Raw genomic sequence first — 72,089 nt, 5'->3', positions numbered from 1 at the left:
CAGGTAAATTTACACCCCAGCAGAAGTCTTAGAGGACCAAACGCGTCGGATGCGTTTTTTAACATAGCCATTACCTACTGCGCTGTTAGGTTCAAGTGAACCCAATTTTTACCGCCCTAGATTTTACCATTTGTTGGTTATAACCTTTTATAATTTGTATACCAATAAATTCCTGTTTTTTCAACAGATTTACACTATGTGGAAGCTTCTTCTTTTATTTCCTTGCCATATCATGGGGACTATCGAGGATTGAGTGGAACCTAGCGGATGATCGAGGTTGGTCCATTAGGACGTCCAGGTCCAACCCAGCTTCTCCGGGGATACAACATCCTTTGTGGCTTTCTTCGCTTCTTCAAGCCAAGCCTACCAGTGTGATTGGAACCAGATACATCTTACCGTTTAACGGTACAAGCTCTTTAGACTCACCGCTGACGGCCTGTGAGTCCATCTCCTCTAGTAAGGGCATTTTTACTTCTATCTGCCTGAGATCATGTCTGGAAAAGATGTCACCCCATATGCTGAAATGTTCCTAATAATCCTGTAGAAACTCCTATGAAGATTTGGAGTACTTACAGTTTTTCAGTGGCTCCTGAATGAGCCTATATTTCATACACGGACATTATAGTCATTATATCACTGTGTATTTCACACTCCAATAGATTGGTTTGATGGACACACAATATAGTTGAGTTGATCTCAACTACATCCATATTAGTTTTGATTTATATGGTATTATTTACTTTCACTCCATTTGGTGTTTTTATTCAATATATATATTTTTTTCTATGTTTATTTTTATGTGGTTTTGAGGTCACATTTATTTTGATAGATATACTTGAGTGTAAATTTATCACTAGAGGTTACACGTAGTTCAATCTGTATCATTCTTTCACTAGTATATTACTATTTGTAACTCTTCAATCCTTTTTGGGCTTATACCTCCCTTTTTTCCTCTTATTTTTAGTTCATCTTATGGGTTATTGTCACTCAGTGATTTTATAATCATCAGTATTGTTTTTTCTGTACACTTTATGAGCGCCACACTTTGCCGTTTCACTCACATTTACAATTAGTCTGATTGTTGTGTTGGCTGCCTTTTTTTTTCCTTTTGAGTTTGGCGCAGCATTTCCCACATTTATTTGTATTCTGCACTTTTGACATTATTGCTGCAGCCTCCTCACATATATATATATATATATATATATATAAGAGTATGAATGCGTTTGAATATCGCACCAATTGTACTTTTAACATTGAGGGTGTGTTCACAGCCCTTAACACTGATTCAGAAGTGGGAGGTTTATTTCTGAGGCTCAGAAACCTGATGGTGTCTGAGCTTCACCTCGAATGGGACATTGCCTTCTTGGACCAATACTCCAAGGAGCGTATGGTCCCAAGAGGTTTAAGGTGGACCATCCACTCACAACAGGGAGACCTAGATGTCGAGTCATGGTTCCACTATTTCAATGAAGCAGGGATTTCCCTGCTGAGTTTCCTCATTGATCTAAAAAGAACTAGAAGGACCATTATCGATAAAGAAATCAAGGAAATTAGAGATAAACTCCTTCCACACAAATCTACTACAGAATATATTACTCTTTCTACAAACCTTAAGAATCATTTAGAGAAAGAAGAGCGAGAACAAAAAATTAAGAAACAGAAGAAATACAACAGAGACATTAGTGATTATAAAAATGGAAATGTTTTTAGTTGACAAAATAAAGACCAAGGAAATTTTGAGTCTGAAATTGAACATCCTTCCATGGAGACTTCGGGTCCCTCTGATACTAGATCATCACAGGTACCTGTCGCCCCACCTCCACCCAACAAAGTTGAACACAATATGCGTTCTAACAATCCCCCCCATATACCCACACCTTATCATAAAGGACCTCCCCCTACCTATGAAAATAGAGGGAGAAACACTAGGGGTAAAAGAAAGGGAAATAGAGATCGTTCAATACATTACGAACCATATACACAAGATTTCTCACCCCGAAGAAGGAATCCGAGCCAAAGTGATTATTACGATCATCAACCCTACCCCCAAAGGACCCCAGTACATACTCAGAATAGATTTTCACGATTAAGGGAAGACAGATCCAGGGATTATCAGAATTCCCAGTATTCCTACAGAAACAGAGATGGTGATTATGCAGATAGAGCGCCTTTTAACTACAATCAAAATTTGCACAGGCCGTCCCACTCGGGGGGTTTTCACAGGGAATTAGAAAATTCCAAATAAAACCCAGAACAAAACGTGGCACCAGAGGGGGGCGGCGCTCTAGGCAAAAGAAAACGAGTATAAGCGACAACGGCATTTTCAATCTGAGCAAAGCAAATTTTACCCAAGCTGAACATATTGTTTTAGATAAAGGACTTAAGTTTGTCCCTCCGAAGAAATTCAACAAATTTTCCACATTTATAGATGTACACAAATATGTGCGCAAATTTAACATACAAAGATATATCGCATCCAATCCCAGTAGGCCTTCAAACCTGCTCATTACTTCACATACTGTACACTCTGGGTTAGCCAACCCATCATTATTTAATCCTCCGGCTCCTGTAGCCGCCTCGATTAAGGTTTTTCGGGATTTGGTACTTACTGATCTAAAAAGATTGCCAAAGAAAAAAACTTACAGCGATCCCAATATCAAGATTGGACTTAAGTCACTTTGCGAACGCAAAAGACCTTATCATTCATCCAGCAGATAAGGGGGGCGGGATTGTCATTCTGGACAAAAGCGACTATCATGCCGAAATGACTAGGATTCTCAGTGATTCTGACACGTATTTACGCCTTGCGAAGAACCCCACTTCAGATTATAAAAAAATACTGGTGGATCTAGTTGATATTGGTTCCCAGCTAGGTATCCTAGACAAGAAAGAAAAGAGTTACCTGGTTCCAGTGGTCCCACAGATTCCTATAATTTATTATCTACCTAAGGTACACAAGAGTGTGATTAAACTGCCCGGTCGTCCCATTATTAGCGGGATTAACTCTGTGACCTCACGCATAGGGAAATACATCAACTATTACCTTCAACCTACAGTCAAATTGATACCATCTTTTTTGAAAGACACCAGGGACACCATTGCTAAATTACAACAGGTTACTTACAGTAAAGATCTTATACTGGTCACGGCTGACGTCACATCCCTATACGCTTGTATACCCCATGAATTGGGCTTGGGAGCAGTTGAGTTATTTCTGTCAAGGGATAAAACTATTCCGAGAACCCAGAAGAGATTCATCATGGACCTTCTACAGTTCGCTACCAGGTCTAATTATTTTTGTTACAGCAATCAATATTATTTACAAACTAAGGGTTTAGCCATGGGGGCTAAGTTTGCCCCCAGTTTGGCTAATATTTTTATGGCTAAATGGGAGGAGGATGTCGTCCAGGCCCTGGATCCACCGCAGCTGGCTCTGTGGGCCAGGTATATTGACGACATCCTTCTCCTGTGGAAGGGTAACATGGAATCTTTAGATAGATTCATGTTATATCTAAATGATAATGAGGTTGGTATCCATTTATCGTATGAAGCCAGCACCTCTGCGATTCATTTTCTAGATCTGGAGATCACGGCTGTTAACGGTCATTTATAGACTAAAACCTTCTTCAAGGCTACTGATGGCAACGGATACATTCCGATTGACAGCTGCCACCACACAGCATGGCTTAAATCAGTACCTCGAAGCCAGCTGATGAGAATCAGACGTAACTGTTCCCTTCTCTCGGATTCTTATTCCCAAGCCGAGACTCTGAAGTCAAGGTTCTGTGAAAAGGGATACGACAGACGTCAGATCGATGAAGAAATCCAGAGGGTTGCTTTAGTCGACCGATTAGCACTGTTAAACGAACAACCGAAAAGACCTCCGGATAACAGACATAAATGGTCTTTTCTTACCAACTACTCAATCCAACATAAACAAATCAAGGATATCATTTCCAGACATTGGAAAGTGTTAAAGAACAATTTGATACTAGGCCCCTTACTCCCTGAACGAGCTGGAGTGATTTACAAGGGTGCACTATCAGTGAAGGGTCAGATTGCACCAAATGTAACAGACCCCCCCAATAACTCCATCTTTTTTTCACAATATGAAGAGTTTCTTCCCTTGTCGGAAGTGTACAGTGTGTAAACACAACGTATGTAAAGCACGAAAAATTGAAACCTTTACATCATCCACTACTGGAAGAGAATATAAGATGAAACATTTTGCCACATGTACAACCAAATATATTGTGTACCTTATCACTTGTCCCTGTGGAAAGCAATATATAGGCCGTACTCTATCAGTCAGTAACAATCAGACAATAAAAAAGCCTAAACCATAAAAATCTGAGGTGGGAGATAAGGTAGACAAAATAAAATCCAACCCATAAATACAAGACAAAAGAAAATTAAAATGAGCTAGGGACTGGTAACACACAGGAGTCCCTCAGAGAAGACAACAATTCTGAATTGTAGAGGTAGATGGGTGAATGACAATCATTAAAATGCTCGGTGAAAATAAGATCAATAGTATACTATATCAGCCACCCTGCCTCAAGGGAAGTGACAATCAGAAAGAAACTTATAAATAAAAATATAATGACTTCCCAAACAAACTGACCAAAAAACTTGGATGATAGGCAAAACACCAAATAAACTTAAGGTGTACCACAAGTAACAGCTAAAAATCAATAAATCTCTAGTGATGATATCATATCTTAAAAGTGAACCATATTAGATTATGTGCAAAAGTGCAAAGAAATCTGAAACATGCAGAAATTCCATATTGATGTGAATCCACAGTATCAATATAAAATACAAACAGTGAAAAATGGTGCAATCATAATATTCTAATGCACTATAAATAAGTATTAATGAGTAGAAAAATAAATAATAATAAATAATATGAGGACAGGCAATCCCACAACAGAGATGCCTTCCCACACAGTGACAATGGTGCAATTTAGTCCATAAAAAAGTGAGACTGTGATGAGTGATGTCTGCAAAGACCAATCTTTAGTTGAAGTGCCAAGTGTGTAGTGACTGGTGCTCTTCTTTTATATACGTTCTGGTGCATACACCAAGTGTTTCCCCCAGCCTCTCACCTCCAGCAGCGGCCCCCAATGGGCCAAGTAGAGCGGGTGGATAATCTAGGAGAGGATGTATTTCCTGGAGCGATGTCAGCAGAACTGTCCCTCTGGATCTCCTCCCGCCGCTCACAGTAATCCCAGCAATTGTTTAGGAACAAAGGAGAGGTCTCATGGTGTAGTATTTACGAATAAGTTTATTAATCAAACATAAAAACTTACATTAAAAATAGCAGCGATCAGTAGATGTGTAAAGCTTCCGGGTTCGGCCGTCCCCGAGAAGCGTCGGCACCTGACTCCTCCTACCCTGACGCGTTGCGTCACACCACGTGACTTTATCAAAGGGATGAGGAGTCCGGTGCCAGCCATTCAGTTTATATACACGCCGTTGACATAGCAACAGCTAAAACAACAATTGCAAACGAGCTTGCGTGTATGATGCCGAACAGGGGGAAGGTGTAAACAGTGTATTCAATTATACTCATAAAAAACATGATCAGTAAACCTCATCTTATTTATATGAATCAAAATAAAAACGCATGTTAAAACCATAATTATTATTAAAATTAATTAGCCTTATAGGTTCTCATAGTAAACCTTATTGTTCATAGAGCCATCACATCATTATCGCCATCTTGTGGTGACTGGGAATATCAACCATAATTAAACCACGGGAACCAAAAATTAACTAAACAATATATATATTCTCTTCAGAGCACTGGTCAATATGTTAATCAAGCAAAACAAATGACCAGCCCAAATAAACAAATCCAGATACACAGGAGATCTTAGGAAATTACTATAAAATATTAAAATTCAAATAAAATTATTTATAAATATCTACAAGTGGACTAAGAATGGGATGTACATATAATTAAATATAAGATTCAGATACTCAAAATATAGGATAAAACCTAGCATGCAATAAATAGGATCAGAAGAAATGGATCTAATCAATAAATGGAAAAGAAAAGATGGAATAAACAAACATACCAGATCCAATACCCAGAAATGAACACGTACTAAGTCATGGTATCAATAAAATTAAAAAACCACTAAAAATTGGAGATAAAACAATTTAAATCGAATTCCACGTTATGTCCTAGGGGCGATAAAGTCTGTAATTCATGAATCCATCTGGATTCTGCCTGACTAATTCTAATAATTTTATTGTCGCCCCTCCAGTGGGGTTTATACTTTTCAATCCCACATATCCTCAAAGATGAAGGATCACTAGTAGTGAAGATGACAAAATCTTACCTGAGAGACACTAAGCACCTTATTCAACTCCTTAATGATGTGACCTTGAGTGATGGCCCTATATACCTGGCAACATGTGATGTTTCGTCCCTGTATACAATCATCAATCATGATGAAGCCATACAGGCAACAAAATGGGCCCTAAGAAAATTTAGTGTTTTAAAATGTAAACAAAGAAGATTCCTACTGGATTGCTTAAGATATAGTTTGGATTCCAGCTACTTCTGGCATAATAATAACTATTACAAACAAATACGGGGTATTGCAATGGGCGCTAAATACGCACCTAGCGTGGCGAATCTCTATATGTCAGAGTGGGAGGAAGAAGTACTGTACAACAATCGACCTTTGTTCCTAAACAATTGCTGGGATTACTGTGAGCGGCGGGAGGAGATCCAGAGGGACAGTTCTGCTGACATCGCTCCAGGAAATACATCCTCTCCTAGATTATCCACCCGCTCTACTTGGCCCATTGGGGGCCACTGCTGGAGGTGAGAGGCTGGGGGGAAACACTTGGTGTATGCACCAGAACGTATATAAAAGAAGAGCACCAGTCACTACACACTTGGCACTTCAACTAAAGATTGGTCTTTGCAGACATCACTCATCACAGTCTCACTTTTTTATGGACTAAATTGCACCATTGTCACTGTGTGGAAAGGCATCTCTGTTGTGGGATTGCCTGTCCTCATATTATTTATTATTATTTATTTTTCTACTCATTAATACTTATTTATAGTGCATTAGAATATTATGATTGCACCATTTTTCACTGTTTGTATTTTATATTGATACTGTGGATTCACATCAATATGGAATTTCTGCATGTTTCAGATTTCTTTGCACTTTTGCACATAATCTAATATGGTTCACTTTTAAGATATGATATCATCACTAGAGATTTATTGATTTTTAGCTGTTACTTGTGGTACACCTTAAGTTTATTTGGTGTTTTGCCTATCATCCAAGTTTTTTGGTCAGTTTGTTTGGGAAGTCATTATATTTTTATTTATAAGTTTCTTTCTGATTGTCACTTCCCTTGAGGCAGGGTGGCTGATATAGTATACTATTGATCTTATTTTCACCGAGCATTTTAATGATTGTCATTCACCCATCTACCTCTACAATTCAGAATTGTTGTCTTCTCTGAGGGACTCCTGTGTGTTACCAGTCCCTAGCTCATTTTAATTTTCTTTTGTCTTGTATTTATGGGTTGGATTTTATTTTGTCTACCTTATCTCCCACCTCAGATTTTTATGGTTTAGGCTTTTTTATTGTCTGATTGTTACTGACTGATAGAGTAGCGCCACATATTTTATATAATTTTATTTTTTTCCTTGGGGGAATTGAGTGGACCCATCTATGTTGGCAGCTCTCTACCGGGTACCTCATTGTCAGTTTCAGATATTGTTTGTTCACCTTGTGGTCCTTTGCGCACTAGTCCCCATACATTTAATATATAGGCCGTACAATACGTAATTTTGCTACACGAGACAATGAACACATCACAGCCATAAAAAAGGGACGCACGAATCATAGTGTACCTAAACACTATCTACATTATCATAACCAAAATCCATCGGGGACGAGATTCCAAGTTATCGATAAGTTTGTGCCCCATTGGAGAGGGGAGTCTAATGTAAGGGGGGTCTCCAAGTTAGAAACTTTTTGGATACACCAAATTAAATGCTACACACCACATGGACTCAACATTGATTGGGATATCAATGCTTTCATCAATCAATCCTAGGCAGTGGTGGTCTCTCTACTCTCTCCACTTTAAGAGTGTTTATCACTGACATACTCATACCTTTGTACCCACCCATTTATATTTCTTGGAGTTTTCCCTGCTTACCATTTCATCAGATTAGTTCTTGAATTTATTATCTATATGCCATATAATATACACCAGGAGATTTCTCATACCTTTGTACCTACTTATTTACATTTTCTCTGAGCCCCCCTGCTTATTACATTACTTATTAGTATTTATATGTCATATAACATACACTTTTTCTGATATATTTATTGTATTCCGTATTTCTCATATTAGGATTAGATATCATGCTGCCACTTTGAGCATCATGAAGGCTATTTGGCTCTGGTTGTATCCTAGAACATTATCTCTTCTTCTGTTCTATTTTTTTTTCCTACTTATATTTTTCAGTTTACTTTTATGGTTTATTGTATTTTACTTTTAAGGGGGTTCAATACAAGCATCTCCATTTACCATAAAAGTTTTTTATGTTATGGATATTACCATATCAGGTATATTCCATTTTATCTTATTTTTAAGCTGACAGTTGTAATTTTTTACATTTATGTTCTGCTTTCTGGATTTCATATAATCATTCTTAATTTCATGATATACCTGCACATTGTATGTGTTGATATACGTTTGTGATGTCACCATTTGCTTATAACTGTGTGTTACTTGACTTTAGGTTTTTTAAGGCACTTAGAGTATTGCCGTTGTGTCCATTGACACTGGGTTGTAATCCTACCCATCGCATAACTATTTCCAATCACATGAGGTTTTGGAACATGTTTGCGTTCCAAACCTCGTTACAGGCCGTCGCCTCTTCCTGCCTCATATGATATACAGTCTCCGAGCGGTCTACACGTCATTCCGTTCACACGCGACGATCATGTGACCATCTCTGCAGAGGAATACTCGTGAGCATTGATTGGAGGTTGAGAGAGAGGCTTGGCTTCTTACCAACAATGCCTACACACAATTGGCTTTACATCTATCACATGTCCGCAGAATCACCAATGACACTGACAAACCCGGAAGTCACGGCGTACACCGGTCCGATCATGTGTTTGTCATAATTTTTATAGATTTCTATATAAAGCGCAGTAGACGGCAGATAAATTTACACCCCAGCAGAAGTCTTAGAGGACCAAACGCGTCGGTTCCATTTTCTACCATAGCCATCACCTACTGCGCTGTTAGGTTCAAGTAAACCCAATTTTACCGCCCTAGATTTTACCATTTGTTGGTTATAACCTTTTATAATTTGTATACCAATAAATTCCTGTTTTTTCAACGGATTTACACTATGTGGAAGCTTCTTCTTTTATTTCCTTGCCATATCATGGGGACTATCGAGGATTGAGTGGAACCTAGCGGATGATCGAGGTTGGTCCATTAGGATGTCCAGGTCCAACCCAGCTTCTCTGGGGATACAACATCCTTTGTGGCCTTCTTCGCTTCTTCAAGCCAAGCCTACCAGTGTGATTGGAACCAGATACATCTTACCGTTTAACGGTACAAGCTCTTTAGACTCACCGCTGACGGCCTGTGAGTCCATCTCCTCTGGTAAGGGCATTTTACTTCTATCTGCCTGAGATCATGTCTGGAAAAGATGTCACCCCATATGCTGAAATGTTCCTAATAACCCTGTAGAAACTTCTATGAAGATTTGGAGTACCTACAGTGTTTCAGTGGCACCTGAATGAGCCTATATTTCATACACGGACATTATAGTCATTATATCACTGTGTATTTCACACTCCAATAGATTGGTTTGATGGACACACAATATAGTTGAGTTGATCTCAACTACATCCATATTAGTTTTGATTTATATGGTATTATTTACTTTCACTCCATTTGGTGTTTTTATTCAATATATATATTTTTTCTATGTTTATTTTTATGTGGTTTTGAGATCACATTTATTTTGATAGATATACTTGAGTGTAAATTTATCACTAGAGGTTACACGTAGTTCAGTCTGTATCATTCTTTCACTAGTATATTACTATTTGTAACTATTCAATCCTTTTTGGGGCTTATACCCCCCTTTTTTCCTCTTATTTTTAGTTCATCTTATGGGTTATTGTCACTCAGTGATTTTATAATCATCAGTATTGTTTTTTCTGTACACTTTATGAGCGCCACACTTTGCCGTTTCACTCACATTTACAATTAGTCTGATTGCTGTGTTGGCTGCCTTTTTTTTCCTTTTGAGTTTGGCGCAGCATTTCCCACATTTATTTGTAAGTTGCCTAATTATATCCTATGACCATGGGATTGGCACAGAGATAGCGCTGTAGTGTGTTGTGTTTTGTGGTTTTATCTTTATACTTATGGTTAATGGTATATGCTGATAAATTTACCACAGCGCTGTCAATTTAAAAGCATGAATATTTGCCTTGGACTGCTTGCTGTTTATCAAGTACCAGAATTTAGGGCAGTTGTTTGTACTATTAATCTTTATCCACATCTCTGTCCTTCTCATGCTAATATTATCACATCAATATTACCATACAATATCTCATCATATATGCATTTGTGCATTAATTACAAAATTAATGAAATTGGTATAATATTTATTATTTTTTGTTATATCCATTTCATTAGTTTCGTATTTAATGCACAAATGCATACAATATATGATGAGATCATGTACGGTACTATTGCTGTGATAATATTAGCATGAGAAGGACAGCGCTCTTTATAGAGATTAATAATGGTATATGCTGGTTGCAGTAGTTCCTTTGCTCCCAATTACTTTGTTTAGATTTCTGTTTAATTTCTGAGTAAGGGAGTCCACACTGTTCACAGAGGCCCTGCCCTGGGAGGAGGCACTGGCAACTTTATTATCAAACTCACACTTCCACTTACCGACGATTCTGGTTCTCTTATTTTCCTAGGGGTTTAGTGCAATATCTTGTTTGGGATTGCTATTTCCCATATCCCCCTTCCCCCTCCCAAAAAAAAAGTGAACTACACTCCTTAAACTTTTAGTCAGGAAAATATGAAATACTGCATACACATACTTAATATTTACTAATAATATTTCTAGCCACATTTAAAGCTCTCATATAAAGCTCTCTAGCCACACTAATGCCCTGTAAACACGGTCGGACATTCCGACAACAAAATCCATGGATTTTTTCTGACGAATGTTGGCTTAAACTTGTCTTGCATACACACGGTCACACAAATCTTGTTGGAAATTCCGAACGTCAAGAACGCGGTGACGTACAACATGTATGACGGTACTAGAAAAGGGAAGTCCAATACCAAGTGCGCCACCCTTTGGGCTCCTTCTCGTGTTAGTAAAAGTTTTGGGAGAGACGATTCTCGCTTTTCAACCTTGTGCTTTTCCGATCGTTACTGCTCTTAAGTTTGTGTTTGTGGGTTCATATCTGGTTTTTCAGTGCGTGTAGTCATTTTATAGTACGTATTTGATTTTGCAGTGTGTTCTTGTCCACTCGTTTCTGATTTTCAGCTCGCTCTTTTCAGGCCTTGCTGTTTTTCAGTGCTTTCTGTTAGTCGTTCTGACCAGCCGACCGTTTTGAAGCCATGAGGACCCTCACCCGGCCAGAAGGTTTTTAACTACCGGCTGGCCAGAGCCAGAAGAGTGGTGGAGAACGCTTTTGGGATAATGGCCAGCCGGTTCCGCCTATTCCTCATAGCAATCAACATGGCGGAATATAAACTTAACCATATAATCCTTGCATGCTGCATTCTCCATAACCCTTTAAGGATAAATTCAGTGAACTATGTTGCCTCGGTTGGGCCTGAGGCAAGAAGAAACCCTGACGGCGCTTGAAGCTGGCCGTCCTGGCTTGCCCCCCAAAGCGCCCACGAAGTAAGACAGAAGTATGTTGAGTACTTTGCGGGTAGAGGGGCCATTGATATGCCAGAAAATGTTTAAGAAACATTTTCAAAATAAATATTTTAGTCAAACTGAAATAAGATTTACTTAGATTTACTGCTTGTGTTTCTTTTAGCTGTCTCCTAGGTTCTCCAATGGGCTTTTCTTTTTGGCCATTTTCTTCAATATTGCAAATGTAATTTATTTGATACATGAGGTGACAATCTCTTCTTCAGCGAAATATTATTATGTTGTGGGTCTGCTACACACACACCTTGTTTTTGTTGTTAATGTATGTAATGCATTACTGATAAAAATATACATCATTTTCAGCACCATAAATGAATTTTGGTGAGTCACGAAAATGGCATGATTGTGGCAAATTATAAGGCACCGTGGGAGTTATTTACTAAAGGAAAATCCACTTTGCACTCCAAGTGCACTGCAAAAGTGCACATGAAACTGCACTTGAAACTGCACTGAAAGTGCACTTGTAGTGCAAAGTGGATTTGCCTTTAGTAAATAACCCCCATTTCAGTGTAAACACCAACTTAGTCCAAAAAATGATATTGAGCCTTGAAAGAAGAAGCCACACATTGTTGAATAGAAAACATTTTACTCTCTGAACATTCACATGTGCGTTAGAAAAGGGTTTTTGAACAAACCAACATATTTTAGTAATAACATTTTTTTTGGACAGTACAAATAGCCTTTTTTGTGTTAAAACAGGCATGTTTAAAACCATAAAACAATACACAACTCAGGAACTTACAAAGTTCAACTTTGACAAAGTGAAGGCAATATCAGACATTAGTAAGTCCAAACTGTGTTGATATTGCCTTCATCATATGGGGTGATGTCACCCCTGTGAAAGCCAAATTTTGAAGATGCACACAAATTGACAGTCAAAATGGGGATTTCCCTCCTGATCCCATGCCTAATGTCAACATGTGCTAGCTACCATCATGGGGATCAATAGACGTGTTTCAGGGGTGCAACCCCTTCCTTGCATCTACTTTAGTTGCGAGGAAAGGGTTGCACCCCCAAAACGCGTACCTTGATATCCCATGATGGCAGATAGCACATGTTGACACACTGTGTGCATCTTCAAAATTTGGCTTTCAACATATTGGAGAAAAGTTAGAAAAATAGAAAGAATTTGATAAATGTTGGTGTGTTTTCGATTCTGCCTTAAACATCAATGATGTTTTTGAGTCTTTTTTCAACATCATTAATGTCTTCCTTGATCTTCTGTAAATCCCGATTGCACACCATGATCTCCCCGAAGAAGACGTGTGAACTTGTGAAATGTGTTTCTTATTCAACAACATCCACATCACCTACAAAAAAAAACATGTATCATAAATATGCAGGCATCCATCTATTACCTGAAGCTGTGGTCTCAGACACTCACCTGTTGTGGTCACTATTTTGTCCACTTCATAAACCTCTCCTTCCTCCACATCCTCTGGTTGTTTTTGGATTTCCCCTTCTATAGGAGGTTGGGGGTCCCTGGTGACCTCAGACATCCCGAGTCTTCTCTCCCCTATGTGAATAAAATAAAGGTATACTTAGCACACAGATATTTGAGGCAAGAAATAGGAATATGAAACATTGCTTGGAAGTGTCATACAATTGTCTGTTTTGGCAGAGTTCAAAGCTGAAGACATTATTTTTTCCCTTTACTAAGCTGGAATACTTACCTTTTTTGTTAAAGTATCACACATGTAGAGACCTCAAGTATCCACTGTAGCACCTGTGAGGGACACCCTAAAAAGTTTGTTCTGGTGTCCCACACTAGTGCTCCTGCATCCAGGTGTGTAAACAGCTTCTGAATGTCCTCTCCTTACACTGAATCAAGTTTGCATTTCATTCTAGTTACAAACCCATCTAGACAACAAAGTACAAAACTTCTTTTAAGACAAATATTCATGACCAAATGTAGTTAACCTGCAACTGCAAAAAACAGTTGGAAGCAGAGGAAGGCAGCGATGGATCAATTACTGGAATTTGTGAAGACAGTGATCCCCACGGCAGGCATCCCCTATTTGAAGGCCCTAATTGGTGGCATGAGGAGCACTTATAATAGGGAGCAGAAGAAGGTCCAGGATTCCCAGAGATCAGGAGCTGCAGCAGATGACATTTATGTACCCAGGCTGTGGCACTATGACAGACTGCATTTTCTGGCAGACCAGACTGAACCCAGGCCAGCACTCTCCAATCTTCCTTCAAGGCTTCCTTCCACCTCAGCTGGGACTTCTGACATCCAACCTGGGCCTTCCAGCCAGGAAGAAGTGGAGGAGCCCAGCTTGAGCCAGGTATAGCATTGTTCAACATATTTCTAGTGAAATAATTAATGATGTTAACTAGATGTTATTATTGATCAGTAATTTCTGATTTTGCAAAGTGTTTTACATATCAATAGACAGTAGTAGCCACAAATGATTGGGACAAGAATGAAAAATGCTGGGGTCAGAATGATAGTCTTTTCTATTTATTAACATTCAATTTGCAGTCATGAGCTGAAAATTGTGTGTGATTGATGAACCAAAAACTAAAACTATGTCCCTTTTTCATACACAGGAAAGTCTCAGCCAGGAGGAGGCTGTGGAAAGTGGCAGCCAGGAGGTGGTGGGGGTAAGTGGCAGCCGGGAGGTGGCCGGGCCCAGTAGCCTGCCCGAATCCTAGGTCCCTCCCCTCCGCCTTAAACAAAAAAGTCCCAGGAAAAGGAGTAACCTGGAGGAGGCAGCACTTGGCTAATTTCGGAAGGTTACTGTGACCCTCAGAAACCCCCCCCCCAATAATCAAGAGGACTATGCCTACATGGCAGCCTGCAATATGCAGGAAATGGAAGAGGGCCAACACCTCTTATGTGAGGAAGTTATGTTACAAGCCCTAAATAAGGGGTGGAGGGGCGAACTCACAAGCCAAAGTGACGTTTGTGAGTTCAACCACGGTCCTCCTCCTCCTCCACCGCCTGCCACAACTACAACACCAGAGCCACAGCCTGGAAGCATTATGACCCATAATAAATGGCTATTTATTTTTCACAAATACTTGCCTATGCGTTTAACTTCAAAAAGGCCAGTTTGTGAGTAGGCAGGTACATTTCAAAAATACAATGTCAAATTAACAAGGGACACCAACACCAACCACCTTGAGGTTAAAAAATAAAAGATAATAAAGGTGTTGTGGTAACTTGACACAAAACGAAAGAAAAAATTAACTGCTTGCCGACCATCCGCCGCAGTTATACTGTGGCAGAATGGCACAGGCAGGCGAATCGCCATCAAGGTACGTTGGTACCATAGATGGCCACTAGGGGGCCACAGAGCTGATGCGAGTGCCCGGAGGTCTTGATCATTGCCGGGCTCCCGCGATCGCTCGGGGCACACGGAGAACCGGGAGCTGTGTGTGTAAACACACAGTTTCCGGTTCTCTGAGGGGAGAACTGACAGATCCTCTGTTCATACAGAGTTTCCCTGCACATCCCACATCCCCCTTCAGTTAGAACACTTCCTAGGACACACATTAACCCCTTCACTGCCCTCTGGTGTTAACCCCTTCACTGCTAGTGACATTTTTACAGTAATCAATGTATTTTTAATCGCACTGATCACTGTATTAATGCCAACGGTCCCAAAAATGTATCAAAAGTGTCCGATGTGTCCTCCAGAATGTCGTAGTCATGATAAAAATCACTGATCTCCGCCATTACTAGTAAAAAAAAAAATGTATTAATAAAAATGCCATAAAACTATCTCCTATTTTGTAGACGGTATAACTTTTGCGCAAACAAATCAATATACGCTTATTGCAATTTTTTTTTACCAAAAATATGTAGAAGAATACGCATCGGCCTAAACTGAGGAAAAAAAATGTTTTTTTATATATTTTATGGGGATATTTATTATAGCAAAAAGTAAAAAATAATGCGTTTTTTTCAAAATTATTGCTTTTTTTTATTTATAGCGCAAAAAATAAAAACCGCAGAGGTGATCAAATACCACCAAAAGAAAGCTCTATATGTGGGGAAAAAAGGACATCGATTTTGTTTGGGAGCCACTTTGCACGACCGCGCAATTGTCAGTTAAAGCGACGCAGTGCCGAATCGCAAAAAGTGCTCTGGCCAGCCAAATGGTCCGGGGCTGAAGCAGTTAAAAGATTTAAAATTTGCAGCGTGATAAATGTCCTATCTTTATTACGAATGCTAGTTTTACCAGACCGAGTGATTCCGTCTCGTAATTGATTCTGAGCATGCATGGAACTTTGTGTGACGGAATTGTGTACACGGTTTTGTTGTCGCAAAATTTGAGATCCAGATCTCAAATTTTGTTTGTCCGAAATTCCGACTAAAAATGTCCGATGGAGCCTACACATGGTCGGAATTTCCGACAAAAAGCTCCCATCGAACATTTTCCATCGGAAAATCCGACCGTGTATACGGGGCATAACAGTTTTTTGTGCAGGCTGAACAAAAAAAATGAAGAGCTTGGGAGGAGCTGCTTTCCTAACTATCTGATGTTAGCAATCTCCCCGGCTGAGCTATTGTGTTCTGACAGGGGCCCCTGCGAGAACACACTGGTCAGCACTCTAAGCCAGTGTTTCTCAACTCCAGTCCTCAAGGCACCCCAACAGGTCATGTTTTCAGTCTTACCATTATTATGCACAGGTGATTTAATCAGTATCACTGCTTTAGTAATTACCACAACCATTTCATCTGAGGGAAATCCTGAAAACAAGACCTGTTGGTGCGCCTTGAGGACTGGAGTTGAGAAACAATGCTCTAAGCCATTGGATGAGAACGCTGATGGGGTGGCGATCAGCAGACCTTTTTCAGTCATGCCCCTTCAACAGAAGGGCCGAATGTCAGCCAATTTCTATTGAATCGGTCTATGCCACCTGACATGCGGCCCGTGTGTGCGGCCCTTAAAGGAGTTGTCAGAAGGTTTTTTTTATCTTAATGCATTACATTCATTAGGATCATAAGCCTTTTGTGTGCAGCAGCCGCCCCAGCAACTCTAATGCCGCGTACACACGATCAGACTTTACGGCATACTTGGTCCGGCGAACCTGAGTCCGTCGGACAATTAGATCGTGTGTGGGCTCCAGGGGACTTTTTTTTCTCAAAAGTTTGATGGACTTAGATTTGAAACATGTTTCAAATCTGTCCGATGGACTCGAGTCCGCTCGAAAAGTCCGCTCATCTGTATGCTAGTCCGACGGACAAAAACCGACGCTAGGGCAGCTATTGGCTACTGGCTATGAACTTCCTTGTTGTAGTCCGGTCATACGTCATCACGTACGAATCCGTCAGACTTTGGTTGATCGTGTGTAGGCAAGTCCGTTCATTCGTAAAGTCAGTCGTAAAGTCCGTTGGAAAGTCCGCCAGACAAAGTCTGCCATAAAGTCCGCTCGTGTGTACGCGGCATAATACTTACCTGAGCCCCATTTCTGTCCATCAATGTCCATGAGTGTCTTGGCCATCCGAGACACTCCCTCCTGATTGGCTGAGACTCAGCAGCGGTACCCACTGCTGTCAATCAAAGTTAGTCAGCCAATCAGGAGAGGGAGGGGGTGGGGCCGTGCCACAGTTCCATGTCTGATTGGACACAGGGAGCTGTGGCTCGGCTCGGGTGCCCCCATAGCATGCTGCTTGCTGTGGGGGCACTCAACAGAAGGGAGGGGCCAGTAGAGCTGAAGAGGGACCTGAGTAGAGGAGGATCTGAGCTGCTCTGTGCAAAGCCAACTGCACAGAGGAGGTAAGAATGACATATTTGTTATTTATATAGAAAAAAAACACAAGACTTTACAATCAATTCTGAATATAACTTGTAGATGTTGCTGATAAATTCATTGTGGAACCAAAATTTACCTTCTTCACTTGCAGAATATTGGAAACTTTCCCTGTAATGTCCATTTAATATTTTATTCAGAGAGGAAATTCAGGAGAAAAAAATTCACCTAAATTAGTTTATCAAGCAGGGTTTTAAATGTGATTCTGAAGAGGAAAACATAACCTCCCCGGAGGTGTTACCACTTGCTGACTGCATTGTAATGCACGGATACTGGATTTCATCAGGAAAAATTAAAATGAATGCATTTTAATCTCTGACCACCTCTGTACCATGTGCACATCCTCTGACCACCTCTGTATCATTCATATCCGCATCCTCTGACCACCTCTGTACCATGTCCACATCCTTTGACCACCTCTGTATCCTGTCCACATCCTCTGACCACCTCTGTACCATGTCTGCAGCCTCTGACCACCTCTGTACCATGTCTGCAGCCGCTAACCATCTCCTGTATCATGTCTGCAATCTCTGACCATCTCTTGTCTTGTATCATATCTGCAGTCTCTGAGGGGAAGCCTGGAGAGGCATTGAAAGTTAGAACGCCGCTGGGATGGGGATTACGGGAGGAGTCAGTGTGGACTGTGGAGAAGAGACTATGGGATAAAACCAGAGCCACCAAGCTTGAGCCAACTGACTGAGTCCTGCACGGTGCACCTGAGAGGAGGTCAGTGACAGCGCCGTCAGGCCACTCTGAGGGGGGTAACTGGTGTAAGGGGGGAGTGAAAACAATAACGTAAGGTGGCACTGATATAAAGGTTCCCCCTTACATCAGTAACCCCCCCTTACATTAGTGTATTCACTCTGCAGAAGGTGGACTCTGGTCAACAGAAGGCCCCCCACATCAGAGTTCCAGGTGTTCCCCTTTACATCAGTCTGCAGGGGGGATTGCAGAACCTAATGTAAAGGGGAACTCTGATGTAAAAGGCAATGCTGCAGACCCTAATGTAAGTGGGAACTCTGATGTAAAGGGGAATGCAGTGGACTCTGATAAAAGGTGGTCTCTGGTGACCAGAGCTCCCCCTCTTTACATCGGAGTTCCCCCTTAGATCATGATCTGCAGAATTCCCCTTTACATCAGAATTCCCTTGCACTGTAAGGGGGAATCCTGCAGACTCTGATGTAAGGAGGAACTCTGTGTTTTTGACATTTGTTTAACTTAAAGACTTTAATAATAGCACTAGCTGCATGTTTATAGTGTAAATATTGATCTTTGCACTGTTTAGCACTGAAAAGTGTCATTTTAGGTACTTTTGTAGTGTCACTAAAAAAATTGGCTCTGTCAGTAAATTTTCATGAATGTTGCCAGTAAAAAATTGGTACTGTTTGTAAATGTTGGCATCCTGCCAGTAAATTGCACTTCGGGGGTTTGGCAACACTGAATCCTGGTAACCAACTACAAGAAACGTCTACCTCTGTGCTTGCCAGCATGGTTTTCTCCACCAAGTACTAAGGCCACGTACACATGGGCGGACTTTTCGACCGGATTGGTCCGAAGGACTTTCCGGCAGACTTTCGACTGACTTTTTAACGAACGGACTTGCCTACGCACGATCACACCAAAGTCCGACGGATTCAGACGTGATGGCGTACACCGGACTAAAATAAGGAAGTTGATAGACAATAGCTGCCCCAGTGTCGGTTTTTGTCCGTCGGACTAGCATACAGACGAGCAGATTTCTGGGGCCGGCAGAGTTACGACGTAAAGATTTGAAGCATGTTCTAAATCTAATGTCTGTCAGATTTTCGAGTGGAAAAGTCCGCTAAAGGTCCGATGAAGCCCACACATGATCGGATTGTCCGCCAGACTCAGTCCGTCGGACCAGTCCGATAGAAAAGTCCGCTCGTGTGAACGCTGCATAAGTTGTATTTTGCATGGGGATCAAATACTTATTTTACTGAACTGCAACTCAATTTATAGCATTTGTTTTATGTGTTTTTTCTGGATTTTTGGTAGATATTCTGTCTCTATCATTTAAAATACACCTATGATAAAAATTATAGACCCTTCATTTCTTTGTACGTGGGCAAACTGACAAAATCAGCAGGGAATCAAATCATTATTTTCCCCACTGTATAATATTTGGGTGTTCTAAGTAATTTTCTAGTATAAAAATACAGATTTTTACTTGAAAACAACAAATGTAAAAAAAAAATCCTGGTCTTAAAGTGGTTAAACCTTTGCAAACTCAGATGGCAATCATACCTCAGTCAGCACTATTCCCATGACTGCTTTATAAATATATTTATGATTATATTACAATAAAATGTAACCACGTTCTTTCAAAAGAATATAAATAAAACTCAAACATTAAAGCTTAGTTGAGAGCAGAAATCAAAGAGGTGAAATTCAGAATTGCAGGACGATGAATTCCACAACATATAAACTCTATCATGTACATGGAATGGATTCCAGAAGTTTTCTGGATTTATATTTCTCTAATAAGGAGGACATGGTCTTTGCAGAGGATTTTTTAAAATTTCCAATGGCGATGTTTCACTATCAGTTCAGCACAGGTATGTACAGCTTATATTGATGTTTTTAACTAAAAAGACTAATGTTGTTAATAAATCTAAAGCCTCGTACACACGATCAGATTGTTGGCCAACAGAGCGTCAGACTTTTGTCTGAAGGGCGTGTGCCGGGATCTTGTCTTGCAAACTAATGGCACACAATTGTCGGCCAACAAACACAAACGTAGTCACGAACTACGTGGAATTTCAGCTCTTGAGCGCCACCCTTTGGGCACCTTCTGCTAATGTCGTGTTTGGTGAGCATTGATTCCAAGCATGCGTGTTTTTACTTTGGACTTTTGTGTGACGGACTTGTGTACAAATGATATGAAAATCTGACAACAGACCATTGTCCCCCCCGAAAATTTACTAGCCTGCCATCCAACATTTGTTGGTGGAAAGTTGGACAACAATTGTCTGATGGAGCGTACTAACAGTGGGATTTTAGGACAACAGTCTGTCATCACACAATTCCCTGCCGAAAATCTGATTGTGTGTACGAGGCTTATGAGTATCACCAGGGCCGCTGATAGAAATCATGGGGCCCCATACAGTCTACCTGATGGGGCCCCCTTCAGCTCCACCCCTGGTCCCGCCCCTGGCCCCTCCTTCAGCCCCACCCCTGGCCCCGACCCTGGCCCCGACCCTGGCCCCTCCCCAGACCCTGCCTTGAAACAAAGTCAATATAGCCAATGCAATATTGTGCTGCAGACAGTGCCACCCATGCCGCCAATGGCATAATGCCATTGTCAGCATGGGTGGCACTGTCTCTGCAGGCAGCACATGCGTTATGGCATTAGCGTCATGGGTGGCACTGTCTGCAGCACATTACGGCATTGGCGGCATGGGTGGCACTGTCTCTGCAGACAGCACATGCATTATGGGCCATAATGCATGTGCTACCTGCAGACAGTGCCACCCATGCCGCCAATGCCATATTGTGCTGCAGACAGTGCCACCCATGACGCTAATGCCGTAATGTGCTGCAGACATAGTACCACCCATGACGCTAATGTCATAGCACATGTGCTACCTGCTGACAGTGCCACCCATGCTGCCAATGCCATATTGTGCTGAAGACAGTGCCACCCATGCTGCCAATGACATAATGCCATTGGTGGCATGGGTGGCATTGTCTCTGCAGGCAGCACATGCGTTATGGCATTAGCATCATGGGTAGCACTGTCTGCAGCACAATATGGCATTGGCGGCATGGGTGGCGCTGTCTCTGCAGGCAGCACATGCGTTATGGGCCATAACGCATGTGCTACCTGCAGACAGTGCCACCCATGCCACCAATGCCATTTTGTGCTGCAGACAGTGTCACCCATCATGCTAATGCCATAATGTATAGCTGCTGCTGCAGTAGTAGTAGATCTTGAATCCCCCCTCCCCTCCCCCCAAGCAAGCACACACCTGTGTAATTGTTAGCCGGGCCCAAGGAGTCACTTCTTCCCTGATCCTGCTGCTGCCTGGACTGTCCACAAACTATTACAGTCAGATGCAATGCCGATGCCAACTGCTTCTTTTCTGTCCTCTGCCACCGCTGCTCGCCTAACTGCTAATTCTCTCATGCGGAGAGAGAGGAGTCACTCTGCGGCGCCAGGGGGACAGCACTATGGAGGACTTGAGCCAGCATGAGGGGCGGGCGCAGAAGAGGCATTCTTTTATATAAGAAATAGTCCCTCCGCTGCCGCCACCTAGTTGGCAGTAAGATGGCAAAAAAAATGTAAAGAGTAAATGGCGGCGGGGGTGGGGGGATCGGGTGTTGGTGGGGGGAATCTGATCAGTCATGGCTGGAGGATTTTTTTTTTTTTTTAACATTAATTACTTAACTGTTCAGGTTGCCCGGGCCCCCCTGCTGGCCGGGCCTGGTACAACAGGGCCAGTTGTACTGGCCTATCAGTGGCCCTGAGTATCACTAACATACATTAGAGTCCCCATAGCTTGGTCCTCACAGCTTATTTCTGGTAGAGACGGAATGCTTTATTTCTTACTAAAAAATCAAGCTGTTTCTATAAAAAAAAATGATTCACCTCACTATGGGCTCTTCCACATTTTGTTACAACCTGCAATTGAAATTGATTTGATTGATATTTTATATCACGGATGTACATGAGAATAAATTGAGTTTGTAAATAAATAACAAAGCTCAACACAAAAAAATGTGTTTCCTCTGGAGGAACCAATCTCCCTCTGGTTTAGTATAATTGGTTGAATGAAGTCTACTTTTGGGTAATTAATTTTCCTGGAGTAAGCAAGTCCAGGATAAGGGTTTAGACCAGTACCAATCAAGGTTGGGTTCTAGAAACAATTTTTGGAAACTTTTCCAGAGGGTTTAAAAAACATTTTATTGTGAAAATCTGTCTTGGGTGCCACTTCCATGGGAGGCAAACAACAAATTCAAGATTAAGCCTCTGTCCATTTACTCCATCCAATGGCACAATGAAGGGATGGGGAACTCCAACTTGAGGTGGAGAGGTCAACAGTGGCAGCCTGATCCAAAGAAGATTATTGTAAAACAGAATCATAAACTGGTACCACATTATGTCACTCTTATGCCGCGTGCACACAATCGGAATTTCCGACAATAAAACCTTGGATTTTTTTCCGAAGGATGTTGGCTCAAACTTGTCTTGCATACACACGGTCACACAAATGTAGTCGGAAATTCCGAACGTGAGAACGCAGTGACAAGACGTACGACGAGCCAAGAAAAAGGAAGTCCAATAGCCAGTGCGGCTCCTTCTGCTTGATTCCAAGCATGCGTGAGCTTTTGTGCGACGAACTTGTGTACACACGATCGGACTTTCCGACAACAAGTGAAGTTGTTGGAAAATTTGAGAACCTGCTCTTAAACATTTGTGGCCGGCAATTCCGACAGCAAATGTTCGATGGAGCATACACACGATTGGACTTTCTGACAACAAGCTCACATCCAACATTTCCCGTCGGAAAGTCCGACTGTGTGTATGCGGCATTAGTCATTATATTATCACTTTTTATACAAAAAGAAAAACAGTGTAGCGCTGGACTAATAAAGAGGGACACATGTATTGGTGTCTGTAATTATACAAGGACCCATAAAGTTATCATGAGTTAATAAGTGATACTAAACAATAATCAGTGTGATGCTGGTTTAAAGTGATCAGATGTGCATATATAATGAAAACACATGTGAATTATTCATCTGAAATCTACATCATCGTGAAATAATAAAAAAAAAAACACATACACAAAAGTTATATAAGTGACCCAACACAACGCCGACATGCATCGCGCATGCGCGAACCGTTTTTAAACAGCTAAGGAGTTTTTGCACTGTCACTTTTGCTGGAAGTGCTTTTGTTGTATTTTAACTCAATAAATCGCCCCCTTTTTAGTCAATCTGCGCTATTGGAGTCCCTTTTTGTTTTTCTCTTGGGATCTGTGGCTCATTTATATCTGGCCCCCCCGAGAAGGAGTACTGAAGGTATCTATGGGAGCACCTTTTTCCACATTGGAGTCTCCGTTGCTGAGGACCATTTGTCTGGTGAGAAGAGCGGGAGAACGGTCCAGGGAATATACCATCTCTGGATATTTTCCACTACTAAGCCTGTATTGACCCCCCTGAGTAAGGGCGGTCGCAGGCTTTCTGGTAAACCTTTAATTTTACCATCTGGTGGTGGGCTGCACTAAAGGTGGATCATGTAACCCTGAACCCTGCAATAGCCCTCTTTGGATTTTTTTTGGATCCAGTTGTTTATTTGATACATTTATGAACTTCATTGTCCATTTTTTTGTACTTTTTTGTACTCTTTTCTTTATGTACACTTTTTAAGGTACGGACTCACATTTATAAGGACCATCACTTTTGTGTATGTGTTTTTTATTATTTCATGATGATGTAGATTTCAGATGAATAATTCACGTGTTTTCATTATATATGCACATCTGATCACTTTAAACCAGCATCACACTGATTATTGTTTAGTATCACTTATTAACTCATGATAACTTTATGGGTCCTTGTATAATTACAGACACCAATACATGTGTCCCTCTTTATTAGTCCAGCTCTACACTGGTTTTCTTTTTGTATATTTCATGTGCCCTTGTATTGGGGTTATTGTGTTTTAGCTGCAGGACTTCCTTCACGGTCCCCCATTTCAGTTTTATTATCATTTATATTTAGCACCTAGCGCAATTTCTTTTTTGTTGTATCACTTTTTATGTATTTGCTTGCAAAAGGTCAATTCACAAACATTATCATATTTGTTTTCTATCTTTAAGGCCCAGTTTACACTTGTACGACTTGTCATGCAACTTTGGAACCCAAAGTCACATGCTAAGTTGCACCCCATGTTTTCCAATGATTACCGATCATATTTGTGCAACTTAAGACTCATGCACACAGGGTGTTTTTCCTGCTGCTTTTAGGAGCATCATGCCTTTTTTTTTTTTCACAGATTTAAAACGTCTCTCCATGTTATTCTATGTGTCCACATAGGCTTTTAGGAGCTTATAGTGGCATAGGCATTTTCAAGCTGCAAAAAACCCCAGGCCAGCTCGTTATTAGGCAGCAGCATTACAGCTGTAAAAACGCCTGACGTGGCTAAATGCATGTTAATGCTGTATACAGCTTTAAGCCGGGTCAAGCGTTTTTAAGCTGTAGTAATCGGATTTGGGAGTGGAAAATAGAAGAGGGCAGAGAAACGCTGATAAACGCTAACGCAGCATGTAAGGTGGAATCCTGCAAACTCTGACGTAAAGAGGAACTCTGTGTGCATTAACACCATTAACGCCAATGCAAAACACTTGAAAAAAGCGCATTTTTCCTGATGTCGGTACTGGCTTTGCAGCTTGTTTTTTTTTAACGCCCTGTGTGCATGAGGCCTTAAAGTCACAGCGACTTTAAAGTAGTTCTTGTACTACTTTGGTCAGATTTTCATGTGACATGAGGCCCATAGACTTCAATGTAAACCCTCAAAAGTCGCATGAAAGTCACACCTCAATCATATACATGTGTGTGCGACTTTGTAGAGCACACGCAGTCACATGGTCTAAGCCAAAGGCGCAACAAAGTCCCACTCGTCCAACGTGGCATAAAAGTTGCATCAAGTCACACTGTAAAGTCACAGTGGAAATCACACAATTTTGAAGTTGCACAAGTGTGAATGGAGCCTAAATGATCAGAACAGATGTAGAGCAAAGTGACTGTTTCTCTGCGAATAGCACTCTGACCCCTTTATACTCACCTTACCCTCTCTCTCTCTCTCAGTCTCAGCTCCTTGCTCATCTGGTGCTTTCATATATGGAAGATAATGTGACATATAATGGCTGGCACAGCAGAAAATCCCAGAGCCATATTATATATTGGTTGGGATTTTTTAAAGCTATTTTCATCTAGCAGTGCCATTAAATGCTAAATGTTATGAAAGTGTGAAATCTCTCTTTTGGCAGTGAAATTAGTTTTGGGTAAGATAACATCTGAATCTCTAATATTCCTCCAGGTCGAGTTAAGGGTACACTTTTGATTGACATCAGCCTTGGTTCCTTCATTCACCTTCTTTATTCCGCCTCCAATTCCTTCAAAAAAATAGTCCTATTAAGATTCCAAGAGAAATGTATTATGGAACTGAGCAGATGGCTACATGACCGTACCGGAGCATATGATTGGTCGCATACATCATCAGCCGCAGCTGAGTTAGAAGGAACAAGGTGACTTGTCCCCTTTCTGATTTTTGCATTTTAGGTTACAGAAGATTGTTTCTTTAAAGGCAAATTCTATTGTTTTTGAGTATATTTAATTTATTAAGTTGGTTAAAATACAAACTTTTTTTTCATGTTTTTAGTCAGGTAACTTTGAAATATTGTATTTGAAAAGTTCAAATCTATATTTTCATCCAGCAGATGGAGCTCTCAGCTCTTTATAATGTTTTTATTCCGGGCTCTCCTTATCTACTGTGTTGAAAAAGCCTATTCACATTGTTTAAAGTAGAAGTCCAGTCAAATCTAAACTTAACCCTGCTCTCACCCCCATTCTAAGCCCTATACCAACTACTCTGTAAAGAAAGGATGTCTATGCTTACCTATTCTGAGGGCCCTAAAGTCCAAACCGACTACGGATGCCCCATAGTAAGCCTATGGGTGAAGAGTAATCACTGCTCAAGGTCCGTTTCCACCTGTACCACCTCCACTGCACACTACCAAGTGCCTGGCCCTGTCCATTACTGGCTTTATTGTAGAGGAAACGGGTCTGGTCCGCCACACATCTGATAAAATCACCTTAATTTAGACATATTCTGAAATAGACACTCTACAATGTACAATTGAGGGAAAATAGCACTAGCTGGTGTGCAATTTTCCCTTGATTGTACATTGTGGAGTGTCTATTTGGAATATATCTAAATTAAGGTGATTTTATCGGCTATGTGGCCGATTAGACCCTTTTCCTCTACTGTGAAGCCCATAACGAACAGGACCAGCACCTGGTAGTATGCAGAGAAGGTGGTACAGGTGGAGACCAACCTTGAATGGTGATTACTCATAACCTATAGGCTTACTTTGGGGCATCCTTAGTCAGTTGTCCCTCCAATACACTGAAGCCGGCTCTGGAAGCCGATCATATGACAACCAGACCATTTTCCTCTACCGTGAGGCCTATGGGTGATGTCACCACCCAATTACTGCAGCCGTTGTCAGCGATCTCTCCTCTCCATGGAAGCCGGCTGCTAGGGAGATCATGTAACTGGACCAGAGCACCTTCAGAATAGGTATGTATAAACATCTTTCCTTTACAGGGCAGTTAAGCTTGGGCTTAGAATGAAGGTGGGAGCAGGTTGAAGTTTAGAGTCTTTGATTGGACTTCTACTTCAATAGCTCAATCTGTAATTTATATATAGAACTTAGATTAGTCACTCCTTGGAGTTGGGCAGTTCCAGCTCTCTCTAGTTTTTTTGATAGACATCAGCTTGGGTGTCACCAATGCAGACAAAGGATTTCAAATGCTTTGAAGTCGATAGGGGTACTTTTTTTGATGGTCACTTTTGGCCCTTTGATAAGGGAGGTGCATTAAAAAATCCCAGCAGGCTTGTGTTTCATAATCAATTGGTATTGGCCCATTATCATGTAGAAGAGAAAAGTACAGAGATCTTGCACTCACTGTAATTGCTCATTAACCACTTGCTTACTGGGAACATAAACCCCCTTCCTGCTCAGGCCAATTTTCAGCTTTCAGCGCTGTTGCACTTTGAATGACAATTGCGCAGTCATGCAACACTGTACCCATATGACATTTTTATCATTTTTTTCACACAAATAGAGCTTTCTTTTGGTGGTATTTAATCACTACTAGGGTTACATAGTTTGTTATAAAATTTTGCAAACAGGTAATTTTTCTCCTTTATTGATGTGCGCTGATGAGGCTGCACTTATGGGCACTGATAGGCTGCACTGATGGGCACTGATAGGTTGCACTGGTGGGCACTGATCAGGAGGCACTGATAAGGCTGCACTGATAGGTGGCACTGATGGGCACTGATACGTGGCACTGAAAGGTGGCACTGATAGGTGGCACTGATAGACACTGGTAGGTGACACTGATAGGCAACACTGATAGGTTGCACTGGTGATGCGAACCGGTGGACACTGATTGGCAGCATTGGTAGACACTGATAGGTGGTACTAGTGGGCACTGGTGGGCACTGCTTTGCAGTACTTATGGGCACTGGTAGGTGGCACTGGTGTGCACTGATGAGGCGGCAGTGCCCCTCTGTGTGAGTGACCGATGTCCCGTTTACAGAAGATGTTAATCGGCTTTATTTTTTCCTCATGCTATCAGCGCGAGAAGGAAAAGCCTATTACTTTCTTCTGTTTACATTATGTGATCAGCTGTCATTGGCTGACAGCTGATCACGTGGTAAGGAGCTGGGATCGGCCCCTTACTCCGATCTGTGATCAGATGAGTCTCATTGACTGGATGAATAAGGTGAATATTTATGCATATAAAAAGAGAAAGGTAATAATAATTTTCTATAACGAGATGTATTTTATATATATATATTAAAACTGAATTCTAGGCAGATATAAAAGACTCAGATTAGCGAATCTCTGTAATCATTTTAAATGCAAACAGTGTACCTGAATCCAAACTGTTATCCACCTCTTGCAGTCTCTGTACTACAGGACTGGAGTGTGAGATGAAAAAGCAGCACATGTTCATGTGGTGATAGAAGGAAGGAGCAGAGTGACAGAGACAAGACCATCACTGTGCTGCTTCTCATATCACTGTCTGTCTGGCTCCCTGCTAATGCTGGCTTGCATCTGGATTTTGTGAACATAAGTGGAATTTGGAACTAAAGTGGAGAATTGATAACCAGGATTTGTACTTTTGACTGCTTGTGGTTGCAAGGGTTTTTGTTTTTTCTCCTCATTTGATAAGTTTGCTATCAGTTTTTAAAACACTTTTTTTCCCTCCTTTTTCTGACACTTTTTAAACAGCACATTTTTTTCCTCTCTGCTAATTAAGGGGAGTGGTTAATTGTTCACAGGTCTATATAAGGGTCTATACAACTCCCTTTGGTGCTGGCTCCCTGCTAATGCTGGTTTGCATCTGGATTTTGTAAACATAAGTGGAATTTGGAACTAAAGTGGAGAGTTAATAACCAGGAGTTGAAAACAGGAGTTAAAGTGGAGGGCCACCCTAAAATAAAAAAGTGCATCAATGTTTAAAAAAAAATTGAAAAAAAAAGAAAAAAAAAAAGAAATTAACTTACCTGAAACCCCTGTTGCTAGGCAGTCTTCCTAATCTGCCTCTTCCTATTCCGCTGCGCTTCTTCCTCTTCTGCGAGCAGCCCCGTTGCCTTCTGGGACATGTGTGTGTCTCAGAAACCAACGGGACATTCACAAAGCGCTGACTCACGCATGCGCAGTAGGAAACTGGCAATGAAGCCGCAAGGCTCCACTGCCTGCTTCCCTTAGTTAGGATGGCGCCACCGGCAGCCGATCCGATGGATGGATCGGCCTCGAGGGGCTGACATCGCGAGCTCACTGGACAGTTAAGTGTCCTTATTAAAAGTCAGCAGCTACAGTGTTTGTAGCTGCTGACTTTAAAAAAAAAAAATGGCCAGAACACCACTTTAAGACAGGAGTCTTCTAACCTGTAAGTAAGATTTTAAACTTCCTATAAGTAATTATATTGTAACTGGGAAATTAGTGCTAGCAGGGTTGAAGGTTTTGCTCAGTACACAGTGTGCCACGTGTATGCAAAATTGGTGCAATGGCTCCAGGATGGATACCGCTGTGACACATGTGCGCAGGTTGCCCTTCTGGAAGCTCACATTAGACATCTGGAGGAGCAAGTTGCAACACTGGGCAGAAAGGACAACCTTGAAAGGGGTCTTCTGCTTGCTGAGCAGGTGGTCAGTAGGGTTGATGTTTAGGGTGAAGGGGCAAGTCAGGATTATCAGATAGGAAAATGGGTTAATGTAGTTAGAGGGAGTGGAAGGGGCTCACAGAAAAGTAAGGCCAGTCCTGTGTTTGTGCATCAAAACAAATTTGCTAAGTTGAGTAAAGATGTAGAGGTGACAAACACAGAGGATGTCACTGCTACCCCTAACAGCCGGGTGAGCAACCCATCTAGTAGGGCTGGTGAGAGGAGTGCAGGTAGGCCCAGACAGTTGATGGTAATAGGGAATTCTATAATCAGAAGGACTGATAGAATAAAAGTCTCCCTGGTGCCAGGGTTCGGCATGTGGAGGATCGGATTGATAAATTACTGGGAGGGGCTGGGCATAACCCAGCTGTCTTAGTCCATGTTGGAACCAATGAAAGAATATATGGAAGGTGGAGGTTCCTTAAAAATCAATTTAAAGAACTAGGCTGCAAGTTGAAGAGAAGGACCTCCAAGGTAATATTCTCTGAAATATTGCCTGTGCCATGCCCAACACAGAAAAGGCAGGGAGAGATTAGAGAGCTGAATGCATGGCTTAAGATCTGGTGTAAGAAGGAAGGGTTTGAGTTTCTAGAGCACTGGGCTGACTTTTCATTGGGGTGCAGCATATATGCTAAAGATGGTTTGCATCTGAATGGAAGGGGGTGTGCTGGGGGAGAGGTTTATGGGAAGGTTGGAGGAGTATTTAAGCTAGGATTGAGGGGGAAGGGTGAACTAGAATTCAATCAGGCAGACAGGTCAGTTAGGGGTCAGACATTTATGGAGGGTGCAATGGGAATAGATGGGGGAGGGTTATGGCAGGTGACATGAAAGTTACCATGTTGCAAACAACCGTTGTAAATTATAGTGCCATTTGCACTACTAAAAAAGTAATGCAAAACACCAGAGCAAAATGTAATAATACATTCAAGTGTTTGTTCACAAATGCCAGAAGTCTGCCAAGCAAAATAGGTGAGTGGGAAGCTCTGGTGCACGAGGAGAGCTATGATGTAATCGGTATTGCTGAAGCTTGGCTTCATTCCTCACATGACTGGGCTATTAATATTCTCTTTCGGAGAGACAGGGTAAAAAGGAAAGGTGGCGGGGTCTGTCTCTATGTGAGAAGTGATCTCAAAGCGAGTATGAATGAGGACTCAATTGATTAAGAGTGTGATATGACTGAAGCATTATGGGTGGAACTGCATATAAATGTGCGTAGTTCAAAGGTAAAATTGGAGTTTGTTATAGACCACCCAATGTTAATGAGGAGGTGGAGACTCAGCTCTTTGCACAGATGGAAAGGGCTGCAAGGGCTGGGACAGTGTTAATAATTTTAACTACCTGGAAATTGACTTGAGTAGTTAAAGGGCAAACATTTATAAACCTATTACAGGAAAACTTTTTGGTCCAGTTTCTTGAGGCCCCAACTAGGATTGATGCTCTCTTGGACCTGGTAATCTCAAACCATGCAGAGCTTATTACTAATGTTCAAATAAAGGAACATCTTGGTATGAGTGAAAAGCAAAAAGTGTAGCGCTATATTCAAATAAAATCACATCTAAAATGTGAAGGTGATACAGGAGGGGTCTATAAGTAGGCCACCTCTACATCCACATAAAAATGTGAGTGATGTAACAATAATATATAGGTAAGTATCTACAAATGGTATAACAGGGTCTCTTTAAAGACTCTTGTGAACTATTCAAACAATATAATCAATCAACAATGAGGTGTTACCACACAAAAATGTTGCCACATAAAAACAGCACAAAAAAATATAAAAACTTAAATCTTATGTTTTATCCCTATAAAGCTCTGGGGACACATTCACATATAACCGTACGTGAAAGGGTAACATAAATACAGAGTGATCAAAAGATGGCTGTTATGGATAAGTGGACTCAAAAGTCTCTGGGGGTTAACAGTTCTTTAAGTGTGGAAGTGATTCAAAGACTTGTATTCATATCTCGCACCGCCATATACATGTTAAGCCCAGGATAGATCTTCATATAAATTCTTATTTTCAACTGGAGGGGATGAAAATGAAATGCCCTAACCAGAAAAGATGGACTCACTGGCCGTTGGCTGTGAGTCATACAGGCTTTTACCATCTAGGCGGTAGGGTTAGTGATGCCTCCAATGCTGGAAGGGTGCCGGGAAGAGCTTCACGACCTTAACGCTCCTAGAAAAGACCTTCTCATCCTGTGTTGATTTATTTTGGTCAGGAAACATATTCGATTGTCGGCTGGAGTCCTCCACCGGGTACCGCTCACTTGGCAACAACCCCCCGCATGCAGTAAGGAAAAAGGAAAGAAAAAGGCTTCCACATAGTGTAAATCCAAATAAAAAAGGAGAAAATTTATTGATAAAAAATTCCAGTAAAAATTGAGAGGTAAAAGTTTGGTTCAATTGAACAGCATCTAGCGCAGTAAAATAAGGTAGCTATAATAGCGTAAAACACCCGACGCGTTTCGTCTGCCATTGAGCTCTGTAATTTCAAAGCCATTGTTTATAATTTTTAGGGACTCATTAATGACAGGAATAGTACCACTGGATTGGCGTAGTGCCAATGCGGTGCCTATAGTTGAAAAGGGAACAAAGTCTTTACCAAGTAACTATAAACCTGTTAGTTTAACTTCTATAGTCAGAAAGATACTGGAGAGTTTAATACAAGAACATATAGACGAGTTCCTGCTGGAAAAAAAATATTTTAAGCAACATACAGCATGGGTTTACGAAAAACAGACGTTGTCAAACAAATCTGATTTCTTTTTGTGAAGAGGTAAGTAAAACCTTGGACAGAGGGGTGATTGTGGACGTAGTATACTTGGATTTTGCTAAAGTGTTTGACACATTTCCCCAGTCCCCACACACGGCTATTGTGTAAGGCAAAGTCTACAGGCTTGGAAATATCAGTTTGTAAATGGACAGAAAACTGGCTAAAAGTCAGAATTCAGAGAGTGGTCGTTAATGATTCATTCTCTGAATGGTCTAAGGTCATCAGTGGCGTACCCCAAGGTTCAGTGTTGGGACCCTTACTTTTTAGTACCTTTATAAATAATATAGGGTCTGGGATTAAAAGTACCATTTCAGTCTTTGCAGATGACACCAAACTATGCAGTAGAATAACGTCCTTACAGGATGTCTCTAATTTACAAACCGACCTCAGTGCACTGTCTAATTGGGCGAATATGTGGCAGATGAGGTTTAATGTTTATAAATGTAAAGTTATGCACTTGGGGGCTAAGAATATGCATGCATCATACATACTAGGGGGACTACAACTGGGGGAACCCATAGTGAAGAAGAATCTGGGAATTTTGGTAGATCATAAGCTCAATTCAGATGCAGTTCAGTTTTGAGCACTAGTTCTGGGATATCGGGGAACTGGAGAAAGTGCAGAGAAGGGCAACCAAACTGATAAGAGGCATGGAGGAGCTCAGCTATAAGGAAAGATTAGAGGAACTGAATTAGGGATGAGCCGAACACCCCCTGTTCGGTTCGCACCAGAACATGCGAACAGGCAAAAAATTAGTTCAAACACGCGAACACCGTTAAAGTCTATGGGACACGAACATGAATAATCAAAAGTGCTAATTTTAAAGGCTTATATGCAAGTTATTGTCATAAAAAGTGTTTGGGGACCTGGGTCCTGCCCCAGGGGACATGGATCAATGCAAAAAAAAGTTTTAAAAATGGCCGTTTTTTCGGGAGCAGTGTTTTTAATAATGCTTAAAGTGAAACAATAAAAGTGTAATATCCCTTTAAATTTCGTACCTGGGGGGTGTCTATAGTATGCTTGTAAAGGGGCGCATGTTTCCCTTGTTTAGAACAGTCTGACAGCAAAATGACATTTCAAAGGAAAAAAAGTCATTTAAAACTACTTGCGGCTATTAATGCATTGCCGGTCCGACAATACACATAGAAGTTCATTGATAAAAACAGCATGGGAATTCCCCACAGGGGAACCCCGAACCAAAATGAAAAAAAAAATGACGTGGGGGGTCCCCTAAATTCTATACCAGGCCCTTCAGGTCTGGTATGGATTTTAAGGGGAACCCCGTGCCAAAATTAAAAAAAAAAAATGGCATGGGGTCCCCCTAAAAATCCATACCAGACCCTTATCCGATCCCACAACCTGGCAGGCCGCAGGAAAAGAGGGGGGATGAGAGAGCGTCCCCCCCTCCTGAACCGTACCAGGCCACATGCCCTCAACATTGGGAGGGTGCTTTGGGGTAGCCCCCCAAAACACCTTGTCCCCATGTTGATGAGGACAAGGGCCTCATCCCCACAACCCTGACCGGTGGTTGTGGGGGTCTGCGGGCGGGGGGCTTATTGGAATCTGGAAGCCCCTTTAACAAGGGGACCCCCAGATCCCGGCCCTGCCCCCTGTGTGAAATGGTAATGGGGTACAAAAGTACCCCTACCATTTCAATAAAAAACTGTCAAAAATGTTAAAAATGACAAGAGACGGTTTTTGACAAGTCCTTTATTTAAATGCTTCTTCTTTCTTCTTTCTTCTATCTTCTATCTTCCTTTGGTTTCTTCCTCCATCTTCTTCTTCTGGTTCTTCCTCCGGTGTTCTTGTCCAGCATCTTCCTCCGCGGCGTCTTCTTCCCTTCTTCTCCTCGGGCCGCTCCGCATCCATGATGGCATGGAGGGAGGCTCCCGCTCTTCTCTTCATCTTCTTCTCTTCATCTTCTTCTCTTCATCTTCTTCTCTTCATCTTCTTTTTTGGCCACTCCGCATCCATGATGGCATGGAGGGAGGCTCCCGCTGTGTGACGCTTCTCCTCTTCTGATGGTTCTTAAATAACGGGGGTGCGGGGTCACCCTCTTACGCACGGTGACTTGACGGGACTTTCCTGTGGCGACACGGGGAATGCCACAGGGAAGTCCCGTCATGTCCCCTTGCATCAGAGGGGGGCGGGTTCACCGGGTGGCCCCTCCCCCCATTATTTAAGAACCGTCAGAAGAGGAGAAGCGTCACACAGTGAGAGCCTCCCTCCATGCCATCATGGATGAGGAGCGGCCTGAGGAGAAGAAGGGAAGAAGACGCCGACGACGCGGAGGAAGATGCTGGACGAGAACACCGGAGGAAGAACCAGAAGAACCAGAAGAAGAAGAAGATGGAGGAAGAAACCAAAGGAAGATAGAAGAAAGAAGAAGCATTTAAATAAAGGAATTGTCAAAAACTGTCTCTTGTCATTTTTAACATTTTTGACAGTTTTTTAGTAAAATTGTAAAAGTACTTTTGTACCCCCTTACCATTTCACACAGGGGGGAGGGCCGGGATCTGGGGGTCCCCTTGTTAAAGGGGGCTTCCAGATTCCGATAAGCCCCCTGCCTGCAGACCCCCACAACCACCGGCCAGGGTTGTGGGGACGAGGCCCTTGTCCTCATCAACATGGGGACAAGGTGTTTTGGGGGCTACCCCAAAGCACCCTCCCAATGTTGAGGGCATGTGGCCTGGTATGGTTCAGGGGGGCGCTCTCTCGTCCCCCCCTCTTTTCCTGCGGCCTACCAGGTTGCGTGTTCGGATAAGGGTCTGGTATGGATTTTTGGGGGGACCCCACGCCGTTTTATTTTTTAATTTTGGTGCGGGGTTCCCCTTAAAATCCATACCAGACCTGAAGGGTCTGGTATAGATTTTGAGGGGGACCCTAGGCCATTTTTTTTTTAAATTTTGGCCGGGGTTCCCCTTAATATCCATACCAGACCTGAAGGGCCTGGTATGGAATTTAGGGGGATCCCCCACGTCATTTTTTTTTTAAATTTTGGTTCTTATCAATGAACTTCTATGTGTATTGTTGGACCGGCAATTCATTAATAGCCGCGAGTAGTTTAAATGACTTTTTTCCTTTGAAATGTCATTTTGCTGTCAGACTGTTCTAAACAGGTGAAACATGCGCCCCTTTACAGACATACTATAGACACCCCCCAGGTATGAAATTTAAAGGGATATCACACTTTTATTGTTTCACTTTAAGCATTATTAAAATCACTGCTCCCGAAAAAACGGTTGTTTTTAAAACTTTTTTTGCATTGATCCATGTCCCCTGGGGCAGGACCCAGGTCCCTAATCACTTTTTATGACAATAACATGAATATAAGCCTTTAAAATTAGCACTTTTGATTTCTCCCATAGACTTTTAAAGGGCATTCCGCGGCATTCGAATTTGCCGCGAACACCCCAAATTGTTCGCTGTTCGGCGAACTTGCGAACATCCGTTGTTCGAGTCGAACATGAGTTCGACTTGAACTCAAAGCTCATCCCTAAACTGAATGTATTCTCTCTTGAGAAGAGGAGATTAAGGGGGATATGATCAACATGTACAAATATATAAGGGGTCCATATACTGAACTTGGTGTTGAGTTATTCACTTTACAGTCAACACAGAGAACAAGGGGGCACTCTTTACACCTAGAGGAAAAGAGATTTCATCTCCAATTGGGAAAGGTTTCTTCACAATAAGAGCTGTGAAAATGTGGAATAGACTCCCTCCAGAGGTGGTTCTGGCCATCTCAGTAGATTGCTTTAAGAAAGTATTATATAAATTGTAGCGCTAAACCACACATGCAAAATGTGAATAAATATAAATAATAAGTCTCTGTGTATGTGAACATAATGTCCCAAAGTGACGTATTGTCAAAGTGAAAATAGTCCACAAATGAATGTAAATAATCCGTGTATCAATTCTGTCTGTTTCCTCAACTGGCAGGCTCAGATGTCATCAACTTTGGCAAATAGATCAAATACGCTTACCAGAAATGTTGCCCCTGTTGAAGGTCATTGGACCGAAACGCGTAGGGCTGTTTTATATACTCTGTACACTGCCTTTTATTTGTGATCACTTTTTACATTTTTTTAGTGATAAAATACCTGGAGTTACGCTATGTGGAAGCATTTATTTTTCCTTTTATATATTTCGGGAAACTGAGAAAACACTTTCACCTCGGCATCTATCCTGTTTCGTTCTCCGTGGATCAAGAGGTGCCATCTCGGTCCTGCAGAGGCTCTACCCTGCCTCCAACATCTTTGCCCTGGGTGGCACAAAGCTCTATTGATTCTATGCTCATGGCAATAGAATCCAACATTTCTGGTAAGCGTATTTGATCTATTTGCCAAAGTTGATGACATCTGAGCCTGCCAGTTGAGGAAACAGACAGAATTGATACACGGATTATTTACATTCATTTGTGGACTATTTTCACTTTGACAATACGTCACTTTGGGACATTATGTTCACATACACAGAGACTTATTATTTATATTTATTCACATTTTGCATGTGTGGTTTAGCGCTACAATTTATATAATATTTGCTCACATTTTTGTCACATGGTTTGTAGCAGCTTTTTTGGTTTTTCATTATCTTTTTTGGGAAGCGCATGATCATCCTTTCTTCTATTGCTTTAAGAAAGACCTGGATTCTTTCCTAAATGCACACAATATAACTGGGTACTAGCATTTATAGGTTAAGTTGATCCAGGGAAAATCCGATTGCCTCCTGGGAGTCAGGAAGGATTTTTTTCCCCTGCTGTAGCAAATTGGATCATGCTTTGCTGGGGTTTTTCCCCTTCCTCTGGATCAACTGTGGGTATAGGATTGGGTATATGGGATTGTTTGATATTACTTTTTATTTATTTATGTATTTTTATGGTTGGACTTGTGTCTTTTTTCAACCTGACTAACTATGTAACTATGTAACTGTCCAGTCACAGAGTGGGGAGGGTCCAGGACAACCTGGGCTTAGAGGAAGTGGGTTCAATGATCCCGGCAATCAGACCGAAACAATCAAGTGGCAGAAAAATGGTACTATGGGGGATATCTCTGGACTGAAGTTGAATATTGCAGAAAAATCTGGTTGTATTATTTTATCTTTTAACATGATATTCATCTTGTTATTTGTATCTGGAGTTCTGTTTTTTTTTTGTTTAATACTAAAATTGATAGATTTAGTATAGAGTAGATATAAAATGAAATCATGTTTATTTATATTTGATCAGAAATTAGTGGATGTGCTTTCCAGATCTGTTGGATTAGCTGGTGGGTATTAGAGTGGTGTATTAGGCTGCCCATAGATGAGCGGATTGAATGATCAGATATCCCTATCCACACATTCAAGGTGGATAAATGAATCCTCCCTGCTGTGTCATTGTCTTCCTGCAGCACTGATCGAGCGTGGAGAATTCAACAGGGAGGTTTTACAGAAGTCAATCTGTAGATCAACTTCTGTACAACTACAGTGCCCATACATAGTTTGAAATTCGGTCAGTCCCTGCTGAACCAGTCTAATTTCAATCCATGTATGGCCAGCTTTAGATACTGAACAGGGATGAGCCGAACACCCCCCTGATTCGGTTCGCACCAGAACTTGTGAAAAGGCAAAAACTTTGTGCGAACACCGTTAAAATCTATGGGGCACAAACATGAAAAATCATAAGTGCTCATTTTAAAGGCTTATTTGCAAGTTATTGCCATAAAAAAGTGTTTGGGGACCTGGGTCCTGCCCCAGGGGACATGTATCAATGCAAAAAGTTTAAAATACGGTTGTTTTTTCAGGAGCAGTGATTTTAATAATGCTCAAAGTGAATCAATAAAAATGAAATATTCGTTTAAATATCATGCCTGGGGGTGTCCTTAGTATGTCTGTAAAGTAGTGCATCTTCCCATGTTTAGAACAATACCACAGCAAAATTAAATTTCTAAAGGAAAAAATGTAATTTAAAACTTCTCGCGGCTGTAATGTATTATCGGATCCCAGCATGGGTCCCCCCCAGTCCATTACCAGGCCCTTTAGGTCTGATATGAATATTAAGGGGAACCCCACACCAAAATTTAAAAAAAATTGCGTGGGGGTCCCCCAAAATCCATACCAGGCCCTTCAGGTCTGGTATGGATATTAAGGGAAACCCTGCACCAATTTTTTTTTTAAATGGCGTGGGGGTCCCGTCCCAAAATCTATACCAGGCCCTTATCCGAGCAGGAAACCTGGCAGGCCACAGGAAAAGGGGTAGACGAGAGAGCGTGCCCCCTCCTGAACCACACCAGGCCACATGTCCTCAACATGGGGAGGGTGTTTTGGGGTCCCCCTATATACCCCTACACATTCACCAAAAAAGTGTCAAAAAAGTAAAAATGACAGTAGACAGTTAAGGACAAGTCCTTTATTAAAAAAAAAAAAAAAAAAAGAAAAGAAAAATGTCCTGCGATGTCCATTCATCTCCAATTACAACGTCTGATGCTATGTGTTATCAAAAATACCCCCCCATCACAAAATTGAGCACTAATCTACATGCTTACTCCCTAAGCATAAACCCCAAGTACAAATCTGCCCCCTGCTGAAATCCCCCCTCCGAGCACAAATCTTTGCCCCCATCCCCTAAATCCCCCCCAACCCAAATACCCCTCCTACCACAAATCCTCTACCCCTCAAAATTCCCCCAAGTCCACATACACCCCCACCACACCTCACATGAACCCACAGTGCCCAGGGCAGCAGCCCATCCTGCCCACCCTTTGTCCCGGGCCTGCTTTTTTGCACATGAATTTCCCCACCAGTGTAGCACATTGAGAGGGTGGTCTTGTGTTTACACTAGTAATATTTGCATATTTGAGCCATTTTGAATTTTATTTTGGATTATAGTCTATTCCACTATCAAAGAGAGTATCACCATCCTTTCATACGCATTTAATCAGATCAGGATTGAAAACATTTCCACCATGAGGGCTCACACCAATGTTGATGCCATGTCAGTTTTTTTCCCGTGCAGAAAACTGCATACACGTTGCAGATTCCTGAGCAGAAAAAATCTGCATGTTAAGGTGTGAACAGGGCACGAGGCCTTAGCCCCTGGATCACACCATGGTGCAGAGACTCCAGTTTTTCTGCATGCATTCTGCAAGGGCACAAAAAAAATAATGGTTCTCTATGTGCCCTGTTCACACCACAACACTGGTATCACGTGTGAATTTTTTATGTGCAGAAATCTAAAATGTGTATGCAGTTTTCCACACATAAAAAAACCTGAATTGACATCAACATCGGTGTGAACAGGGCACAGAACTGACACGTTTGAAAATTGATGTAAACTGACGTGAAACCAATGTTTTTGCAAGTAAAATCTGAATTCCCTTCAGTTCCCATTTTTCACGCATGAATGGTGTGAACAAGCCCATAATCTTGATCGAGGTTACTTTTTTCTGTGGGCTACATCACAGTCTTGTGATATTTAACCACACAGATTTACCTCTGTGTTCAGCACTTAATTTATTCCTGTGAACTTATTTTTATATTTACATATTCATCATCTTTGCTGGATTCCATGATATCTCATGAACCTACAAAGACTATTCATATTATTCCCTTTTTCTCAATTGGAGATCATTTATTCACTCAAGTGAATCCTGTAAATAGACTCATCCCAGTTTATTGTGTCCCTATAGGTTACTTTATCAGCTTGCTTAGATTGTGTTTGTTTTGACCCTCTATCTTACACAATATTTCTGTTAAACATTTGTGTATTGTCCCTTTTTCCTTCTATGAATCTTGGACCTTTTCTTGTAATTTTTGATTGAGTTTTACGATTGGGATTTAGTACGCAGGTTTATTATCATGGCACGATCTCCTTCTTCGTCACCTATGTTTTTTTCCTGTCTTTTAAGACATGTTTTTTTAGCTTTTTCGTACTACATATTTTTAAGGGAACACCAATAACTAAACAACATTAAAAAAAAAATCCTTAAACTTCTACACTTGTTCAATCATATTTTTGAAGCCTCCGAATTACCTACAGTATTTCTATGGGAGAGGCTCTCATTGTTCCAATATCCAAACCCGGAAAAGACCCAGGGATACCAGAATCATGTACACCTATTTCGCATGCAGATATCAAAATATTGGCTAAGATTTAGTCTTATTTAATATTAGTTATTTTGTCCTTGATCCATTCAGATCAGTTGGGCTTCATCCCTGGACGTCTCTTAATCTTAGATGTCTGTTCATGAACCTACAGGCCTCCCATGATGACATTGGCATGAGAGCTATAGTTGCTTCAGATCATGCAGCCAAGGACTTTGATTTGGTTGAGTGGGGCTAGATTCGGCAATGAATGGAATATTATGGTTTCAACCATATTTTCTTAAATGGGTGAAACTATTGTATCAGGTCTCTGTTGTGAATGTATTGGCTAATGAATGGGCCTCTGATTCGTTCCCTCTCTCTAGGGGGACAAGACTGGGCTGCCCACTTTCCCCACCCCTTTTGCTCTGGTGGCAGAACCCTTAGCTATGTAACCCTTTTATACAGGGTTTGTGAATAGGCCCCTTAGTTGAGACTGTTAGTCTGTATGCGGATGACATGCTTCTATATGTCAGACTTAGGCCTCTCTTTACGAACCACTTTGCAGACCATTGAACACTTTGGGAAACTTTCTGGTCTTAAAATTAATTGGGACAAATCCTAGATCCTACCTCTTGACAGCTTCCTGACACCCAGTGATCAAGATCCTCTACCTCTGACAAGGGTTAGTGAGCTAAAATATCTGGGTGTACTTGTTACTAAGCACCCTGCAAATTATACCTCCCTCAATATTGAACCCCTTTACAATATGGCTAAAGCTAAGATTCAGGCATGGGCCAGACTTCACTAGGGGTCATGGGAAGAATAAATCAGGTCAAAATGATCCTGCTACCTAAGATACTGTACCTTTTATGGCACTCCCCTGTCTATCTACTGTACCTCTAAAACATTTTAAGTTTCTGGAGGAGATAGATAGATAGATAGATAGATAGATAGATAGATAGATAGATAGATAGATAGATAGATAGATAGATAGATAGATAGATAGATAGATAGATAGATAGATAGATAGATAGATAGATAGATAGATAGACTTTATTGTCATTGTATACATACAACAACATTTTTCCGGGTACTCTTTACAACAGCAATAAAACACTTCTCAACAAAAACCACAAATACTGTACATACTTCTAGCACATGCCCACATATCTATTTAAATATATCAATATATAAAATGTTGTTTAAAAATAAATAAATAAAAGAATATTAGAATTCCACATAAAATTCCTAAAACACTGTACCTGATGGGATTATGGACAATACGGCCCTAGGGAAAAGCAATTAGTGTGCGTTTTAAGTGTTCTATATCTTTTCCCTGATGGCAATGCGAAAAACACACTGTGACCTAGGTGTGTTAGATCAATACTAATAGCTTTTGCCCGCTTTTTTAATCGGCTGGCATATGCTGTGTCCAAATTCGGTATCTCTGTTCCTATGATCCGCTATGCTGTTTTCACCACACGAAACAGGCACGTCTTATCCTTCGCCCTGCAGCTGGCATACCACACTACAGTGCAACAGAGAAGAATACTCTCAATGGTACAATGATAGAAATTGACCAGAAGCCTTAAGGGCAATCCAGCCTGCTTCAGTCTCCAAAGGAAAAAGAGTTTCTGCTGCGCTTCTTTCACTAAAAAAAATGTATTTTGAGACCACGACAACTCCCTTGTAATATGCACTCCCAAAAATGTAATAGTGTCCAACCTTTCCACCTCCTCACCACCTATATAAGCCGGGCAATGATTGATCTTTCTTGATCTCCTATAATCCACTATTATTTATTTTCGTTTTTGCCGTATTGAGTATTAAATCATTTTCTCTACACCACTCAACCAAATGTTGAATTTCCTGCCTATAAGCTGTCTCATCATTATCTTGTATGAGTCCCACTAAAGTGGTGTCATCAGCAAACTTCACTATAGTGTATACATGTGTATATATGTATATATGTGTATAGTGTATAGTGTATACATGTATGGGAGTACAGTCGTGCGTGGACAATGTAAACAGGGCCAGACTTAACACACATCCCTGTGGTATCCCTGTATTCAAAATAATAGTGTTAAACACCTGATCTCTTATTCTCATTTATGGCCTGTTTGTAAGAAAATCCATAATCCATGAGCGCAGCAATGGACATAGGCCCAAAGCTTTTAACTTTTTCACTAATTTGTCAGGGACTACTGTGTTAAATGCAGAGCTAAAATCAATGAATAACATCCTAACATTTGTGTTTGAGTGCTCAAGATGTGTCAAGGCAGCATGCAATGCAATAGCAATTGCATCCTCTGTGCATCTATTTGCACAATAGGCAAACTGATACTTATCCAGATCAAAAGGAATGCTTGCCTTAAAATGTGATAATACGAGCCTCTCAAAACATTTCACAATTGCTTGCCAATTGTTCTATTTCTATCATAAAGACATATACGGATAATCTTAGATTTAATACCCACCTCTGCCCCACTCAGACGCAGATGTCACCCAGTTCTCTCAGTGTCATTCGGCCTACAGGGTTTCCCACTCTTACATGACAGCACTAACCTACTGTACCATTACAAAAGGATAGGGATGGGCCAAACACTCCCCCTGTTCGGTTCGCACCAGAACTCCCGAAACGGGAAATGTTCTAACCCGAACAGCGAACCCCATTGAAGTTTACGTCAGCCGAGCAGGAAAAATCAAAAGTGCACATTTTGAAGGCTTGTATCCAAGTAAGTGGCCATAAAAGGGTTATGGGGGTCTGGGTACTGCCCTGGGGGACATTAATCAATAACATTTTTCTTTTAAAAACTATCATTTTTTAGGAGCAGTGATTTTAATTATGTTTAAAGTGCAACAATAAAAATGAAAAATTCCTTTACATATAGTGCCTTGGGGGTGCCCTTAATGTGCCTGTAAAGTGGCGCATCTGTAGCATGCAAAAACATGAAAATTTAAAATGACTCGCAATTACAATTGCCGACACCCAGCTATTGAAAAAAATAAAGAAAAAAATGTCATGGAGTCCCCCCAGTCCACACCACACCAAAATTTTTATCTAAACCACGCCAAAATCCATACCAGACCCTTATCGGAGCATGCAGCTTGGCAGGTCAGGAAAGGGGAGGGGACAAGCGAGTCCCCCCTCCTGAACCATACCAGGCTACGTGTCCTCAACATGAAGGGTGGGGGCTCTGCCCCCCCACCCCAAAGCACCTTGCCCTCATGTTGATGGGGACAAGGGCCTCTTCACAACAACCTTGGGCTGTGGTTGTTGAGGTATGCTATGCAGGCAGGGGGCTTATTGAAATCTGGAACCTCAGATCCCGCCCCCCCCATGTGAATGGGTATCGGGTACACCGTACCCCTACCCATTCACCAAAAAAGTGTCAAAAAGTAATAACCACAAGAAACTGTTTTTGACAAGTCCTTTATTAAAAAAATAAAAAAATATTGTCTCTCGATGTAAATCCATCACCAATCACAACGCCCGCCAGACCCGAAAAATAGAAAAAATAAAAGAGCTCTCGTCTCCTGGAAGGCCTCCCGCTGACTAACCGCTCTGCGCTTTGACAGTTCTTATATAGGCAAGGGGTGTGACGTCAGAAGGAGCGGTGCCACAGGGTGACGTAACCGGGTGGCCCCGCCCCTTGCCTATATAAGAACTGTCAAAGTGCAGAGTGGGCAATTGGCGGGCGTCATGATTGACGATGGATTTACATCAAGGGACGCTATTTTTTTATTTTTAATAAAGGATTTGTCAAAAACTGTTTCTTGTGGTTATTACTTTTTAACACTTTTTTGTTGAATGGGTAGGGGTACAATGTACTCGATACCCATTCACAAAGGGTGAGGAACGAGCCCCCACCCCAAAGCACCCACCCCCCCATGTTGAGGGCATGTGGCCTGGTCTCTTCAGGAGGGGGGGCACTCATTCGTCCCCTCCCCTTTTCTGACCTGCTGGGCTACATGCTCGGATAAGGGTCTGGTATGGATTTTGGGGGGACCCTATTCCGTTTGTTTTTAAAATTTCGGCATTGGGTTCCCCTTAAAATCCATACCAGACCCATAAGGCCTGGTATAGACTGGGAGGGGGGGAAACTCCACGTCATTTTTTTCTTTGTTGTGTTAACAGCACTTTTTTTTTATTCAGCTGTCAGCGGAGAAACCCATTGACAGCTGATGACTCATCGTTTGTTATGGACCTGCGGCCCTGCTCCTTAACAACCAGCTTAGACTGCACCATGACTGGGCAAAGCTTTGCCCAATCAGGGTGCAGAATGCACTGTACAGAGTTCAGTGCATTGCAGGGTGTTAGTCGGGGCGAACACTCTGCAAATTCGGGTGTTTGGCGACCGGTCGAACAGGCTCAGGCCGAACCATTCGCCCATCCCTACAAAAGTAGAGAGAAGGGGGAGAATATACAAGGGCTACTCCAAAAAATGCCCTAAATCACCGGGGAGGGTTTGGACTATCACGGTACCCAAATATACGATAAAAAAGAAGAAAATATTACAGCGCACACATGCAAAAAAGACATTTACCTCAAGCAAGGCTAGTTTAAAACACCTAAACATTTCTAAAAAACATTATCAAAAAATATGGGAATTTGGTCACACCATATTGCTATATGGTGCTAAGCCCACTTACTGCGACAAAGTACCCCATAATCAGTGGGTCCTACGCTATCCATGGAGTGGGAGAACCTGCATCTCTGAACCATGAGAGCATTACACTCTTCTAAATGGGATAATCATAAGGTCTCCACCCATGACACAAGTGGACACTAATTAAAGGTACTTATGTTATGTAGTGAGGTGCTCCGCACCCAAAGGGATTTGGTCAGAATCCATACAATATACAAACAAGATATTTGGGGGGCACACACTCAAGCAAACTAGCCTTGCTTGAGGTAAATGTCTTTTTTGCATGTGTGCGCTTTAATATTTTCTTCTACTGTATGGTCTTATGGCTGCACCATCTTTAATGCATTTTGTAGAGTGTGCCCCCCAAATATCTTGTTTGTATATTGTATGGATTCTGACCAAATCCCTTTGGGTGCGGAGCACCTCACTACATAACATAAGTACCTTTAATTAGTGTCCACTTGTGTCATGGGTGGAGACCTTATGATTCTCCCATTTAGAAGAGTGTAATGCTCTCATGGTTCAGAGATGCAGGTTCTCCCACTCCATGGATAGTGTAGGACCCACTGATTATGGGGTACTTTGTCGCAGTAAGTGGGCTTAGCACCATATAGCAATATGGTGTGACCAAATCCCCATATTTTTTGATAATGTTTTTTAGAAATGTTTAGGTGTTTTAAACTAGCCTTGCTTGAGGTAAATGTCTTTTTTGCATGTGTGCGCTGTAATATTTTCTTCTACTGTATGGTCTTATGGCTGCACCATCTTTAATGCATTTTTTAGAGTGTGCCCCCCAAATATCTTGTTTGTTCAAATATACGATAAGACATAAGTAAAAATTACAATTTTATTATATAATTACAAAAGGTACAAATTGCAACAAAAACAGCGTAGTAGTTGTTGCACAAAATACAAATAGACAGTATCATTTAACATTCACATTTGAAAAACCCCCACGGATGTGTAGAGGCATTCTGATGTGTGTTTAGACGTTGTCCTCAACAGTTTCGCGGCCAATGCTGCTTCCTCAGGAGGCGTCCAACCATAACATCTATAAAACATATAATCAGAATTACAGTAACACAAAGTATAATCATATTGCCAAAGGCATAATAGTATTGGAGTGTTTAAACAAAATGCAGCATAACTCACCAATAAATGCCCAGGCGGGCAACAGAAGGCAATTTTGAGACACCTAAAAAACCCTGGGGGTGGACACGGAGGGCTATTGGGACGGACTACAAATAAACAAGGATTAAATTAGTATCACATGGGTCTGGACATCAGGCTAGTGCACTGTGACGCGAAACCAGGGAATTGTGAGTAAAGGACAGAGAAAAAAAGAGGGTGGGGAGGGGGGAAAAGGGGGGAAAGGAGAGGTAAAGAGATGGTAAGGAGATCCTTTCCCCTTCCTCCCTTCCCTCTTTTCTCCCTTTCCCTTCCCTTCCCCCTCCTCCCTTCCCTTTCCCCCCCCCCTTTCTTCTCCTCCTTCTCCCAATCTCCCCTCACCATCCCTTTACCTCTCCTTCCCCCCCTTTTCCCCCTTCCCCCTCTCACCCTCTTTTTTTCTCTGGTTTCGCATCACAGTGCACTAGACTGATGTCCAGACCCATGTGATACTAATTTAATCCTTGTTTATTTGTAGTCCGTCCCAAGAGCCAATATGATTATACTTTGTGTTACTGTAATTCTGATTATATGTTTTATAGATGTTATGGTTGGACGCCTCCTGAGGAATGCCTCTACACATCCGTGGGGGGGTTTTCAAATGTGAATTTTAAATGATACTGTCTATATGTATTTTGTACAACAACTACTACGCTGTTTTTGATGCAATTTGTACCTCTCTACCATATCAATACAGGATGATGGTACCCTTTAATGAAATATTTTGTTAATACTTTGTGGCAATATTTCTTTATTCATCCCTACAAAAGGATATGGAACTTAGCCTCTACAAACTGAATCTCCCAGAATTTCACTCCTCTCTGGCACAATAAATATATACTTGAGCTTCTATCTATTCTCAATGTGGATATTTGGGCGTCCAAAGGTATATATTTCTTGCACCATGTGCTGTCCTCTGGTAGCCTAAAAATATTTGACCTCTTGAACCAGGAATTCTCTTTACCCAACCACATATTTTTTCGGTACCTACGACATGCTTCAGGATCAGAACTTACCTTGGGTACATTTTATCATCTGCTATGGGTCTGTCATATTATTCAGATGTTCTGGGCACAAGTAGTGAGATTTTTGCATGACACCATGGGCTCCCCACTGACCCTACACCCGAGCCATGTCTGCTTGAACATTATCTTAATCCCGATATGGAAAAGTCCACTAAAATTATTAAATATGAAAGCCTTTTCCTAGCTAGAAAACGAATTCCGAGAAGTTGGATGAGGGCTAATCTCCCTACACTCAACTCCTGGATTTGTAAAATTAATAATACATTTTATATAAGAATTTATCTATGTCCATAGAGGCTGCCTGTCCAAATTCAACAAAATGTGGAATTTGGTTGCAGTCGTAAGCAACATATTGGTGACTTTGGAATATGTGTTTCTATGCCACATGAAGAATAATGGACCAACTTTTGTACTGCTTTGCCCCACGTTATGGTTGCCTAATATAAGGGTCCTTTATTAATGGGCCACATACCTTCTATTGGTAAAATTCCATTGACCTTATCACACCTATGCTCTACTTCCACTGTTATTTGTACTCAGTTGACATGGATACCTTGTTTAGGAGTCAACCTCTTTGTTAGTGATTGAAATATTGTACTACACTGTCCATTGTACTGTATAGTGTTGTACTATTGGGAGATTCTTCCTTCGCATGTACTTGTATTTGCCATCTTGTAAACAATATGTTCTATATAATCTCCCATGTGTGCTGATTTAATAAAGATCAAATTTTTCAACAAGAACAAAAAAAAAAAACATAGGCAAAGCTCTTTATGGCCTAGCGTCTGTGCTTCAGAAACTCTGAGACTAGATGTTATAGCCATGAAAGATGCTGTTTTCAGGTTTAAGTTCCAGTCTCACTGTTTGTCCCAGGTTTTATTCCTTACTGGATGCATAGCAGCCAGGCACACAGCAATTTTCAGTCTCACCATGCACTAACCAGGTAGAAAGTATCTTTTTAAGGTTTATTGCCTGAAGAACTTAAATAGGGTATAGGATGAGCCTTGGGATACTTCAAATCTAGTGTACACTTTAACAGATGTCCAGTGGTATCGGGAGGGGGGCTGAGGGGGGGTGGAGCACTGAGTTGGTCCCCAAAAAGCCCCGGGTCTCTGGTATGCACAATTCTATTATTAGCCCCGAGCCCGTGCGGGGACCGATCTGACCCTGAGCGTGGTCGAGTGACATAGCAGGTCCCGCCTTCTGGAGCCTGCAGCGCCTATGATGGACATCCCACTGGTCCAATGCCAGGACCGCAGGACATGTGACATCCATCATAGGCGCTGCAGGCTCCAGAAGGAAGTAATAACAATGCGGCCACCGCCACGCCGCATAACTCTGACAAGATCCACACTCAGGTGGGCGGCTCTCCTCTCCTGTCCTATCATGGCTCAGGCTGCCTGAAATGCCTGGAGTGCCTGCTGTCCACTGTCTACTCTACTGTGATGGGCGCGGCGCACATTACGGCTGAACTGCAGGAGAAGGTCACTTCACCTGAAGTCTGGTCAGGTAGGTCAGTGCTTGTCAGTGTATGTCAGGTAGGTCAGTGTATGTCAGGTAGGCCAGTGTGTGTCAGATAGGTAAGTAAGGAACAATATAAGGAACAATAAAGTGTGGCGCTAGTATGAAAAAAATATAATAATAAAACAAAAGTGATATCCAAAAGGAGGGAACAATGCCCTAAAATGTGTAATATTTAAACCCGTGATAGTCTCATGGAGTGTGAGGAGGGGTATCTCTTCAAAACCACCACAGAACAGATAAATAATACAAAGTGAAAACAAGTGCATTAAACTTAAAAAAAGCAGCTATAATCCAATGTATTCATTGTGATAGGAATAACCCACATTAAGAATATCTCAAAGCTAGATCACAATGGATATATAGTGAGAAACAAACATAAATGTGATGTGAATAAACCCAATATTAAATGTCCATCAAAACGATACCATGGCATAAGGCCATGGGTAAACTCAGGCAAGTGAATATGTGCAATATTAATGTCCGTCACTATGCAGTGGGGTAATCACAAAATCGCAGTGACACCCTAGGTGCCCACAGTCCTCCTATATGATGAAGGGAGACTGTTAGAAGTATTTATGCATGTAGGTGGATTCTTCTCTTGGCATGGTAGTATTATCTCAAACAAATAAGCGTAAAATGCCTTTACCAGAAAAGGTGGACTCACAGGCCCTTGGCGGTGAGTCAGAAAAGCTTGTACCATCAAACGGTGTAATACAGTGGACCATAGGGTTATCCAGACCTGGATCCTATCGATGGACCTGGTTTTAAAGTGTAAGTAAACCCCCTCATCGTTTTCAGCCATGGAAGCTGCCATTTTTGCCTCTGTTTATTCTACAAATGCCATGATGCTGCACATGTGATCAGTTATGACACCAGCCGTTGGATGGTTCGACAGTTTGGTTGAGAGCACAACCAATGGGAGTGTTTCATTTCCGGCACATGCCGGAAATGAAACTGTTTTATGGATGGGTTTACTTCCACTTTAAGAGAGCAAGCAATGTCACCGAATGGTATGTCCCTGGAAGAGTTGAACCGGACCTGGATGTCTTCTATAATCAGCTTCAATCATCGACCAGAAACCACCTCATCAGCGACCATCCATATGGTAAAGCGAGTAAAAAAGAAAAACTTCCACATAGTGTGAATCCATTTAAAACGTTGTAGCATTTATTGGCATCAAAGTTATAAAGGATTATCTCCAATAAGTATAAAAATATAAAATCTGGGCAGTAAAAATTTGGCTCAAAGTAAAAAGAAATAGCGCAGTAGGTGATGGTGAGGGTAAAAACACAAGAACCAACGCGTTTCGTCCTCTAAGACTTCTGCTGGAGTAGATAGGTAAGTGTATGTCAGGTAGGTCAGTGTATGTCACGTAAGAAGGTCAGAGTATGTCAGGTAGGTCAGCGTGGGTCAGGTAGGTCAGTGTATGTCAGATAGGTCAGTGTATGTCAGATAGGTCAGTGTAATGGCGGATAGGTCAGTGTATGTCAGATAGGTCAGTGTATGTCAGGTAGTTCAGTGTATGTCAGGTAGGTCAATGTATGTCAGATAGATCAGTGTATGTCAGGTAGGTCAGTGTATGTCAGATAGGTCAGTGTATGACAGATAGGTCAGTGTATGACAGGTAGGTCAGTGTATGTCAGATAGGTGAGTATATGTCAGGTAGGTCAGTGTATGTCAGGTAGGAAGGTCAGTGTGTGTCAGGTAGGTCAGTGTATGTCAGGTAGGTCAGTGTATTTCAGATAGGTCAGTGCGCGTCAGGTAGGTCAGTGTATGTCAGATAGGTCAGTGTATGACAGATAGGTCAGTGTATGACAGGTAGGTCAGTGTATGTCAGATAGGTCAGTGTATGTCATTTAGGAAGGTCAGTGTGTGTCAGGTAGGTCAATGTATGTCAGGTAGGTCAGTGTATTTCAGATAGGTCAGTGCGCGTCAGGTAACACACCCCCCCATTTGGGCTGAAGCCCCTGGTCTTTTTGCCACCTAGCAACGCCCCCGCAGATGACACACTCTAGTAGTAGGTAACTTCTTCAAGGCAGACCTCAGTCTACCTCTGACCAGGGATTGGCTGAGGCTGCATGAGAAGTAGTTGAGCATGCAACCAGCAGAACCCAGAACAACCAAAATCCAATCCTGCTCCACTCTACAGAGGAGCCCAAAACTAAATTGACCTAAACCTATTAGCAATCTAACTAGGAGGGTGCTATAGTTGGTATCTTAAAGAACAACATTCAAATCCCACAATGTAACAAAGCTCTCCTTTTAAGGTCTACTCATCATATAGGCTTTAGAATTACAATTGGATGAAGAGCCTATCTGGTTGCTGAGAATGCTGACAAGGTCAAAATATGAACTCTCAAAGTATTGTCCCTTAGATTCATATTCAGGCCACTTTGAAGAAAACTTAAAATTTGCTTTGCACCTGAATTGATTGGACTGAATTTATGTTTCCTATGTCTAGGAATGTGTCCCAGACTCTGGATTAAATGCTATTCAATAAAATATTTCCCTAGTAGAGAAATCCCCTAAAGGGCTTTTATATATACAATTATATATTTTTAAAATATACAAATCTTTATTCACATTTCTCTTAACACAGACCAGATGACAAACGCTTAAAACCATTAAAAATAAGATGTGTTGGATATGAAAGATCATGATTTGGCAGCAGTCTTTGTAGGTATGTTGAGGCAGATCACAGTATATAACCACAAGTGCTGCAGTTTTCTATAATTGTACACACCCATTAGCCATCCATACATTGTTCATTATGCAATCAACCGCCTATATTACACAAAGGGCAACCAGGTGCGCAAAAGTGTACTGAATAGAAATATTCCTATGTAGTATCCCTCCAAGTTGACCATTGAGAGTAATTCCAGATTTGGATGGTATAGTGAGAGTGGCTGTAAAGTTGGTGTGTAAAGACCAGGTTTTGTTGATTATACAGGTTTATCCAGCAACTGACTTGTAAGTATGGTAAGTTGTATTGATTTCATTGCAAAACAGTTTTGAAAAGTGTCCAGAGTGCTCTTATCTGCATATAATGTTTTTAACTACACAATCCACCTTACATGAAGAAGCTATTCACCATTGATGTGAAGAAGGATCAAAGTTTCTGGAAGTAATTGCAATGGCTTGATTGTAACTACAGTTCAGTTGCAATAGGAAATCTGAATCTGAAAAAACAGCATCATATGGGCATTATCTGTAGCATTTCAGGCTTCCACAGTAGGAGCTTTCAGCACTGTATCAATGTCCAAACTCTTCAATAAAGATGGGCCGAACACCCCCCTGTTCGGTTTGCACCAGAACTCCCAAACAGGGGAAATGTTCTAACTCGAGCGGTGAACCCTATTGAAGTCTATGGGAGCCGAGCTGAACAGGAAAAATCAAAGGTGCCCATTTTGAAGGCTTATATGCAAGTAATTGGCCATAAAAGGGGTATAGGTGCCTGGGTACCACCCTGTGGGACATGAATCAATAAAAAATGCTTTTTAAAAACAATTGTTTTTTCAGGAAGAGTGATTTTAATTATGCTTAAAGTGCAGCAATAAAAATGAAAAATTTCTTTAAAAATCATGCCTGGGGAGTCCCCTAAATGTGCCTGTAAAGTGGCATATCTGTAGCATGCATAAAACATGCTGCAGCAAAAATGTAAAAAAAAAAAAAAAAAAACTAGATCAATCCCATTTAAAATGTCTCGCAGTTACAATTGCCGGCACCCGCCATGGAAAAACTAAATAAAAGGGCCTCATCCCCAAAACCGTGGCTGATGGTTGTGGAGATCTGCATGCGGGGGGCTTATCGGAATTTGTAAGCTCCCTTTAACAAGGGGGCCCCCAGATAGTTACATAGTTATATAGTAGGTGAGGTTGAAAAAAGACACAAGTCCATCAAGTCCAACCTATGTGTGTGATTATGTGTCAGTATTACATTACATATCCCTGTATATTGCGGTCATTCAGGTGAATATCTAATAGTTTCTTGAAGCTATCAATGCTCCCCGCTGAGACCACCGCCTGTGGACATGCCCCCCATGTGAAAAAATAAAAAATGTGTCCCTCAAGGTAAATCCATTGTCAAAAACGCCACCTGCCAACCCCCCAAAAAATTCTTCCACCTCTTGGGATGGATGAATGCCTGCTCTGTGCTTTGACATTTCTTATATAGGTAAGGGGTGGGGCCACCTAGCTACATCACGCGTTGGCACCGCCCTCTTCTGACTTCACAGACTGGTGCATGCTGGGCCTGTGATGTCACAAGGGGCCCCTGGGTGACATCGATAGTTGGGCCCACCCCTTATCTATATAAGAAATCTTAAAGTGCAGAGCAGGCATTCGGCAGGAGGCCATCCCAGGGGGCAGAGCGTTTAAAAAAATATTTTTTGGGGGGTCGGCGGTGTGGCGGGTCACATAAATGATGATGGATTTACATCGAGGGACACCATATTTTAATAAAGGATTTGTCAAAAACTTGTTTTTTTTACATGTTTGCACTTTTTTGGTGAATGGGTAGTGGTACTATATACCGGATACTCATTCACATGGGGGGAAAGGGGCCCCTTTTTTAAAGGGGGCTTCCAGATTCTTATAAGCCATGGTTGTAGGGATTAGGCCCTTGTCCCCATCAACATGGGGAGAAGTTGCTTTGGGGTGACCCCAAGGCACCCACCCTCCATGTTGAGGGCATGTGGCCTGGTATGGTCCGGGGGCGTCTCACTTGTCCCCCACTTTCCTGACCTGCCGGGCTGCATGCCTGGATAAGGGTCTAGTATGGATTTTTGGGGGACCCCATGCCATTTAATTTTATATTGGCGTGGGGTTCCCCTCAGAACCTATACCAGACCACGCCGTTTTTAACTGTTTGAACTGGCACTTTTTATTTTTACCCAGCTGACAGCTGAGGACTCATTGGTTGTTAAGGACGCTGCAGCTGGCTTACCTTCATTCCTCTCAGTGCAGGTTTTTGAGAGGACTGGAGGTATAGCAGGGTTGTAGATCCCAGATAAGGAGCAAGGAGAACTCCATCTTTTTCTTTGATGTGGGTCTTTCAAGTGCTGTTGCAAACAGATTGCATGGCAGATCATCATATGTCTGGTCAATCTTGTGGTGCCCAAGTGGCTGCCATGCTTGATTCGCTTAAGACATAGGTTGGAAACAGCAACTGCTGCAGAAGTGTTAAAAAAAAGGCAAGACATTGTATACTTTATATAATAAATTATTGATGCGCTCTAATTAATGTCAATCAGTGCACCGCTCACTCTAATGAAAATGCAAAAATGCGTGCAAATGAATAATTAAAGTGCATGAGGTGTATACAAATACTCTCTATTAGGCTTATTGAAAAAAAATGCTTGCAATTGGACTTGTGAATAGTGCCATAAAATAAAAATAAAAATAAATATAAAAATACAAGCTAATATTGGTGTAGTGTTGATAACAATTTAAACAAAATTATAAATATTGCTATGTGCAGGTGCTACTATAGGCTTAAAATACAAAGTATACTTGGTAGAGTAATGAGAAAAACAATAGATCAAAGGCTGATGATATAATTAACCCAGCAGTCCATCCATCATCAGATTGTGGAGTTAACTGCTATAATGATTAGTAATCCTGTTGGTAACTTCACTCAGCAAGAATCATAAGTTCTTTTCCCAAACGAAAAAGCAGTGTTGTATTAGGCTTAGGTTCAATAAGTGGTCTCAACATGCAATGAATTTATGTAAAAAAAAAACACAGAGTAACATATCATTGGGCAGTGAGTTGGAAGCAATAAGGACCGAGCAGGTATAACATCACAGAGATACACTCACAAACATCCAGTAAACCAAGGCATAGAGGTTACCAATCAGCCGCTGTGAAGATAGCTCACATAGAGAGCCGCTGCTGTCATCTGATGTGTCTGAACAGCAGTGATCGTACACTGGCTCCTCCCACGCGTTACGTCACAGACCACGTGACTTTCTCAAGGATAATCCCGAGATGCCAGAGTCTCCGTATTTAAGTCATATGGCATTATGATTGCCATAGTGACAGCGGTGTGATCATCAGTTCATCATACTGCTTCCTCTTATGCATTAACATATATATTTGATACAGTATTTAATTTTATTACAAAACATATAAAAAACAAATATTAAAAACCAATATTAAATTGTGTTCAAGAGAGTTTGCAAAAAATAGAAAAATATACTAAATACATAAAGCAGACTCCCTCTAGTGGCAATACTAGTATTACACACTAAGTAAGGCAATATTGAGATATTCACACAGACTCCCTCCAGTGGTGGTTAGTCGGTATTGTACAGCCCAAAGTAAACTGGGCACACACACTCCATCATGTGGCGATTTATCAGAATTAAACAATACCGGAACAAACTAAAATAGTCAAAAACCCAATCAGGAGATAATAAATGGTATTGCACTGATCCATCACACAATTCCACATAAAAATTATTATACAGTCTGTAAACAAGCCAATAAGTATATAAAACATTAAGAACAAATAAATTGTATCGTAGAATCAGATATTATAATAAATGATTAAAATGCTAAAATTATTTTAAAAATTAAGAAGTTAAAAAATATATATGTAAAATATTGTTTGTAAGATATAAATAATTAGTAACCTAATATAAAACAATTGATATCAAAATCAATATTTAGGCCTTTCGGCGCGAGAGTACCCATCTCGAATATCCATCTCGAATATCCATCTGGATTCATTTTTACTTAATTCTCTTACTTTGTTTGAGCCCCTCCAGTGCGGTTTGTATGTCTGAATTGCCCAAAATTTCAAACATGTGGGGTCCCTATTGTGATGTGTTGCAAAGTGTCTAGAAACGATGTGCTTAGGGAAAGCATTCTTAATGTTTTGAATATGCTCCCTGATACGCTTCCACATAGGTCTTTTCGTTCTCCCAATGTATTGTAGTAAAAATGAGCATTGTAGAATATCTACTACACCTTCAGTTCTGCATTAAAAAAAAGGCCAAATGCGGCAAGACATTGTATTCTTTGCCACTGGCGTTCAAATATTACCCCAATGAAAAGAGAATAATTTCGTAGAATAAACAACACAGAAAAAATAGAACTCATTAGCATATCACAGGAAAAAATAAACAATTTCACTTCAACATGGTACAACTGGATAGAATTTAAACAACCCTCTACCTATAAAGCAGTAAATGTATAAAAACAGAGCCCACTTCTCACTAGGGATGAGCTTCGAGTTTGAGTCAAACCCATGTTCGACTCAAACATCGCCCGTTCGATTGTTCGTCAAATTGCAAACGTTATGGGCCATTCGCACCAAATTCAAGTGGCGCGTCAAGACCCATAATTCACTGCGGCATCGCAGTGCATTGCTGGCTGATAATTGGCCAAGCATGCACTATGACCCGCATGCTTAGCCAATCACAGCGCCGTCTGTACAGAGAGCCATAATTGGCCAAAGCCATGGTGGCTTTGGCCAATTATGGCTCAGGGGGTTTAGTACATGCCCCACACTATACAAGGCCGCCTGCATGGCGGCCTTGTGTAGTGTGTTGCGGTGGCAGAGAGAGTAGGTTAGGTTAGTAGTAGTTATATAGAGTAGGCAGGCGAGCCAGTTAGCACTTACAGTGTATTGTATATATATATATATATATATATATATGCATCCTCGGTGTTGTGTATATATATATATATATATATATATACTGTATTCAGTTTAGCTAGATCCATTCCTCATATTATCTCCCTAATATACTGACAGGCAGGCAGGTGTTTTTACAGTATTTACAGTATTTACAGTTAGTGTACTGTGTCCTTTGCACAGTGTGTACCTAAAGCTACCTGAAGAAAATTGCTGATGTTCTTCTGATCCTATTAGTACCACAGGCAGGCAGCTGCAGTATTTACAGTTAGTGTACTGTGTCCTCTGCACAGTGTGCACCTAAAGCTACTGTACATGAAGACAATTGCTGGTGTTCTTCTGATCCTATTAATACCACAGGCAGGCAGCTGCAGTATTTACAGTTAGTGTACTGTGTCCTCTGCACAGTGTGCACCTAAAGCTACCTGAAGACAATTGCTGTTGTTCTGATCCTATTAATACCACAGGCAGGAAGCTACAGTATTTACAGTTAGTGTACTGTGTCCTCTGCAAAGTATGCACCTAAAGCTACATGAAGACAATTGCTGTTGTTCTGATCCTATTATTACCACAGGCAGCTGCAGTATTTACAGTTAGTGTAGTGCATCCTCTGACAGTGTGCACCTAAAGCTGCCTGAAGAAAATTGGTGGTGTTCTTTTGATCCTATTAGTACCACAGGCATGCAGCTGCAGTATTTACAGTTAGTGCACTGCCTCCTCTGCACAGTGTGCACCTAAAGCTACTGAAGACAATTGCTGTTGTTCAGATCCTTTTAGTATCACAGGCAGGCAGCTGCAGTATTTAGAGTTAGTGTACTGTGTCCTCTGCACAGTGTGCACCTAAAGCTACCTGAAGACAATTTCTGGTGTTTTGATTCTATTAATACCACAGACAGGCAGCTACAGTATTTACAGTTAGTGTACTGTGTCCTCTGCACAGTGTGAACCTAAAGCTACCTGAAGACAATTGGTGGTGTTCTCATACTAATAATTGGAAAAAATATATATAAAAACACAAAGCGCTGTGATGCTAAATAGCTGATAATTACACATAAAACCAAGTGAGGCTGCTATCAAAAGAGAGTGTTTTCAGAGTCACTTAAAAAGAATAAATAATGATATTTGAAGCGCTTCACAATGTGCATGAAAATGAATATATAAGAATAAATATAAATAGTCAAATAAATCCAGCGGTGAGTAAAAATTCCTATAAAATCCAGCAATCAAAATAGTGTAAAATTATTAAAAATTAGTGACACCAAATGTGTAAAAAATTCACATAAAAAATAAATATATAGGGATGTATTCAGAAGGTTCAATTATACAGGTGTAGAATCCTGATTGGTATAGAGCTTTTGATCACTAGCAAAGCTGTTTAAAAACACTTGCTTAATTAAGGTGCTCATTGATAGTACCAATGTGTTTTTTGCTTCTATTCACAACCAATGTGGGAATCATAAACAGGCAGATAAGAGAAAAAAAACAATCATTGTGCAATAGTTAGGATACCAAGGTACACAGGCAAACTTCAATCCACTCACGTGTGCCTTATAATGATAAGGCATATGCAGGTTTTACTATAGCAGTCAGCCGCCTTAGACAGGAGCAGATTCAGTGCAGTACACTGTGTGAAACTGCTGATCTGCACAGAGCTTCCTTGGCTCCTCCCACGCAATGATTGGTTTTTTTCTCTTATCTGCCTGTTTATGATTCCCACATTGGTTGTGAATAGAAGCAAAAAACACATTGGTACTATCAATGAGCACCTTAATTAAGCAAGTGTTTTTAAACAGCTTTGCTAGTGATCAAAAGCTCTATACCAATCAGGATTCTACACCTGTATAATTGAACCTTCTGAATACATCCCTATATATTTATTTTTTATGTGAATTTTTTACACATTTGGTGTCACTAATTTTTAATAATTTTACACTATTTTGATTGCTGGATTTTATAGGAATTTTTACTCACCGCTGGATTTATTTGACTATTTATATTTATTCTTATATATTCATTTTCATGCACATTGTGAAGCGCTTCAAATATCATTATTTACTCATACTAATAATACTAGAGGCAGGCAGTTGATTCTGCTAGCTGCAGTATAATCAGTATATATATATACATTCCAGCTTTGTGCAGCTACATCTCACTGCAGGCCATTAGTATGTCTGGAAGGCAAACAAGGAGAGGCAGACAGTCAAAAGCCAATAAAAGAGGGCAAGCAGGCTCTGTGTCTAGAGGCAACAGTGCTGGTCATGGAGACGGTGCATCCTCATCAGCACGTGGCCGTGGGACATGCTTGTCCTTTTTTTCGGCAGCTGGCCGTGTTGAACCGCAACATGCGGAAGATTTGGTAGATTGGATGACCAAGCCATCCTCATCCTCCTCTCTCGCCCAGGCTCAGGGTACTTTGTCTGGCAAAGCACCTGCCAACGCGTCCCTCTCCCTCGGCTCAATGGCATCAGGCACTCCTTCCCTGGCCCCACCATGTCCTCCTGAGGAGTCCCCCAAACTGTTTGAACGCAATATTAAGTACATGCTTCAGGAGGATGCCCAGCGTTTTGAAGGCTCCGATGATGGTACCCAGCTAGAGGAAAGCAGTAACGTGAGCCCAGAGAGAGGGGGTGCCCAAGAAGGACAGCAATCTGGCAGTCATGTTCCCCCAGCTGCAGCATACTGCCAGGTTTGCTCCAGTGATGAGGAGGGAGGGGATGATGAGGAAGTCACTGTCTCCACGTGGGTGCCTGATAGGAGAGAGGAGGGGGAGGAGGAGGAGGCACATCTCCAACGAGGCAGGATGCCCTCCAGGGGCAGCTTAAGGGCAGCACACCAACTGCATCACAACGCAGAGCTCCGCATGTGCAGGGCACTGCTGTCTTTGCACGTTATTCCAAAAGTTCTTTGGGCCTTTTTTGAGACAAGTGCATCAGATCGCACCACTGCTATTTGCAACATATGTCTCAAGCGTATCTCACGTGGCCAAAACATAACCGCTTGGACAACACATGCTTGACCAGACATATGTTGACCTGCCATGCAGTTCATTGGCAAGCGTACCTAAAAGACCTACATTAAAGAACAAAGCGGGCCATATGTTATCGGTAATAGCCAAATCGCAACAACCATCACCAATTATTCACCGCTTGGCGGTGTCACCAACACAGGTAGCTATGGACACCCCTTCAATTATGCAGGGTTTCTGTACCTTTTTTCAGGATGTGTATTCATCAAAGGTGAATTACTCCGAAACCGCCTTAACTGAGTTTTTAGATGGAATCTCACTTCCGACAATACAGGGGGAAGACAAAAAACTGCTAAATGCACCTATATCTCTAGAAGAATTGCAACTTGCATTAGCAACATTCCCCAATTCTAAGGCCCGGGAAATGATGGTCTGGTGGCATACTCCTACCGGAATTGCTCCACACAATCAAGGAAGCACATGCCACTGACTCCTTACCAGACTCCATGTACGAGGCAGTGGTAGTGGTCCTGTTGAAAGGATGCGAACCAACCTGAGTCATACAGGCCCATATCACTTTTAAATAATGATTTGAAATTGATCACTAAAGTCCTCGCTATGAGGTTGTCTAAGGTGGTGACAAAAATAGTGCACCCGGATCAACCGGGATTTATACCTAACAGATCCACAGCACACAATCTTTGCAGATTATATTTAAATATGCAAATTCCAACAGATAACTAAGGTCAAAGAGCTATCCTTTCACTAGACGCCACTAAGGCATTCGATAGCGTAGAATGGGATTACCTTTGGAGGGTGCTAGAGAAATTCAATTAAGGGGAGACATTTATTTCCTGGATTAAACTACTGTACAGGGCACCAAAAGCTTGCATTAGAATTAACAACACGCTATCTTCCTTCTTTGACCTACACAGGGGAACAAGACAGGGCTGCCCACTATCCCCATTGCTCTTTGCTCTGGCCATAGAGCCTCTCGCTGCTGCTATCAGAGGGAACCCAGCTATCTGCGGTGTTAAAAGGAAAGATTTGGAAGATAAAATAGCCTTGTATGCTGACGATGTGCTCATCTTTTTGGGCGACACGTCTGCCTCTTTAACAAATCTCATGGAGCTAATCTGTAAATTTGGATCCTATTCGGGGTTAAAGATAAACTGGGACAAATCCATACTGTTACCACTAGATCCCCTTGTATCGCCTTTTCCTTCAGCAGCAGACCAGATAAGGGTGGTAGATACTTTCCGATATTTAGGCATAGTTATCCATCCCAACCTAGAACTATATGTTAAACTAAATATAAATCCTCTGATCAAAAAATTCCAGGAAAAAGCAGCTAGTTGGATTAAACTTCCCCTTTCGGTAGTAGGCCAATGTAATTTGCTAAAAATGGTCTGGGGTCCACAACTTTTATATGCGCTCCACAACGCCCCTATCTGGATTCCTATCCACGTTTTCAAAAAATGTAACACCGTATTTCGCTCCTTGATCTGGAGGAAACAGGTGCCGCGTATTAAATTGGAAACATTACAGGAGGCAAAGGACTCAGGAGGGCTGGCAGTCCCGAACCCATACTATTATTTCATAGCGGCCCAATTACAACACCTAATGGGTTGGCAGAGCTCCGAGTCATCCGACCCTACGGGCAATATCATACGCACTTTACTCTCGAGTGGGGGTCTTGTGGAGTGCTTGGAAACAGGAGAGTTCCGCAAAATACCTGAATACCGAACTATGGTGCTTATAGATAAAATATGGAATAAGGCCAAGTAACATTTTCACTATGAAGGGTATTCTGAATGGTCTTGTATATGGAACAATAGCAACTTCCCCGAACTGCGTAAATTAAAGGGCTTCTCTGCGTGTTCCAGGAGCGGGGTGGTTTATATTCAGCAGCTATACCAGGGCGGACTTCTACGGGACTTCCAATCCCTAAGGGAAGAATATGGCATACCAAATGTTGTGTTTTTTCAATACTTACAACTTAGGCACGCCATCTCAGCACAAGCTACACTATCAAAATGGGAATTAACTAGACCCACAGTGCTCACACAACTAGTAACTTCAATGTCTAGGAAAGGACAGATATCATCTATATATGAATCCCTAATAATGCAGGTATCCAAGACTATGTTATTAAAATCCAGGACAAGTTGGGGGGAAGATATAGGTCACATCACAGATGAGGAATGGTCTGCTATAATGGAGAATGTACCCAAGGTGTCTCTTTCCTCCTCCCAAAAACCTACACAATTATTCATTATACACCAAACTTACCGTACCCCATATAAATTACATAAATGGCATAGAAGAGATGACCCTTTTTGCCCCCATTGCAAGATAGATAACGGTACTCTTGTACACATGCTCTGGAAGTGCCCAAAATTGCAAAGGTACTCGTCTGAAATAATCAGCTCTATAAATAAAATATGGAATCTTACATTTGTGGTTGACCCCAAGCTGTGTCTGTTGGGATGGTTAGACGAGGAACTATATACTCCGCACACTTACATAGCCATTACTAGAATATTGTTTATTGCCAGGAAACTTATAGCTAAAAAATGGCTTTCGGTGTCACCGCCAACACACGCAGAATGGGTTAATACCATAAATGACACTCTATTGAGGGAAAAGTTGACATACCAGCACAGAGGTAGCCCAGCAAAGTTTGAACGTATATGGGACCCATGGTTGGAGGTACCTGGTTTAGCCCCCTTCCAACTGGTCCAAAATAAAATATTTGGTGGCAGGACATAGACGCCTACTCCCCTTATCTGAGGAAGGAGGCTGTCTACGCTAGGTGGGTAAAGGGTGATATGGTGACATAGAGACTCAGAATGTGGATCAATCTGACATAATATTCTTGATGAGAAGTTGTCTTACTCTGCAGTGACGAGTTATATGGTTTACTTATATATTAGTTAAAGAAAGAACACTGGAGTCCCCCCTCACTGTTTAGGGGGAGGGGTACCTCTACAACGACCGATTGTCCTTTCAAGGACCGGGAGCGGGGTAGGGGTACAAAGTACTAAAAGGACACGCTTACTAAACGTAGAAAATATGTGATATGGCAGAAACTGGTATGGATATGTAGAGATTTGTCTTCTTAAGTTGATTGTAAACTCATATATACCATAACAATGCAGGAGAAGCAATCTAATTGGTTGTACATTTGGATAATAATATGTCCTTGTTTTTTGTTTTTGTTTTAAAGGAAGAGTTTTTTCTCTTTCTATGTTTTATAAATAAAACAAAAATCTGATTTAAAAAAAAAGAACAAAGCGGACCTCTCCTTGCTCCTCATCAGCTGGGATCTCCAACCCCACTATACCTTCAGTCCTCTCTGAAACCTGCATTGAGAGGAATGAAGGTGTAGAATTAGGTGTGTCACAGCCAAGTACTTGCGGGCCACCTGCTATTGGTACACCGACGTCAGATTGTACGAGGCAAATTTCCCTGCCCGAGCTGCTGCACCACCGAAAGAAGTTCGCTCCCAGCCATCCACATGCCCAGTGGTTAAATGCTAGCTTGGCTAAATTGCTAGCATTTCAACTGCTGCCTTTTCAGTTGGTAGACTCTGCCCCCTTCCGTGAGTTTGTGGAATGTGCGGTTCCTCAGTGGCAGGTTCCCAAACGCCACTTTTTCTCATGGAAGGCGATTCCGGCTCTCTACCAGCATGTGGAAGGCAATGTCTTGGCCTCGCTGGACAGGGCAGTCAGCGGTAAGGTGCATATTACCGCTGACTCATGGTCCAGCAGGCATGGACAGGGACGTTACCTATCTTTCACCGCGCACTGGGTGACTCTTCTGGCAGCTGGGAAGGATGAAGGACAGGGTGCAGTAGTGTTGGAGGTTGTTCCGCCACCACGCCTCCAAAATTCTACTAGCGGTGATTCTGCCACACCTCTCTCCTCCACCCCATCTCTTCTTCTTCCTGTGCTGATTTGTCCTCGAAACCAGCGGTGCTTGGTAGGCATTCAAGGGGCTATGCAAGCACTCAGGCAAAAAGATGCCATGCGGTGCTTGAGCTAGTGTGCTTGGGGGACAGGAGCCACACTGGGGCAGAGATTCTGAGATTCTGTCAGCTCTGCAGGGGCAGGTACAGAGGTGGTTGACACCACGCCAGATTAAGCCATGAATGGTGGATTGCAACAATGGCACCAACCTCCTCTCCGCCCTCCGACAGGGACAACTGACCCATGTGCCCTGTTTGGCTCACGTCCTTGGTGGTGCAGCGGTTCTTGGGCAGGTACCCGGGCTTACAGGATGTCCTGAGGCAGGCCAGGAAAGTCTGTGTGCATTTCCATTGGTCATATAATGCCAGTGCTTGGCTGGCTGACCTCCAAAAGGAATTTAACCTGTCCAAGAACCGCCTAATCTGTGACATGCCCACCAAGTGGAACTCAACGTTGGCCATGTTGCAGCAGCTGCACATGCAGCAGAGGGCCATCAATGAGTACCTGTGCAACTATGGCACTAGGACAGGGTCAGGGGAGCTTGTTTTTTTTCCCCACGCCAGTGGGCCATGATCAAGGATGCATGCACTGTCCTTTCACCATTTGAGGAGGCCACGAGGATGGTGAACAGTGACAGTGCATGCATCAGTGACACTGTCCCACTTGTCCACCTGTTGGAGCACACGTGGAACAATGGACAGGACACTTGAGGCAGAACAGAGGCAGGAAGAGGAGGACTTCTTTACCTCTCAAGGCCCCCTTTATACAGACAGTGTTCCTGCATGCCCGCCAATCATACAGGAAGAGGATGAGGAGGAGGAGGATTGTGTCAGCATGGAGTTGGAGCCTGGCACTCAGCATCAGCAGCAGTCTTCAAGGGATCATTTACAGTCCCAAGAAACCCATGGACTTGTACGTGGCTGGGAGGAGGTGGCTGCAGATTATGTCATTCTTAGTGACCCAGAGGACTCCGGTCCAGATGCCTCAGCAAACCTACACTGCATGGCCTCCCTGATCCTGCAAAGCTTGCGGAAGGATCCTCATATTTGTGGTATCAAGGAGAGGGATCATTACTGGCTGGCAACCCTCCTTGATCCATGTTACAAGGGTAAGGTTGTGGATCTTATCTTGCCATCACAGAGGGAGCAGAGGATGAAACATCTTCGGGAGGCCTTGCAGAAAGGTCTGTGCAATGCGTTCCCAGAGACTGGGAGATTACAAATTCCTGTGCCTGGACAACGTGTTGCTGAGGCTTCGGTCAGTAAAAGGGGGTGCAGGGGAGAAGGTGGCCATCTGACCAATGCGTTCAGACAATTTTTTAGTCCGCAGCCCCAACGTATGATCAGTTCCAGCAACTATCGCCAGCGTCTGTTTTACATGGTGCAGGAATACCTAGGGGCAAGATCAGACTTGGACACCATTCCCACCGAAAATCTTCTGGGTTACTGGGTCTTGAGGATGGATCACTGGTCAGAGCTTGCACAGTATGCAACTGAGCTACTGGCCTATCCTGCATCCAGCGTTCTTTCGGAACGCACATTCAGTGCTGCTTTGTAACCGATCACAGGGTGTGCCTGTCCACCAACTCGGTCGATCGACTGACTTTCATAAAAATGAATCAGTCTTGGATCACCACCAGCTACCAAGCACCTGATGCTGATGGAATATTTTTTTTTGAAATGTCAGATCCCTTCAAGACTGCCTATGCTGAGTGACTATCCTGTTATGCTGAGTGACTATCCTCTTCCTCCTCAATGATCATGCTGATAGTTTGTAAGAACATTTTTGGTTCTGGGCGCAACCACCAGTGACTAAGGCCCAATTTTTCAGCCCCTGTTTAACAGGGGCGTGTAATTACAATTTTTGATGCAATACTTTGCAGCGGGGCTCATTCCTGCACTCCAACTAGAGTATCTGTTAGGGGTTGCAGTGTTGTGGGAGCAGCACCAGTGCTTAAGGCCCAATTTTTCAGTCCCTGTTTAACAGGGGCATCTAATTACAATTTTTGATGCAATATTTTGCAGGAGGGTTTGTTGCTGCGCTCAACTACAGTATCTGTGAGGGGTTGCAGTGTTGTGGCACCAGCACCAGTGCCTAAGGCCCAATTTTTCAACCCCTGTTTAACAGGGGCATGTAATTACAATTTTTGATGCAATACTTTGCACCAGGGGTCATGCCTGCACTCCAACTAGAGTATCTGTGAGGGGTTGCAGTGTTGTGGGACCAGCACCAGTGCCTAAGGCCTAATTTTTCTGCCCCTGTTTAACAGGGGTGTGTAATTACAATTTTTGATGCAATAATTTACAGCAGGGCTCATTCCTGCGCTCCAACTAGAGTATCTGTGAGGGGTTGCAGTGTTGTGGCACCAGTGTCTAAGGTCCAATTTTTCTGCCCCTGTTCAATAGGGACATGTAATTACAAATCTTGATCTAATATTTCACAGCAGGGCCCATTCCTGCACCCACCAAGAGTAACTGTGAGGGCTTACAGTGTTGTGGCAACACCACCACCACCACCACCAAAGGCCCAATTTTTCTGCCCCTGTTCAACAGGTGCATGTAATTACAATTCTTGATATAATATTTCACAGCAGGGCCCGTTCCAGTGCCCACCAAGAGTAACTATGTGGACTTACAGTGTTGTGGCACCAGCACCACCACCACCAAAGGCCCAATTTTTTTACCACTGTTCAACAATGGCATGTAATTACAATTCTTGATATAATATTTCACAGCAGGGCCCGTTCCTGCGCCCACCAAGAGTAACTGTGAGGGCTTACAGTGTTGTGGCAACACCAACACCTAAGGCCCAAATTTCTGCAGAGTATATAGGGCAGGCCCCTACTTTCAAACATCTAACTTACAAACAACTCCTACTTGCAAACGGAAGGAGACAACAGGAAGTGAGATGAAATCTACCCCTAGGAAGGGAAATTCTCTCCTGTAAGAGTTAACATGGGAAAAACGTGTCTCCTCTCCACTGATGCTTTATCACCAATCCTTGTTTCACTAAAAACCCCAAATTTTCAAAAAAACATTTGTCATTGGGACAGAAAGTGAGGTGAAATCTTCTGAAGATGTGCACAGACAGCAAAACAAATGTTACAGGGGTGATAACCCTTCCCTATTGTTTCCAAAAAGCTTTAAAATAGATTTTTTGGCTGGAGCTACACTTTAAAAATGTACCAGTTCAAAATTACAAACAGATTCTGGTTAACAACAAACCTACAGTCCCTGTCTTGTTTGCACTGCCTGTATACTGCTGTTCAGAGTATATAGGGCCTGGGGGCCCCACGCCTTTCCTTTTTTTAATTTGGGTGCGGGGTTCCCTTTAATATCCATACAAGACCCAAAGGGGCTGGTAATGGGCTGGGGGAGTACCTATGCCATTTTTCTCAATGATTTTCATCCATGTTGCCGGGACCCGACATTACATTAAAGCTGCAAGCAGTTTTAAATTACTTTTTTTCCTTTAGAAATGTCATTTTGTGCAAGGACAGTTCTAAACACGAGAAACACGTGCTACTTCACAGGCATACTATAGACACCCCCCAGGTACGATATTTAAAGGAATATTTTACTTTTTTTTCACTTTAGGCATCATTAAAATCACTGCTCCCGAAAAAACGCCCGGACCCGGGTCCCCAACCCCTTGTTAGGACAATAATTGCATACCAGCCTTTAAAATTAGCACTTTTGATTTGGAATGTTCGAGTCCCATAGACTTTAACAGGGTTCTAAAGTTCGCGCTAACTTTCGGTCCGTTCGCAGGTTCTGGTGCGAACCGAATCGGGGGGTGTTCGGTTCATCCCTACTCCTTACAAATAAAACACTTGAGCTTCTAGAGGGAACTATGGACACAACTTCAACACACCCTTTCCTACCCCACTACCCAAGTTATATCTTTTTTTTTTAATTTATCCACCTTGATTCTTTCCTTTTTCCCTTTTAATATTTACACAACTTGATACAAACTCAAATTAAAGCTCAGCACAAGCACACTGTTATGGACTAACTAAAACAAAGATCATAAACTGCTCTCATGACTTGTCAATACATATACTGTATATGCATAAAATAGATATTTCTGTATTGTTTTAAAATATATTGTTATTTTACTAAAAAATTATTGTTCAGATGTAAAATGTGATACATTTCCAATGATTTCTTAATGTGAATGTTCTACCACTACAATGATATGTTGTATTATATTCCTATGTTTATTCAATAAAAATTTGTGGAAAATTTGGCCCACACCAAGGAACTTTTAAAAGTCAGCAGGGAGTCAGCAGTGCCCTGCACCTGCGGACCTCTGTGGTGTGATGCAATAAGGTGGCTGCCCTTAAGCTGCCCCCTAGAGGACATCCTGCCTCATTGAAGTTGTGCCTCCTCCTCCTCTCTTCTCTCAGGCACCCAAGTACAGTCAGTGGCCTCATCATCCCCTCCCTCCTTGTCACTGGAGCAAACTTGGCAGTATGCTGCAGCTAGGGGAACATGACTGCCAGTTTCTTGTCCTTCTGTTGCACCCCCTCTCTCTAGGCTCACGTTACTCCCTTCCTCAACCTGGAAACCATCATCAGAGCCTTCAAATCACTGCGCATCCTCCAACAGCATGTAGGTTGAATAAATCTGGGGACTCCTCTGTGCATGATGGTGGGGCTACAGAAGGAGTAACTGTGGACAAGGAGCCGGTGGAATAGGCCGCTTTGGCAGCTGCGTTACGAAGGCAAACTACTCTGAATCTGTTGATAGAGGATGAGGAGGATGAGCATGGCTTTGTTATCCACTCCACCAACTCTTCTGCATGTTGTGGCTCAATGACACAGCCAGCAGCAGAAACAAAGGACAAGCGTGCCACCTGCAGAGGATGCACCATGTCCACGACCACCACTGTTGACTGTAGACACAGAGGCTGTTTGCCCTCTTTTAGTGGCCTGTGAGCATCTGCCTCTCCTTGGTGGCCTTCCGGCCTACACTGTATTAGCTACTGTGTGCACCGCCTGAAGTGTAGTAGAAACTGTACACACTGTATTAGATACTGTGTATACCGCCTGCATTGTATTAGAAACTGTACTATGGCTGCACTGTATTGTGTACTATGTACACCACCAGAAGTGTAGTAAAAACTGTACACACTGTGTTAGATACTGTGTACACCACCAGAAAAGTAGTAGAAACTGTACTATGGCTGCACTGTATTGTGTACTGTGTACACCACCAGAAGTATAGTAGAAACTGTACACACTGTATTAGATACTGTGTACACCACCTGCACTGTATTAGAAACTGTACTACGGCTGCACTGTATTGTGTACTGTGTACACCACAAGAAGTGTAATAGAAATTGTACACACTGTATTAGATATTGTGTACACCGCCTGAAGTGTAGTAGAAACTGTAGAAACTGTAAACACTGTACATACTCTAAATATATATATATATATATATATATATATATATATATATATATATATATATATATATATATATATATATATATATATATATATATATAACTGTATACATATATTAATACACTGCCTGCACTGACTGAATATCGAGTAAACACTAACAATATATAGTATGCTAAATACAGAGTTTATATATATATATATATATATATATATATATATATTAGACTGGCTGTATATACGGTGTATATATATATATATATATATATATATATATATATATATATATATATATATATATATATATGTGAATATCAAATACACTGCCACTAACTTAACAACCTGCCTGCTTAATCTAAATCTAGCTATTTCTCTGTCCACGCCAACAACACTACACACAGCCGCCTTGTAAGCAGCCTTATATAGTGTGGGACGTGGACTTAGTCCCCCTGAGTCATGACTGGCCAAAGGCACTCTGCCTTTGGCCATTTATGGTTCTCTCAGCAGAGCGCGCTATCAGCGCGCTGTCAGGTGCATGCTTTGACCAATCATCATACAGCAATGTACTGCGATCTCGCAGTGCATTATGGGGTGTTCTGCGGCGCTCAAATTTTCCGTGAACACCTCATAATGTTCGCCAACAAGTTTGTGCAGGTGGAAGGAAGAAGAGAAATCTGTAAATAGGGAGGAAGTTGTCCCTGGTTTAATTGTTGGACATTTTCAAGTTGAGTATCCCATAATCCCTTGCCCAGGGCCATCTTAATGCATGGGCACTCCTGGGCACTGCCCAGGGGGCCCAGGTGCATGGGGCCCCACAATAATCTTGCTGTACATCATACTTGCCAACTGTCCAGAATTTGCTGGGACAGTCATGCTTTTTTTACTAAACTGTCCCAAGATGGCCAAGTCCCAGGAAGTGTCCCAGAACCTAAACTGTGCCCTCCTGATCCCAATATTGTACCCTCCTGACCCCTCCTGTACTGTGCCCTTCTGCATCCCCCCTGTACTGTGCCCTTTGTGTTGATTATTCTTTGATTTATGGAATGTAAAAATTGATTTTATTTAAAGTACTAATGAATATATGTTTAATTCTATGAACTATTTATACTTTATTTCTTGAAAGTAGGGGTGTAAATTGAGGCAAGCTGGTAGGGGTCCCAGTTAATTACTTTGCCCAAGGGCCCATGATGCTATTAAGACGGCCCTGCCTTTACCCCATCCAAGTTATCATCCCCTAATAAAATAACAAAAAAAACAAGCCAAAGGTCTGATCACTGTGTCTGGATAAAAGAAGGAAATGCTGTGTGACTGGCTGTGCAGTAGTGGGGAACCCTGCCATTAGCAACTCCTACGGGGGTAGTGCTACACTAGTATGACAATTTTATTTTAACTTGTCAAATTACAGTCTAACTGAATTTTGGCAGAACTGCTTATCACACCACATCACTGTATATTGAAATATTTCCTGTAATGTCCATATTGTGTTTTTTTTTTTCTTTCAGAGATCAACTTCAGGAGAAAGAAATGCGCCTAAGGTCATCCATCAGGCAGATTTTGAAATGTGATTTTGAAGAGGAAAACATAACTTCCCCAGTGCTACTACCACTCGCTGATTGTATTATCAGTGCGGGGATACTGGAAACTATCAGTAAAAATGAAGATGAATACATGAAGAATCTGGAGAAGATAATAAAGCTGTTAAAACCCAGAGGCCAACTATTACATCTTTCACTATTGGATGCAACTTACTGGGTTGCTGGAGCAGAACGGTTCCATTGTTTTAAATGTAATAAGGAGTTTGTGAAAAACGCCTTTGGTAAGGTGGGTTTAGTCATTGATTACTGTGCAGTGCAGAGGAGACGCAATGTCAGCGATCTCACTGATTATAAAGCTGTTCTATTCATTGTAGGAAGCAAAGGGGAGTAGATGATTGGAGCCAATAGCATTCATCTGGAGCCAAATTGAGCCAAATAGAATTATGTAATGACCTACTAATGGCAGTCAGAAATCACAGCAGCTGCGCTAAAGTCAGCAATGTTATTTTGCATCAATCTGTGTTAAATTCTGTTAACAAATATCACTATCTTAATAAAGATCATTCAGAATATAAATGTGTGTTGACTTGTCTTGGAGCAATATTGTAAACCTTTTATGTATACAATATATCTTTTTATCTATTTATTGATAACCAACGCATTTCAGGACATTTACTGTGTGCCTTTCATCAGAATATGGATAAAGATTATTTAAAAATAAAATATCAGATACAGTGTATGGACAATATATTAGAAAACATAAAAAATAACATTATCAGGTTCAATACCTAAACATTATTAAAAGTTTATGAAGAGAAAAAATATAGAAGAGATTAAATTGATAAGTGTTGTACAGAACGGCAGGGATGGGTCATGGATGGCAGCTATATTTCCCCACTATTTGGGTTGTGGTCCCTTTAACCACTTTCTTACTAGGCACTTTAACCCCCTTCCTGCCCAGGCCAATTTTCAGCTTTCAGCGCTGTCACACTTTGAATGACAATTGACATTTTTATAATTTTTTCACACAAATAGAGCTGTATTTTGGTGCTATTTGATCACCACTGTTTTTTTTTTTTCCTAAACAAACGAAAAAAGACCGAATGTTTTAAAAAAAATAATAATTTGTTCATAGTAGTTTCTTTATAGAATTTGGCAAACAGGTCATTTTACTCCTTCACTGATGGGCACTGATGAGGCGGCACTGATGGACACTGATAGATGACACTGATGTGCACTGATAGGTGGCACTGATGGGCACTAATAGGTAGCACTGGTGGGCACTGATGAGGCTGCCCTGATAGGTGGCACTGATGGGCTCTGATAGGTGGCACTGAAGGGCACTGATAGGTGGCAATGATAGGCAGCACTGATAGGAGGCACTGATAGGCACTGGTAGGCGACACTGATGAGGAGGCACTGATGGTCACTGTTGGGACTGCATTGATAATCAGTACACTGATAATCAGTGCCCTTATTATCAGTGTTGATGTCCCTTTAACACAAGCCGGTTATTGGCTTCCTTCTTCTCTCCTAGCGCTGTCAGTGTGAGGAAAGAAACACAGATAACCGGCTTGTGTTTACTTCCGTGATCAGCTGTCATTGGACAC

General features: G+C 41.7%; 1 protein-coding gene across 1 annotated transcript; it reads left to right on the top strand.

Annotated features, from left to right (window-relative positions):
• Positions 1-20,121: 20,121 nt before the first annotated feature.
• On the top strand, positions 20,122-70,995 carry LOC141111253 (indolethylamine N-methyltransferase-like). The gene is made up of 3 exons (XM_073603396.1): positions 20,122-20,337; positions 25,827-26,034; positions 70,447-70,995. The coding sequence occupies exons 1-3, from the start codon at positions 20,187-20,189 to the stop codon at positions 70,868-70,870; spliced, it is 783 nt and encodes a 260-aa protein (XP_073459497.1). The 5' UTR covers positions 20,122-20,186; the 3' UTR covers positions 70,871-70,995.
• The last annotated feature ends 1,094 nt before the right edge of the window (positions 70,996-72,089 follow it).

The sequence above is a fragment of the Aquarana catesbeiana genome, linkage group LG10, assembly GCF_042186555.1.
Source record: "Aquarana catesbeiana isolate 2022-GZ linkage group LG10, ASM4218655v1, whole genome shotgun sequence".
In the NCBI taxonomy this organism is placed as follows: Eukaryota; Metazoa; Chordata; class Amphibia; order Anura; family Ranidae; genus Aquarana; species Aquarana catesbeiana.
The sequence above is the reverse complement of the archived record's forward strand: the minus strand, read 5'-3'. Positions and strand labels throughout refer to the sequence as shown.

Coding starts and splice junctions, on each gene's coding strand:
- LOC141111253 (XM_073603396.1), top strand. CDS start 20,187: ATGAATTCCACAACATATAAACTCTATCATGTACATGGAATGGATTCC. Junction 20,338..25,826: donor TCACTATCAGTTCAGCACAG/GTATGTACAGCT, acceptor ATATTCCTCCAG/GTCGAGTTAAGGGTACACTT. Junction 26,035..70,446: donor GCTGAGTTAGAAGGAACAAG/GTGACTTGTCCC, acceptor TTTTTCTTTCAG/AGATCAACTTCAGGAGAAAG.